The 72,089-nt window shown below is 38.4% G+C and overlaps 3 protein-coding genes across 4 annotated transcripts in view; all 3 read left to right on the top strand.

Moving 5' to 3' along the window:
* The first annotated feature begins 18,540 nt into the window (after nt 1–18,540).
* On the top strand, nt 18,541–30,924 carry tekt2.S (tektin 2 (testicular) S homeolog). Of its 2 annotated transcripts, none has more exon segments than NM_001096211.1 (10): nt 18,541–18,551; nt 22,127–22,284; nt 24,115–24,240; nt 25,259–25,464; nt 27,130–27,273; nt 27,615–27,729; nt 28,233–28,340; nt 28,726–28,869; nt 28,960–29,039; nt 30,486–30,889. In NM_001096211.1, coding segments are annotated over 9 exon segments (1,293 nt in total). In that variant the 5' UTR covers nt 18,541–18,551; nt 22,127–22,128; the 3' UTR covers nt 30,700–30,889.
* A 3,182-nt stretch (nt 30,925–34,106) lies between these two features.
* adprs.S (ADP-ribosylserine hydrolase S homeolog) lies at nt 34,107–47,118 on the top strand. The gene is made up of 6 exons (XM_018249497.2): nt 34,107–34,440; nt 36,218–36,311; nt 38,027–38,234; nt 40,056–40,240; nt 42,034–42,134; nt 43,841–47,118. The coding sequence occupies exons 1-6, from the start codon at nt 34,287–34,289 to the stop codon at nt 44,146–44,148; spliced, it is 1,050 nt and encodes a 349-aa protein (XP_018104986.1). The 5' UTR covers nt 34,107–34,286; the 3' UTR covers nt 44,149–47,118.
* A 24,180-nt stretch (nt 47,119–71,298) lies between these two features.
* Nucleotides 71,299–72,089, top strand: part of LOC121400593 (uncharacterized protein K02A2.6-like) — a 1,717-nt gene continuing 926 nt past the window's right edge. The window contains exon 1 of the mRNA XM_041583979.1: nt 71,299–72,089. This exon is cut by the window's right edge and continues 926 nt beyond it. Coding sequence (XP_041439913.1) covers nt 71,861–72,089 — 229 coding nt within the window. The 5' untranslated portion in view covers nt 71,299–71,860.

Raw genomic sequence — 72,089 nt, 5'->3', positions numbered from 1 at the left:
TTAGCCTTTCTAAAGTTTCTTTAAAAATATTTTTGTACTACTGAATCTCATTTACTGATGGCTCTAATCAGATATTAAAAAAAAAAGTCATATTTTATCACCTGGGATTTTATTTTATGCAGAAAGTATTATTAGATTTAGCAGCTGCTCCCCACATTAAACCAAAAGCCTCCCCAAAGGTCTTTCTAATAGAATTTTTTTATTTCTTTACTTAATTTTCTTGTGTATTCACATCCTCTTTTAAAAAGATTGGGGTGAGCAGGCACATGGGGGGGGATATTTTGGGCCAAAAATATGGAAGTTTGCATTTTCAGTTTCAGTTTGATAATATGCACATTCATGCTTACTGAACAGGGTACAGATCAGAGCAGTGGGAAATTGACTTGAAGTCCTATGCCCTGTTTAAGCATGTGTCCTATGGCCATGTGCATTTATATGGCCAGTGAAGTGACTGATCATATTCTTATGTCTTATGATAAAGGTTACATTATTATAAACACATTTTTTTGGTAGTTGTCTTCTAGTTAGCAGAGCATTACTAAGCATACAAGGCATCACAATTCATTAGTGGAGAAGGAAATAATGTACAAAACAAGATGAGTTCTAACATTTTGGGCAATGCATGTGGAAGAATAGAAGTGGGTAAAGGATGTTCTGCAGTTGTTGGTTTTGCTGCTTAAAAGGCGTTTTGTTGTTTGCTATAGCATGTGTTTATATATGAAAATCTAGTAGTTCCATTGGTCCTGAAGAATAAAGCTGGTGCTTTTTTGGAGTGAATGAGGCTTGTTTAGATCAATTCTGTATGATATGGCATTACAGGAAACTTCTAAGGTCATTTTGGCTGATGGTTTCCCTATAGAAATAAGACTTGGATTATGGAAACTGTTGTCAAGAATGCTCGAGGCCTGGGGTTATCCAGATAATGGATCTTTCCATTATTTGGAAAATCATGTAAACTTTCAATAAATCCAAAAGGTTGTTTTTGTTTCCATTCCAATAAGTATTAACTATATCTTAGTTTGGACCAAGTACAAGGTACTGTTTTATTATTACAGAGAAAGAGAGCTTTCTGTATAATTGGTTTCTGGATAATGGATCCCACACCTGTACCATGTGGCTCAGAATAGTCATCAGTCAGGCCCCTACACTTAGGGGCCTATTTACTAACATTCTATGTCTATTCTAATGTCTATTATTTTTCACGAATCAAATTTTACCTCTAAAAAAAATTCTTTTCTTTTAAATCTCTAAAAATTTGTGGTCTAAAAAGTATATAAACCACAAAAAAAAACACTTTAAAACAAATACAAAACTTTGGCAAGTAAAAGCAGTTGAGGTCCTATAGACGTCAACAAGAGCTGTGCTGATCCTGGTGGACCCTTTTTTTAGCCAGTTGGACTTTGAGGTTTTCATATATTTTTTCATTACTTGTTGTCTAAAAATAACTCTGATTTTTAGAAGTTTTTGAGGTTATAATTTTTTAGTGCATTGTTTTTTGTTTTTTTTTGTTTTGTTTTTTTAGCACATATTTTTTTATATTCGAATCTTATAATAAATTGCAAGGCATTCGTGATTTTAGAGAAATAGTGTTTATTCGTAGTTTAAAAAATTTGAATGTTGATAAATGGTTGGCAAATATTAGATGACCATGGCACCCCAACATTTCCCAGTTTCAGATGTTCATACAGGCAATCTCTTTCCTCTATGATATGTACCTTATTAAATGAATGATATAGTTGTCATATAAAATTGGTTTAAGGCTATTGTGGCATGTTTATCACACAAATTTATAAAAAATTACATCTTTCCAAAATGAAATCGAACATAATTACCATAAAACTGCATGGTTTAGGGAGCCTTATTTATTAGCTTATGTCTGTTTTAATAGGGTGGAAGCTGCCTTACTACTATGAACACCAAAACAACAGCCTGTATGAAATATTTGCTTAGCTGTACCATTTTTATAAAGAATGAATGCATAATGGGTAACTGTCACGCCTTGCCGAATACTACAGGAACCTAGGGTTTCAATTAAATCAGCAGAGCTTTCTGATGAGCTTTCTATCTACTGTAGAGTTTTGGAGACTTAAGGATCTTCTGAAACAAATAGATATAATTACTGCATATTTTTGTAACCCATGGGACTGGGTAGGAGTGGCATTTTCTTTGAATTCCATCAGTATATGGTGCCTTGGTTCTGTAGATGTAACTTTGGTTTTCCTAGAAAAACATCTGCGCAAAATATGTGCCCAACCCACACTGGCTTGTGGGCATCCACTAGACAATATTAATTCAATTGTGTCAATATCACTTTAAAACTGGAGCTTTGACCCATGACAGTTTACAAACCTGTATACTATGTACTTCATAAGCAGAACATTTTTTTTATGTTGCTACCTCCATTGCATAAATATTAAGTATTAACTAAAGGTACATTTGTTTCCTTCAGAGATTCATTCATTCAAGCTAAGAAGCAATTTTTATTTTTACGGTATGGCTTTTAAGGTGTATTGGCAAGTTCAAGCACTGTATTAAATATTGAGATATAATCTATTTTTAACCTTTGAGTAGAGTAAATATATATATATATATATATATATATATATATATATTTGTATTATTTAAAACCTTACTGCTCTCTGCAGCAACATAAGCAATTGGCTATTATACAAGGGCATTAGTAATTCAAGTATATTTTATACTCCCAAGACCAAGTTTGAGTTATTCTATTCCTTTGTACAGTACTGTTGACTGTGTTAAATATAAAAAAAGACAAAAAACTAGGCTGTGTAAATGTAGGCACATGTACAGTCATATGAAAAAGTTTGGGAACCACTCTTAATTCTTTGGAGATTTGTTTATCATTGGCTGATAGCAACTTCCTTTTAATATATGACGTGCCTTATGGAAACGGTAGTATTTCAGCAGTGACATAAAGTTTATTGGATTAACAGAAATTAAGCAATGTACATCATAACAAAATTAGACAGGTGCACACATTTGGGCACACCAACAGAGATATTACATAAATACTTAGTTGAACCTCCTTTTGCAAATGTAACAGCCTCCAGATGCCTCCTATAGCCTTTGATGAGTGTCTGGATTCTGGATGGCGGCATTTTTGACCATTCGTCCATACAAAATCTCTCCAGTTCAGTTAAATTTGATGGCTGCCGAGCATGGACAGCCTGCTTCAAATCATTCCATAGATTTTCAATGATATTCAAGTCGTGGGACTTTGACGGCCGTTTCAGAATATTGTACTTCTCCCTCTGCATAAATGCCTTTGTAGATTTCGAACTGTGTTTAGGGTCATTGTCTTGTTGGAATCTCCAGGCCTGGTTTTGTGGAAAGGCCACCAAGGCTCGGGCCTAAGGGTACAGGATTTTAGGGGGGCGGCATGCTGCCCAACCACACCCATATTGGTTCAGGAACACTGGGGATGCACAGGAGATATAATAATTTTTTTAATTTCTCATGTGCCAATCCCCATTGCTCAGTCCCGATGATGAAATTTTTGCACGAATAAAAGGGAGGGGACAGGGGTGATGATTGGTAGTGTCCAGCCCTGGGAATATCCAGCCCCTGTGTAACTTCAACTTTGTGACTGATGCTTGAACGTTAACCTGAAGAATTTGATTATATTGGGTTGAATTCATCCGACCCTCGACTTTAACAAGGGCCCCAGTCCCTGAACTTGCCACACAGTCCCACAGCATGATGGGACCTCCACCAAATTTGACAGTAGGTAGCAGGTGTTTTTCTTGGAATGCAGTGTTTTTATTCTGCCTTGCAGACCAAATAACTAAATTTTTGTCTCATCAGTCCAAAGCACTTTGTTCCAAAATGACTGTAGCTTGTCTAAATGAGCTTTTGATACAACAAGTGACTCTGGTTGTGGAGTGAGTGCAGAAAGGGCTTCTTTCTCATCACCCTGCCATACACATGTTCTTTGTGCAAATTGCGCTGAATTGTAGACCGATGTACAGATACACCATCTACAACGAGATCTTCTTGCAGGTCTTTGGAGGAGATCTTTGGGATGTCTGTAACCATTCCACAATCCTCTGCATATGCCGCATATGGCTGTATTTTTCTTCGCCTGCCAGACCTGGGTTTTACAGCAACTGTGCTTGTAGCCTTCTATTTCCTGATTACATTCCTTACAGTTGAAACCGACCGTTTAAACCTCTGAGATAGCTTTTTGTAGCCTTCCCCTAAACCATGGTACTGAACAATCTTTGTTTTCAGATCTTTTGAGGAGAGTCAAACAGAAGCACAACTTGCAATTGGCCCTTTCTCATGATTGGACAAACCTGCTTATGAAGTCCAAGGTTTATTTAACAAGCTAATCCAACCAATTTGGTGTTGCCAATAATCAGTATTGAGCAGTTACATGCATTCAAATGAACAAAATTACAAAGGTACCCACATTTTTGCACAGCCAGTTTTTCACATGTGATTTAATTTGAAAGAAATTGAAAGTAAAGTAAATTATTATGCAGGCGGATAGGGGTTCCCAAACTTTTTCATATGACTTTAATTGATGTGTAAATGTGCTGTATGTCTTTGGGTAAGCCGGCTGGTGTATAGACTAGGATCTGCTCTGTTAGGGGCCCAGAGGCTTACGATTATATACGTTTGAAATAAATATGAAATATAAAATGTGATTCTGTCCCTAATAGATTGTAATCTCTGTCTAGAATACAGTGGACATCACCATAATGTGCGTTGCGTGCCCTCATTGTAACCTGATGACCAAACCTGTATCTTATTATTAAAACTGTTTTTATAATTCAGTCAATAAGTACCCTTTGTTTTACACCCCCCCCCCCCGATTTTAGGTTTTTTTTTCCCATACAGTCCCTTCATGTTCTAATGCAGTGATCCCCAACCAGTGGCTTGGGAGCAACATTTTGCTCGTAGCAGGTGCTTATTCTTGAATTCCAGGCTTGGAGACAAGTTTTTGTTGCATACAACTAGATGTACTGCCAAACAGACAGAGGCTACCAGTGCACATAGGGGCTAACAAATAGCCAATCACAGCACTTCTTTTGCACCATCCAGGAACTCTCTTTACATCTAAATGTGGCTCACAGGCAAAAAAGGTTGGGGACACCCCCCCCCCCCGTTGCCCCCCCCGTTCCAATGCATTTCATTGGGAGCATTTCCCACATTTTACATCATAATTTTACCCCAATCGATAAAAAAAACCCTGTTTACCCCCCATGTTATCTGCATTTTGATGGTTTTTGTTTTGTAGTTTGCACCATTTTTACAGAAAACCCCATAATGTATGTACCCCCATTTTACAGTTTCCCAGATCTTATGTTTTATTGCGAATGTTTAACTGTATTTTAAAAAGGAGCTAATTCTTTTTATGTTTAACCATATTCATTTTTGCCGGCACTTGCTCTTTAAACGTATAATACACTTATTGGCTAATTTGCCAACATGTTGGTGCTAAATTATTATTATGAATACATTTATAAAGATGCAACATATTTTCATTAGAAAATGTGTATACATCAAATATTGATCAATTTGCAATTGATTTTGAACAGCCTATAAGAAAATGAAAGCTAATACCTGATTGGTTGCAATGACAATGTTACAAAACACCTTAATAATGGACCCAAGCACCAGGTATCAACATATTTCATAATTGCTGGAAAAATGTTACATTCTATTTTATTTGTGCACATAAGGAACAGCTCTGATTCACTTTTACTGACCTGCAGCTTGCATTGTCTTTGCAAATTTATGAAAAAAATTGTTGGACCTTAACACTAATACTACTGCTTATTTTTTGAGCGGTAACAATGGTCTTACTGCCTAAAGCTATAATCTGATTTACAAATTAGCTATCCATTATGTTCCCCATGGACTTGCTTTGCATTACATATAAAGGGGTGATTCGCATTTAAGTTTACTTTTAGTATGTAGTGGAAGGGCCAATTTAAAGCAATGTAAAGTCATTTTTTCTTTTTTATAGTTTATGAATTATTTGCCTTCATCTTTCCAGCTTTCAGTTGGGGATCACTGACCCCATCTAAAAAAAAATGCTCTGTAAGGCTACGAATGTATTGTTATTGCTATTTTTTATTACTTATATTTCTATTCAGGTCCTCTCCTATTCATATTTGTCAAAACTAATTGCCAATTCTCAGAATATCCCTCTCTTCATCATAGTAAAAGTTTATTTAAAGGGGACCAACCCCTTTAATACAATGCTTGGTTTCAGGGACTAATAATCAGAAGGGTGTTAAAATTCAGAGCTGCTGCTGAACACCCCAACATGCCCAACCTAACACTGGTGTGCCAACTACATCATTTCTGATTGGCTAAAGCGGCATCATAAAAGAGAAGTTATTTATATCAATGTGCATAAAACAGAAGTGCCTTTCCAGATATGGTGCATTTTTTCAACATTCTGTGTAAAGCAGGTAGGTTACTGTGTATGTGCGGGGGGGGGGCAGTTTTAGCACTGTTATTAATGCTGGGATAACATGCCTAGGCAAGGAGCAAACAATTTAATTCGGGAGACACTAAAAGAGAAGAATCGTCAGATATATGAGTATATTTTTGCCACAGTATGGGCACATGTATTTGACCGTAGGCCCAAATTTGGATATTTTAGCTGTAAATGTATTGCTTCATTTTATCTCAATCACTCTGAGGAAATCATTTCAACATGTTGGTGTATTGTCATAAGCTGAGTCCAATATAGCACTAAATTATAAACATTTTACATAGAAGCCGAGTTGAGTTTACAGTTGATGTCTTGTTTTATGTAGCTGAGCCAGAGGCACTCTTGTTTTAAGGGCAACAAAATAATATTAATAGGTTGTTTTAATCTTTGTGGCTCTGTGAGTAAAGAATAAACATTAGGGCAATGGCATACAGGGCAGTTTTATCTTTCTGATCCTTTTAGACCAATGAAAATATCATTAACCACTGGCTGCTGCTTACCATTTAAATAAATGTCACATCCCAGCCATTGTGTGTTCAGAATTGGAAATCAGCAGTCTCACTGCATCTCAGGGAGATTGCATCCCATTATACAAAGAAAGAGAAGCAGCTGTTAGCATTGTGATTGGCCTCCCTGCTTATTTCAGGGATACCCGTGATAAACTGACCTGTGTGCCATTGGCCTAAAGGTTTTCTCAGCTATTCCTAAGGAACTAGAAACAAGCAATGCTTTGTTTATGTTTTATTGCGATCTGTTAGCAACTCTCCATGGATAATGATCTCCATTTCTCTGTGTAAGACATTGAAATATTCTAGGAACCTGCTTGTTTGTATGTTGTTCAAAGACTGTTTAGCTGTAGTAGCAAATAAAATGAAAGACCAAACATGACCAAAAAAAAGCATCCTTTGTGCTTTAAATATGCACAATATATACTTGTTTGTACATTATACACATTGTCTACAAAAATATATCTTACTGGCAAACCATTGAAAAAAAATCATTGGGGGGAAAAAACTTGTTTACAAGCTCAAGAAAAAATGAAAAACTTGAATTGAATAAATGATTTACATTTTGCCTAGGAGCACTCCCATTGACTTCTATATGAGTTTGCAAGCTTTTAGATGCTGAAGTTTTACATTCAAGTTTTTTAGCGTAATAAGTACTTGATTTGAAGTGACTATTCAAGTTTGTGAGTTTTAGCACAAAAAACTCAAATCGTTGTAAATCTCCAAAATTGGAACATTGCTAAATTAGCCCCTTAGTGATATTGCTGCTCTCATTGTGGTGCTAACCTGTATAACATCATAAACTGATTTGTATTTGCACAAAAACCCATTCCCCTGTTTGCTTTGTAATATGTAAAGGTGAGAACTGGTGAACGTCACGGCATTGTGTTTTTTTCCAGTCTGTTATAAATGCTTCTACTTTGAGTATTGGATGTATGTGTTTCCTCGATGCTTGTTTTTTTAAAGAAAATCTGTAGTATTGTTCATTGCACTAGGGAAAACATTCTACAGAAGGGATTGTTAGCAGAGGTACAGAAAACATAGCGAGCTGCACACAAACTAACCAGCCTATTGATTCATTTGTCACCTGATTGCTGGACAATTGGTCCATTCATGTAGCTACTTTGTAGCCTGAAGAAAAGCAGCAGTTGTCCTGGGAGAAATAAACAAATACGAATGCTGAAGGCCCAGTTTCCATTCATGTTTTTCCAGTAATTCTGCATTTAGTCCTTCATCTGGCTCCAAACTGCCAAAGCAGTACTTTGAGCTTTTGTAAAAACCATGACTGCTAACCAAAAGGTCAGAAAAGGCAAGAAATCTACAACTTTTTTTTTCTTTTAAAAATGTGATTATTTGCATTTTAATTGTTACTGGGATTATTATGCCACAATTCCTGTCTATCATTTGTGAGACAATAGTGCAGTATGTCTGCTACAGTAGTAAGACTTCAGTGTTCATGTAAGTAAACGCTGAAATGTGGCAATGTAACTGCTGTCATTACACAAAGATTTGAAGCAGGATGGTTTTTTTAAAATAGAGGTTAAACCTAAACCTGACATTTGTTGCACTTTAGGGCAGGAATCATTTGACTCCCAAGAGAGTCTGACTTGGGTAGTCATACATTGATTGCCTTATTTTTTCCTTCTACCGTGTTTCTTTAAAAATAGAAAAAAGACAGTTTTTTAGGTTGTGAGCATTTTGTTTAAAGAAAAAAACTGCACTTGTACAAAAAACAATCTTGCACAAAATGAGAAAGCAATCAATGCAAGAAAACACAAGTGAGATTAGGATCTCTTTCATGTTTTTTTACAATGATGACCAGAAACCCAGTGTTCAGTAGATAAAAAATCTGCCTATACTTGTTACCGAGTTCAGAAGTTTATGATAAACAGTTGTTGAGAGGGGAGAGAATACCATTTCAGTTGTAAGAATATTGATTGCTATAGGAGACTCAATGTAGACATACTTCGGGACTCTACCATACAAATGCGAAATACTGTTATGCTCCATCTTATTCTCCATCTTCACTTGACATTCCTGAATTTAAAAATTGGAACTTATTTTCTACAACCCCATTGAGTCCCCTTACATCCAGCCCCCCCCCCATACTTCATCCAACTTCATCCAATTTATGGGCACAATACTCCCATATTTAAATTTTACAAATCAGGATCGCCTATGAAAATGGCAAAGCACTGTACACACAGTGATATCAACAGACACGGTTCTTACTTGGTTTATGATAATTTTCTGCATATGTTGATGTCCGAATCAATTAAACAAAATTGATCATTAGGATAAAGCAATGTATATTTCCTAAACTCGTTTACTGTGTTGTGGAAAAACGTTTAAATACACTAAATTGTAGGTCATATGAATGTGAAGTTACAAAGCATAATATATTCTTGTTGTTTTATAAAAAGCAATATGTACCCTTGGGCTAGAGGAAACAAGTAAAACTAGCAGCATGATTAGTTCTATATTAGTCTATTAAGGTCTTATTTTAAAACCCATTCAGATTCTATTTTTTATTTAATATGCATCTGAGCAACATATTTTCCCATAGCAACCAATGGTGCCTTATTTCCAGTGGCTAGTCCGATCACTATTTTGTCCCAGTTTTAAAACTGACCAGCTGCACAGATGGATTATGATGCTCTTATGAACATAAATGAGTTCTTGGTGCCTGCACTTAATCTGTCAGCTGCATATAGTGTAATAACCATGCCCATTCCATAAATGGCGGCCAGTGACCCCTTGGCAAGACAAGACACGTGTGATAGTATGGTTGTATATTGGGAATTCTTTTTATGTGTTGGCAGTTATATTTTGACTCAATTTACTATTTTGTGAATAATTTCATGATAATTTTTCTATACAATATTTTAGCAATTATGTGTATTGGGCATTCTGGGTTGTGCATATTTGTGTTTAGGTTTATGGCTTGGCAAGGGCTGGCAGTGGGTATGAAGACACAGACAAATAGAGAATCACGCCTTTTTATATTGTATATAGAGCTGGCCACTATTGTCTACCAACTTGGCACTTTAGATGTAATCTGCAACTTATTGGCTGATAAATGTGGTCAAACTGGGAGCCTCTCAAACCAGTATCTAGTCTGGATTTGATCTGGGGGCCCAAAATTAATTCTGTGTATGGCTAGTGTTACTGAAAACGTAACCACCGCTATCATTCTCATTCATCTTTATGTTTTTGCAAGGAAATAAATTAATTTGCATACACAATGCAAAATAGTTACATTAATACAGAGTGGCATGTCATTTGAATTTGAACTAGGAGTAGGTAGGTGTTCTGCCTAAACTATATACTATACAGCAGTGATCTACTCTAGTTTATTGGTATTGGATGAAAGGAAATTCAGGATCACTGGCTAACTTGCAGACAAGTCGTAGATGTATTACTTAATTTTAGATGAGGAATCTCCTGTTTTTGCTGCAGTCAATATTATCTGTTACATTTAGTAAGCAATTAATGTGCATTAGCCTATGGGAAGAAAACACCCTACTTTATTCATGACCGAAAACATTACTTTTTATTGTTTTGTCTGCCTAAAATGAATCATGTTGGTGCTAGATTTAAAGCCACGTTGTTAAAACTGAAAGTCCAATAATTATTTTAGGACTGTTTTTGGTATCACTGCTTTGCTCTTTTATTATCTGTCCTAATGGTGTAGGCTAGCTTATGTGAAGTGAACTCAACAGAGAAGCAAAAACAGACTTACTTTGCAGTAAGGAAGAGTACCCATGCCTTGTTCTTGTATTCATATTTTTGTCCTATGTGCTTTGAACCAAGAAAGACTGGATTTAATGCTCTTATAAGTTGACTTCTTGTAACTGTAGCATTGCTGGGGCAGATCTAGTCACAGGGCAGAAGGTTTCAGGGGCCAGTGGGGCTGACGTTAAAGTCACACTTAATCCTCTTGTTCAACGTGAGTTCAATGAATAGGACCTGGACTAAATCCGTAGATAGGCAAAAATTATTTTCGATCCATTCCCTATTCATTGCATTCATCTTGAACAAGTGAGTATCCTAAGGATAACTGATGCATTGAGGATCATAGGTAGGGGCCCAAGCTATTGTATTGCACGTGGGTACGCCAAGGTCTTTCCCCATGTTTGAAAAATGGTACTACAATTACATTTCTCTTCATGATTGATCTCATAAGGTCATAGAGAATAAAGGTGGCCATAAACTCACAGATAATATAGTACGAAATGAATTTTCATACGATATTTGGCGTGTGTATCGTGGGAAAAGAGCCGACCGTTATCGGCAAAAGATTTGGATATCGGTCGATCGGGCTGGACGGAAAATTTTGATCGGGTACCTTTGAAGGCCCTCAAACATCAGCCATTGTTAGTGCTGAATCGTCAGATACAGGTAGAATTCTATTATTTCTACCTTTATATCTGACAACTCAGCTCTACACGTGTGTATTGAAATGAACAATCTTTTCCAAGAAAGATCGTAATTGTTACGTCTATGGCCACCTTTAGAGTTGTATGTTTACAGGGGAAAATGTAAATAATGTACTTAGTCCCTGCACATATCTATTCTTTTAAAGGGATAAGAGATAATCAAAATGCTAGATATCTAGGTCAAGCAGCTGTGTGGAATAGTTTCACAATTCGTGCACCAATTGTACAGGCTCACCACAGTCGCTACCAACAGAAAGGAGACCAATCCATGTGTTTTTTTACAGTTGCTGCTAAACACTGGCATATCTTCTGGTATGACATAGTCCAAATGTTTTGAGCTTGCTTGATAGAAATGCTACTAAGCACAGTATTAAGTAGTAGTTATTCTACATATGAACATATAAGCAACCCTTGGCAATCTTACCAGTTCTCTTCTTGGGGCTGCAGTGTGCCTTATGACACGGCCTGAGGTAATGCAGCAGCCATTTACATTGCTATGGCAAAACCATGTGACTTTTATTAATGGTTTCCTGTATTTTAAGGGAGCAGAATCTGTTTTCCTTCAGATGCTGAACTTTCATCATGCTTTGTTGGAGGTGTACAGCTTTTGTGACCAGGCCTGAAATGAATACTCTTAAACCCCCCTGTTATTTATCTACAGTCCACTTTATCTGTGTATTGGCTTTTTCTCCTACATAAAAACTGCAAATCTTACCGGAAATATGTTTTACGTAGTAAAACAGAATCCTTTAATGGGAGTAAATAAATATCTACATTACATACGTAACATTTGTATGAATGTCAGCAGGATCTGGCTTTCTCTGTGTCTTATACATTTTGCTAAGTTGGCTAGAACCAGAATTAGACATGCTGCTATCTTTTCTGTGAGTTCTCTCTCTCTTACAAACTAGTTGCGCTGTAACTTATGGAGTCTGTTGTCAGTGTACTTTTCTTCAGGGTGCTTTCGAAACCATCTCATCTAGAACACATGATTTCTAAGTTATAAACATATATTTGCCAATATATATCTCACAGCCGCTTCTGATATCTGGAATAAAGAATTTACCAGCTGTAGATTTTTTTTTGGTGACTTAGTAGTAGTCACTATTATGTTGATGAAAAAGAAGTCCTAGTCAATAATACTGAGACATTTCTCAAAAAGGGGACCCTTGAGCCTGAGCACTGACATCATGCAATGTAATGGAGAACCTTAGCTTTATATGTTACGTGTTTGCGGAATAATGAGTCCTTTTGGGTTCTTTTGTGTAGCCGGTCTTTTCACAGTCTCTCCAACTGTTCTCAAATGTTCAAGTGCAAAAAAGAAGTTTTTTTCCAGACCAGCGCCTGCGGCAACAAAAGAGTTAAATACCAAAAATGGTGCAGTATCTTTGGTTCAAGTGGTGTCACCCGATGTGATTTGTAACTCTAGCGAACTCTTCACTTCTCACTTGCCCAAATACACCTTATGTGGATTCTCCGTTAGTGAATTTAAATACTTTTACTTCCCATTCACCGAATGAAAATTATCCTTAAATGGCCAGAGGGCCTACTCACAGACAACCTGGTGTAAAGCGCCTTAAAAGTGGATTTCCCACATACTACTCTCCAGCCTTGCGCGTCCCTCCAGATGCTTGATTATAAGGGTAGGAAAACGCAAAATAGTGTAATACTGTTTAAAAATGACTATTTAATAAAAAGCAATTACACTCACATTTCACATGTTAAAATCATCGCATAAGTCCGTTTGGATGGTGTGTGTTGTAGTCCGTCCACCCTTGTAGAGTACTATGACCCTTCCTTGGACCTTCGATTCGCCTAACGCGTTTCGTTGTATCAGCTTCCTCAGAGGCTACCAGAGATACTGCACCATTTTTGGTATTTAACTCTTTTGTTGCCGCAGGCGCTGGTCTGGAAAAAACCTTCTTTTTTGCACTTTAGCTTTATATGTGCCCAAATGCTTCCTGGCTTGCGATCCCTGGGAAACCGATACCTGACATTGTGTTTAACCACCCTATAAATATATGCACAAAGGTACCGAAAGGTAGACTCCTAAAAATTAACCTTCAGCTTCCTGTGACCTGATCGCTCTACATCTGATCTCATTTCTTTACTTCTGGTTATATATATATATATATATATATATATATATATATATATATATATATCAAAGTAAGAGTGCTGCATGGTTGCTCAATATATATATATATATATATATATATATATATATATATATATATATATATATATATATATATATATATATATATATATTTATACACACATACATACAGACAGATCAACATTATTTCTAACTGCCAAATATACAAGTGGCCTTTAATCTAATGATTATTTTAATTTAGCTTTAGGATCTATCACTTTGTAGTCCCCTCCACTTTTTTTTTTTAAGAATACCTCCTGCCACTCATATTTTGCCTGCTCTTTGCACGAGCACAGTGTATTAAATACAATTACAAGACAGGGAATAAGTGAGGGCGAAGCAGTGCAGCAGGTTCATGGCCTGTTTGATCGTCATTATCAGTATATTAAATATCCTCACTGCAGGCACAAGGCTCCAACCGATTTATTGTTGCATGAAGTGTGACTGCTGGAGAGCGTTTTATTTTTGTATTTGTTTTCTAGCATAATGTAAGGATGTTTTGAAAGGTGATGATAGTACTTAACACTGCTGCTTTTTTAAGGATTCACTGCCAAAGGACACATTGCTCTGACAGTGGAGAAGTGAACCATCCTTAAAATGAATATGGCTATCATGGTACATTTTTGTAACCCATCTTTGTAACTGTTCTTGTTTAATGACAACCTCCCTTCTCAGTTTTTGTTCCACATTGTTTTATAGCTGCTGTATATCAAGACTTCATTAATTACCACTCACTCATAATGAAAATAAAATATAGTATGAACTACTTCCTGAGCCAAAACTGTCAAAACATTTCCACTGACAGCCCCCCATGCTCTTATGGTGTCATTCTGCCATTCTGCCTACTGGAACCATATTTGTGTTGATTTCAAGAATTTTCTATTTTATCTGTATTTTTTTTTCTTTTGTCCTTTATTATTATCTTTGTTGTTACTTGCTTTATTAATGTTGCTTGCATCAGTTTGAAGTGTGTAATTTTCACAAATTTCTGCAATAAAAATAAAACAGACCAAAAAATCTGCATTGTATCTGCCATACTTCCAGAGTTTCCCAAAGTGCTAGAAATGCATATATATCTCTTTACATTGGTAATGCTGGATAGTGAGCAGTAAGAATTCTCAATGTCCAGAGTTACAAAACAATGTACAGGGAGTCCTCGAGTTACACTCAACTTGCATACGTACTACTCATACTTACAAACAGAGGCTATTACAGTAATGTACTGTGGTTTGCTTGACTTTTATTACCATTTAGCTTTAATAAACCGTCTGCCCCAATCCCCTCTGGCATGTTTGTACTACTGCAGAGCACAGAAAGGTAAAAATAAATACTAAATTAAGACAAACCTCTGTCTAAGTTGCATTTAATAAGTAAATGTATATGTTGTAACTTACATACAAATTCAACTCAAGAACACACCTACAGACCATATCTTGTACGTAACCCAGGGATTGCCTGTAATTTATAGTTGAAACATATAGAGATACAAATGGAAACAATTTCAGATGATTTAGCAGGCAGCCCCACAATGTTATTCAATGGCTGAAAGATACTCATTGGAGTGCATGACAAGTGCAAGTTATCTCCAGTTGATCAACAGCCAGGGATCATGCTATCTGAATCAGGCATTATTCAAATCAGTGCATGGTTACTAGGGGAATTTGGGTTCTAGCAACCAGACTGCTGTAACTGAAAACTGGAGAACTGCTTAATAAAACGGCTAAATAAGAGCAAAAGTAATAAATGAAAACCAATTGCAAATTGTCTCAGAATATAACTGACCATACAGAACATCAATTTAAAATTAAGCAACCCCTTTAACTCCCCAAACACACAGTAGGTTCAAATTATTTAAAAAGGTCCAATATCTGCCCAAGATGGCCCAAAAAGATCTTGGAACTAGAAGTGAACTGCAAGGAAGAATGGACAAAACTCCCAGTGCAGTTAGGGTTGCCAACTTTTCTGGAAAAAAATACCAGCCTTCCTATATATTTATTTTATTTCCCTATTAATAACATTGGGATCAGCCATCATTTTTACTGGCCAGGCCGGTAAAATACCGGCCAGGTGGCAACCCTAAGTGGGGAGTGTCATGCTTTGGCACAGCAATACTGAACCAGTGCCTGAAACCCAGGAGACTCTGCTGTTTTCTGAGAGACAGTCCCGACAGCTCAGCTGTCAGTCCTGGGTTTATCACTGAAATGTCCAGAGTTTCTCTTTGATCTCCTGAACTGACGCCAGAAAAAATACAAAGTCTCTGAAATTTAATCAAAATAAGAGGCTTTATGGCAGAGAGCCTAGAACACAGAGAATCCGCACTTTGATAAATTTGTAACAATTTAAGATAAGCAAAGAAACAATTGTAACTATTTAAGAAAAGCCAGTCTCTTGGGGAAACTGACTCGCAGCTTAAATGGCAATTTCAGCTTCATTAGCAAAACTGTTATAACACATAAAACATGGCCCTAAAACTCTCCTCTACGTGCAGCTTATATTTTTGTCCCTATATTTTTCACATGTTGGGAGGTACGATATGGGCATGAAATGCATGGCTGGGCCTGAACAATTGTAGAATGAAAAAGCAGGAATGGACCTTGAATGTCTGGAAACCTCTACTGTACTCCATTATTAAGATGGAGACATCACTATGCACCCTAAATCTACCACTATTAGAACAGCAATGGCTGCCTTGCTTTTGTGTCTCATCAACAAGCAGTCAGACTTTAAAGGGGAACTTTTATAAAAATTCAATTCTATTAAGAAAGTTTCTTATTTACATGATCAAACGCGTTTCCATTTAAGATGAAGAATAGCCTGAAGAAATGTACAGTAGATGGAAAATCTGCAAACCTTTAAATGGTGGCTAGACAAATTCATTAGACTGCCTCTTCGCTCATACCACAGCTGGCTTGGCTAAATAATAGGGGACGGTATGGTTGTTGATAAAACAAAACAAAAATATCATGGGATCTCAGAGTTCTTTTTTGGTTTCAAGTACCTTTTTTGTGGTTTTTGGTTCAGAATTGAGTCTAAGAAATATATATTAAACATCAAAAAATCCTCCTTTTTCAGTAATTCATCCATGGTTCCTGGAATAAACGGGACAGCTAATAAACTTTGTCAGCCTAAATGACTTTCAGGTTTGGTTTACATGTGTATTTTGAAGAGAAACCAGGAAATTACACTATTAACCCAGAATAATATGAGCATACATCACCTAGCAGATCCAAATAGTGGGGTCAGTAAAGGGAATTCTTCAGAGTGAGGTCTCATGGAACATTGATCGGCATAATAGTGCATGTTATGCAGAGCTAGTCTTAATCATGGTGGGGCCCCATGAGGACCTTTTTGGTGGGGTCCCCTAGACAAATTGTTGCTGGCTGACACAGGTTTCACAGACGGGGTGGGTAAAAGTGGCCTGCCTTTTCACTCTCTCTTGTCCCATTGGCCCGTAACTTTTCATGGCACAATGTTGCTCAAAGCACCGGTTACTGAGAAACCAAGCATATATTATTATTATAGAGAGGTAGGAAATTGGGGCACACAGGGCACAAGAGAAAGGGAGGATTAAGGGACACATAGGGAACAAGAGAGGTGGAATATGGGTACACAGACCGGGGGATAGGGGGAGGAACTAGGGGCACACCAGGACAGTACAGAGATAAAGCTAAAAGGGGCACAGGGTACAAGAGAAAGGGATGAAATAGGGACACACAGGGAACGAGAGAAAGGGGGAACAGAGATGGAGCAAAAAGGGAGAATACAGGGCACTCAGACTACGAGAGAGGGGGAGGAAGTAGGGGCACACAGGACATAGATGCAGCAAATATGAAAGGGAATACAGAGAAGGAGAGAGAATTGAAATAGGGACACACAGATACAAGACCTTTTTACAAAAACACAACCCTCCATGACATATTGTGGCCCTAAGCATTCTGTGACACACTGTGGCCCCTGCCAGTGGCATAACTAGATTTTACCGGGTCCCACAGCAAATTCATTTTAGGGCCCCCAACATAACCAGATGTTGTCCTGATTTACCAATATATGTTGAAACTGCTCTTTAGAGCCTGATTGAGCCCCTATGCCTCCTGGGCCCCCCTGCTTCCTCTGTAGTCATGCCCCTGCACTTAGCTGCATTGAGAGTCTGCAAGCATTTCATAACAAACCCAGTGTGGCACTAGCATAACACAATTTGAGTTAGCCTTGGAGTGCTCTCACAACCTTTGCTAATCTTATCAATATACACCTTATAGAAAGAGGCTGTCCAAGCTCATGTTTTACTGGGAAGATACTTAAATGTCCTACACAATAAAGCACATGTGTTCTAGGCACTGGAGTACAGCAAAGGAATTCCAACGGCACACAGGACTGTGAGAAATCTTTAAAAATGTATTTCAATGCGGAGTGCGATGCAACGTTTCAGGGAGTAAAACCCCTTTGTCAAGCATACCATATGCTTGGTATGCTTGACAAAGGGGTTTTACTCCTTGAAACGTTTCATCGCACTACGCATTGAAATAAATTTTTGAAGATTTCTCACAGTCCCTGTGTGCCGTTGGAATTCCTTTGCTGTACTCTGTTGTGGGGCTGCCGAACCTCTGCCAGTGAGCACCAGGCATATTGCTGTTATCTGTTGGGTGTGCGGGATCCTGCTTTGTTCCTTCTAGGCACTGGAGACACTGATTACTGGGGTAGCAAAACTAAACATTCTGTACTAGCAGCACTGCCATTTCCAAGCTCTCCTCATCTGAATGTAAGTTGATCCTCCAGCATTCAGTAACTCCTCATCTCTGTCCTGCACTTTCCTGTGAAGCTCCCTTGTGTCACATAAGTCCCGCCCACTGCTTAGCAACAAATGATTTGTGTAAACACCAAGGTTGGCTCACGTTTCCCTGGTAATGTCTGCGTGCTTAGAGACAAGTTGCAATTGTGGAGCACAGAAAGAGAGCACAGGGCTGAGAAGTAGCTGCAAGGTGAGATCCTTTCCACTTGTCTCTGGCGATTGGGGGTTTGGGCTTTAGGGGCTTTAGGGGTTGGGGATCACTGCCTTTAAGGCTCTTACAGACGAGCATTTGAAGCTGCGCTCCCCTGCATTCCATTTTTATGCGTTCAGCTGCAGGGGAGCGCAGGAGTAGACGCATTTAGTTTTTTTCAATGGGGCTGTACTCATGTAGGCGCCGAACGCAGGTTGAGACGCAACATGCTGCATTTTTCCTGTGTTCGACGCCTACATGCGCCTGTGCATTTGGCCAGATCTCAAAACCAGCGGACCTTTGCAAATTAGGGACAGGTAGTTATTAGTGTAATGATTAGTGGGGAATACCAGTGGGAGGATGGAATATAGGCATGGCTATAAAGTTCACTATAAGTTATCAAGGTAATCAGTCCACACTGTCTAATGTATGGCATTTAGTATACACAAAACCTTGTAATGCAGTCTAGGCGTTCATTTTGTACAAAAACCTAGAGGAAGATGCACACTTGCATTCATGCTGAAATGATGTGATAATCTTGGAACTTTCCACTGTAATAATAGCAACATTGACTTATATGCAACCTCGACAGGTCTGAGATGTCTCAGATTCAGACTTTTCCATCCTCAGGGTTTAATCAATTCTGAAAAATTCATGATTTTTTAAAAGTCTGATTTTATAAAAAAAATCACTCTGCCATAATTGATTGTAATACAAATACCACAACTATTGTATAGAATAATGACAACTTAATACGCTCTTGTGCCTTATAAATCCAAGCTAGGGATGCAGGGAATTCATAATTTTCAGATCGGCCCAAAAACAAATCCTCCTTTAAAAATGTGGCTGTATACAGAACCCAAATCTAAATATTTAGATTACAGAAAACATTCATACTAAACTCATCTTAAATCTTTGGTTAAAGGGGTGCTTCACCTTTAAGTTACCTTTTAGTATGTTCTAAAATGGCTAATTCTAAGCAAATTTTATAGTTGTTGAATTATTTGCCTTCTTCTGACTCTTTCCAACTCTCAAATGGGGGTCACTGACTTCCTTCTAAACAGCATATGTTCTGTAAGGCTATAAATGTATTGTTGTTGCTAATTTTTATTACTCGTCTTTCTATTCTGGTCTCTTATTCAAATTAATGCATGGTTGCTAGGGTAATTTGGTTTCTTAGCAACTAGATTGCTGAAATTGCAAACAGAAGAGTTGCTGAATAAAAAACTAAATAATTAAAAAAGTAATTGCAAATTGCTCAGAATACCCCTACATCATACTAAAAGGTGAGCAGACCTTTAAGAAAGCCCTATCTTGGGGAATGCATGTTGGGCAACAGCTGCCCTCATTGCCTCTGATTTTTCCCTTCATATTGAACTACAATTGGAACTGATTAGTGTTCATCTATGTGACAGAGTAAATGCATCTCCCTGTAACCTTACCTATACATTCACAGCACATTTTTGCTATGTGAGACACATTAATATTAAATACAACACCTCACCTTAGACAATGATGCACTAATATATATCATATTACAGTGTTGGGCTGGCTTACCTATAGCATATCGAGAGAACCTGACCCTAGGAATCTATTTACCAGGTTGACAGCCCTGCCTTTAAAGGAACAGTTCAGTGTGAAACTAAAAACTGTGTAAATAGATAGGCTGTGCAAAATAAAAAATGTTTCTAATATAGTTAGTTAGCTAAAAATGTAATGTATAAAGGCTGGAGTGAACAGATGTCTAATAAAACAGCCAGAATCCAACTTCATGCTTTTCAGCTCTATAACTCTGAGTTAGTCAGCGACTTGAAGGGGGGCCACATGGTACATTTCTGTTCAGTGAGTTTGTAATTGACCCTCAGCATTCAGCTCAGATTCAAAAGCAACAGATATGACCCATGTGGCCCCCCCTCAAGTCTCTGTTTGGTTACTGTCTGGTAACCAGGGTAACCAGTCAGCGTAAGCCAAGAGAGCTGAAAAGCAGGAAGTAGTTTCTGACTGACATGTTATACATCAAATCACTCCAGCCTTTATACATCACATTTTTGGCTAACTAACTATATTAGAAACATTTTTTATTTTGCACAGCCTATCTATTTACCCAGTTTTTATTTTTACACTGAACAATTCCTTTAAGCAATGGTTTCTTATGTTTTGTGGGATTGATGTACTGTGTACATCCAGATTTAACCAGACATTTGGGCAATTGCACACCATTATCAGGAAAATTCTTCAGAACAAGGTTCAGCCTTAGGCAGATTGGGCCCAATCGGACCCCACTGTCCTGCTTTGCTGCCCATAGAATAAAGTACTGGATTGGAAGCTAAAATGTCCCACTTCTAAACAGTGCCAAAGTCAAACAGTCAGGATTTGTTGTTGCTAGGCAATATGCGACACAAGCTTCACAGGAAAGTGCAGGACGGGGATGAGAAGTTACTGAATGCTGGAGGATGAAGTTATCGTCAGATTAGGAAAGCTTGGAAATGGCAGTGCTACTAAAATAGAAAGGATAATCAGTGTTATCCTTCTGTCCCGTTTCTCTCTATAAGGTACCATTTGTTTTCTTTGCCTGCGCCCCCAACACTCCTTTATCCAGACATAATGTTGTAGAACACTCTGGCTCCAGCTCACAGATAGAACCATTTTTGCCCTAACCAGCCCACCTTTAAAGCTATATAAGTAAGCCACACCCACTGTGAATTAAGTATTAGTCCCAATAAACATTTCAGAGGTGCACTATATACAGGGCAGTGATGAGAGATCACAGTACAGTACTGCGTCCCATTTAGCAGTGCACAAGCACAGTGCTGGTGCTTTGTTGTTTAGGATCAGTGGCGTAACTATAGAGGAAGTAGACCCAGCAGAGCCATGGGAACCTTGGGGTCAGTTTTCTCTATAGCAATGCTACTAACCAAGAATTTGTGTGTCGGGTTGTGCCCATTCCCTGTGTGGGCTGTGCGCATGCAAGCAGTAGAAGGTGTCCGCCAAGGAAAACGTTTAGGAGATATTTTTGCTGGGCGGCTCAGGCACCACCCAACCACTTCTGCTACTGTGCTGGTACGCCGTTGTTTAGAATAATGACTAGATTGACTTCCAAGTGTCTTCACAGTGAAAACGAGCTTGAGCAGCTTTTTTTCTATAAGGTGTATATAGATATGATTACTCCAAGGCTAACTCATGCATATGTTATGCTAGTGCCAAAGTAATCAAGTAACAATACATTTTATGGGAATACAGACAGGCCTGCAATGGGATTCAAAATAGACCCTGGCATTTCAAGTACAACGAGGCCCAAGCAGCCCCCCACCAGACATTTTATGGCATGAATACACACATAGGACTAATGAAGTTAAAATTTTGAAACCCTCATAATGGAACAAGCAACATATTACTAACACATAGCAGCACCCTGTAGGCCACTTACTGTATGGTGGATCTTTACCAAAGCTTAATAACTTTACTTAATGCTAATGCTTTTCTATACTTGGTCTGAACGGATGCTCAGAAACAAATTTGCTCTTAATGGATGTGTTGTTACTCTGTGCCTCACACATAAAGTGACTTCATTTCAGATATGGCCACTTTGAGTCTCAAGCCAGGAAGCAGATTTACTGTGACAGACTGGCACACCAACGCCGCTCTCATCTCCACCAACGCAGAGAGGCAGCGCCTTTCTTCTCATCAGATCCGTCAAGAAGCCCGGGCTCTTCGCAATGAGACAAGTAACCAGGTATGTTATATGGTCTTTTTTCGTGAATAAAACATTACTATCTGCATTAACTTACAGTAAATGTAATTCATCCTCTCTTATGGTAATGGATGTCAAAATTATTATTATGTCATATTATATAATGCTTCCTAGACAGTTACAGGTTTATTTACTTGTGCCCTGTACACAAGTGCAAGAGCACTTCGAGATGTAGGGGCAAATTTACAAAAATGCGAAGTGGCTAACGCTGGTGAAAATTTTGCCACTGCACTTCAGTGACCCTGGCAAAAATTCGCCAGCGAAGTGGATAGGGTGCGAAGTTGCGCTAGGCTAACGCTGGCGAAGTTGCACTCTGGTGAAGGGGGCGAAACGATGCAAATTTACAGAGATTTTTTTTTTTTTGTGAACGTTACCTCCTTCGCCAGAGTTTACTTCGCCAGGTCAGAGCAGGCGAAGTTCAATAGAGTAGATAGGAGTTTGTAATGAAAAAAAGTTGAAAAATTTTCTAAGTCCCAAAAAAACGCTGGTGTTTTTTGGGTGATAGGTTGAAAAAGAGCGAATTTTTTTTAGGGTGCCCACCTTCCCCCCAACATATGGCACCTTACATATACTGTGGGCACATGTGTTGGGCATTAAAATACCTATTTAAACTTCTATTAAGTTTCCCTGGGCTTGTGTAGTGTTCTGTATGCTCTGCAGCATACACGTCCATTCAAATTCAAATTTGGCGCTGTGTGCAAATTAGCCTTCTCTAGCGCAACTTCGCTTAGCCTGACAAATTAACGCTAGCACAACTTCGCTACCTTTCGCCTCCTGAGCGCAACTTCAGATTTTAGTGAATTAGCTGCGGCCTGGCGAAAATTCGACAGGTGAAGTGCGGCGAGGACTGCGCTAGCGCAACTCCGTAGGTTAGTGAATTTGCCCCGTAGAATCATACCCCTTAGTGATCGTTTTTGTTTTTACTTACTTGTGTCCTATTTTGGATTTATTTTAATGAAGCAGTAAAAAGATAAGTTTTAATAATTAAGTCATGTGTCATCTCCAATAAGACAAATGATCTCATTGGGCGTGATGGTTTCGGGAAGGTAACACCATATAAATGCTTGAATACACAGTGAATGGAAACGCCAGACTGAGTAAACTTAATAGCAGTTAGTAGGGTGGATAGTGGGTGGGGCAACCTCATATACCTTCTTTGGCATCTTCTTTATTGATATTATATTTATCGAATATTCAGCACACCCAATATCTTAACATGAGACTAATAAGCAGGAAATGCTTGGGTAGACACTGAGGAGAGTGATATTTTATTATAAGCAGTAGAGCACAGTGTGCAGCTGGTGATATTACAGTATGCAGAGATGTATTTAGATGGTGAGCCGAGTTCCTCCCTATTGATGCATGCATAGACAGTTCTGCTCTACTGCACATGTGCCAGGTACCCCCTCCTCTCCGCTTCAATTCTAGGGGAAGGATGGAGAACTGAGTTTTTGTTTTTTAGATGTGCTTTTTTAATTTAACATATAAGCACCCAGTCTCCACCCCCTGAAAGCTGCAGTCCTAGGCACGGCCCTCTGGTGTTTTTATTATAAACACAGCCCTAAAGGTATATTATATATTATGTTCTGTTATTGCTCAGTACATATTTCTTTTTGTACTATATTTGCTGCATCTTTTATTTCTGTTTATTGTCCTAACTGAAGACAATAAATACATTCTAACATGCTTAATTGATTTTTAGGGATAATCATCCCTTTCTTTTCTTACATAGGGATGAAATATAAGGTCTTGTGCATTATTCACACATCTCGTCAAGTTCCACCTTTAACATCCTTTGTGTCTTCTTATTAGACAAAGTGGGATGAGCAAGACAACAGCACCCGCTTTGCTGAACGCATAGATGAAGTGGAGAAGTGGCGGCAAGTGCTTGACAAGTGTCTGTCTGAAGTTGATGCTGAAATCAATGCCTTGACTCAGGTGTGTTTTCGCTATTTGCAAACCACAGATTGGTAGATTTAGTAAATGCAGGTAGCACGCACAGATGCTCAGATATATAAAAAGAAGTATGTTCTGCCTCCACTTTTTTTAAGTTTTTTATTTATTTTTATTTTTTCTGCCTCCACTTTTCACTTTTTCTTGGTTCACATTTTTAGAAAGACCAGTAAAAACCTCTGATTATTATGCAGGCTACTGTTGATTATACAGACATATTCAGAGAACAGCCTCTCTTTAGATAACTGCCACTCTGTTTGTTAAAAGGTTAACAGTAAAGCTGCAGCATCCCCTTAATCACTTAGAAATCCTTCTACTCCTCTAACCCACTCTGCCCCCTCCCTCAGTAATTTACTTTGGCTGTTGGCTCATGGGTATGCTCAGTTCTTCTCAGCTCAGATTACTAAACACGCTCTCCAGTCTAACAGCCAATAAAGAGATTGCGTTGCTGCTTCCCCATAGAAACTCTAGCTGTCTGCTCTTATTTTTTTCCTTTAATACTGGATATACATGCAAATGAGATTTCATCCAAGTGCCCTTACTAGACCCATATATTTCAGAAATCACTAAGATCACTTTTATGCTGACCACACAATTCCATAATTATTGATTGGCCTGCTTGTATCATGATGGGTAGAATATGTAAATATTATGGTCATGCATGTTAATGAATGTGACCTGAGTGGTCAAATTTCTGCATGTTAATGCAGGAGCTTTCCACATCCAAACACATAAACACACTGGCTCATATTTTGGCTGATTTTTGTTTTGTTATTGCACTAGCTAATTAGCCAATATAATTCCTAAGGGTGTCCACACAAATATATATACAATTGATCATAATGCTTGTTTGGAAATTGACTGAATTATGAGTCAGATCTGGTGGTATGTGGCCTTTAATACACTGCATCTGTGCGATGTTCTAAAATGAGGTAAGGTCCTACTAAAAAGAACACAGACTTTTGATGCTGCTATCATTTAATATATTTTTGGGGGTTTGCAGATCAAAGATGAAGCAGAACAAGCCCTGCAAGCTAAAAATGTCCCTTTGGATGTGGCCATTGAATGTTTAACTCATCGGGAGAGCCGCAGGGAGATTGATCTAGTGAAGGATCCTGTTGAGGATGAGCTGCACAAGGAGGTGGAGGTGATCGAAGGTGTTCGCAGGGCTCTGCAGCAGAAGATCAGTGAGGCATTTGAGCAGTTATGGTAGGGATCAAAATCATTCCTCAGGAAACACGTGTGCTCTTCTCCTGCTCCAGTTCTTCTCTCTCCTCCTATCACTTTGTTTTTCCTGTTCCTCTCTTTTCTCCTCGTATGTGCCTGTATTTTAATCTCAGTTCTCTCTTTTCCCTATTGTGTTTTTTTCCCACAATTCTTCTCTGCCTACCTACTTTGTTGTTTTGTATTTTCACCCTCTCTCATAAACCATTCTTTTACATACTGTACCCTTCTTTTTCTTTACTACCACCTCTTCTAGCAATACTATTCTCCCTCTTTCCTACAACTAATTAAACTTGAGACTGGGAGTCACCACAACTAATAGGACACTTGTTTTAGCAGTTTGGTTTTCTATAATCTCTACTTTCCACTTAAATGGTTATATACTGTGAGCTCTTGATAACATCTACTTAGAATAACAGCGAGGAAGTCATGTAAGCAGCCATACTATTAGAGGCACTAATGGTGTATTTTGTACAGTAAGTAAAGCATAAGCAAGCTAGCCCACAAAGCCAAGCAGAGTTCCTGACTTCCTTAGTAAGTAAAGGGGCAGTAAACCCCCTTGTTCAACATGATTGTAATGTATAGGACTTGTACTACTTTTTGCTTATTATCTAAACAGGGAGATGAAAGCTACTCCATGTTTGGTCCTTGTGAGGCAGATGATTAGATTACCTGTGTACTGATAATCCCCCTCCTAAGGGTAAGGTCACACTGGGCGTTTTGGGGAGATTTGGTCACCTGGCGACCAATCTCCCCAAACGCCTTCCCTCAATCTGTGCCGGCTAAAATGAAAAAATGCCGGCGCTAATCACACGCAGCGATTCGTTTTCCGAAGTCGCCCGCACCAAACACAAAGTAGCTTCAGTTTCCCTGTTTGTCCTGCTTATCTTAATATATATGTGTATATATATATATATATATATATATATATATATATATATATATATATATATATATATATATATATATATATATATATAATTTTCACATAGAGCCGCACACCATTTTCTTCTTCGTGAATCAAATAATATTTATTTGCATAGATTTGTTTTCAATGTGAAAATTGTACATAATATTTGAACCAGCACCCACATTCACAAAATCCGGATCCGAGTGCGGCTGCCTGCAGGAAATTATATATATATAATCTTAAATAAAAAAAACACAGATTTTTAAAAATTAAAATAACAGGCAAAAAGCATGTTTGGCTCAAGCCCTATTCACTAAATTCATGTTGAACAAGATGATTCATGTGCTTCCTTAATATAACATTTTGGTTTTTGTTTTACTGCAAACAACAAAGCCAATGCTGATTGTCAGTAGTGCCTTGACTTATTCTGGGACCAGTCAGTTACAGCAGATCAGATCTGTCAGTGAGCCACAGCATTAGCATGGTGATTACAGATGAGGAAAAAGGTTCGGTCGAGGAACTCACAAATTGTTAAATAGAAAATGGGAGCATAAAACAGATTTATAAAACATACAGTATAAGTTAATGCATATTTTAACCATAGCAATGATTCCCCTTTAACATGGATGTCTCTGACTGAGAGAGGCTTTGGAGCTCTTAGGGCACTTGCTATGGGACCTATATAAAGTAAGAATGTCTTTTGAGTTGATGATTATTTACATGGGGTATTTCTTCTTAAGCCTCCTACAGGAAGCACGACACCAGCTGAATTTTGACCAGAGAAGCAAGACTGAAACAGTCGAAATAGATCAGACCTGCTTATCACTAACTAGGAATTCACCAAACATCTCTCTTAAAGTGGATCCAGCTCGTGTACTAAATGGGTAAGAGCACTCATTGCCAACATAAAACATGTAAATTGTGTGTGGAATCTGTAAATAAAGGACATAAAAATAGAGATGAGCACACTCCATATATCCATTCAGTTATGAATATTTGTATAGAGCCTGGCGAAGAATTTGCAACAAAGCCAAATCATTTTATAATGATTTTACAAATGATATTTTACAATGCACTATTCTGGAAGTCCACAGGTGCCAAACATGGTTTATATAACAAATGAGAACAAAATGGCTGAATTAACTTTATTAGCAAATATTTTGGGAAAGCATATAAAGTAAAAATGAACAGGGTGATATGAAAGTGTTGCCCCTATTATCAACAGGACCACTACACCCCAGGAATGGGAGCAGTTCAGCCGTTACAGTAAGGAACGAGCAGAGGCGGAGGTCAGAACTTCAGGAAGACTAAGGGAATCTATTTCTTTGACCATTGCACAGGTAAACCTTTGACACAAGCACCAGGGAATACCAATCGTGTGGGACTGTTGGCTAGTTTGCATTAAGATATATATATATATATAGAGAGAGAGAGAGAGAGAGAGAGAGAGAGAGAGACATAAGAAGGATAATTTGGATCTTCATACCTTAAATCTACCAGAATATCCTGTAAATATTAAATAAACCCAATAGGTTGGTTTTGCTTCCAATAAGGATTATTTATATGTTAGTTTGGATCAAGTACAAGCTACTGTTTTATTATTACAGAGAAAAAGGAAATCATTTTTAAAAATGTGGATTATTTGATTATAATGGAGTCTATGGGAGACAGCCTTTCTGTAATTCGGAGCTTTCTGGTTAACGGGTTTCCTGATAACGGTTCCAATAACTGTATTAGGTATATAGGTTTTTTATATATGTGAGCTAATGTGACGTTTCACTAAAATTTACATATAATATATAGATATTTTTATCATTTGCATGCAATTTTCTCTTTCTAACAGACAAATAATGAATGCGAAGCCCAGAGAGTGGCATTGGAGTTTGCATTCAGGAAGAGGATCCATGAATTTGAGAGAGCTCTAGCTGAGCTGAACTGGCAAGAGAAAAATGTAAGGAAGGCTTGTGTGGCTTTTTTTGTATGAATTATAGGCATGCCGGCTGCCCTCATCCTATACAAGAAAGAATAATAGACAGGGAAGCATATGCATGATTCATATTTTTACTTCATTTTATGCTTCGAATACTAGTAGTACAAGACTTGTGTAGTGCAAGAGTAGTTTTCTGCATAAATATACTAATATACAGAAAATGCCCCATTATCCTAAGATGATACACTCCGATTTTTATCTGTGATCAATGCAGACTTTTTTTTTAACTGTTAACAAGCTTGTTATAGCAAGCATGGATTTTATATAAACAGTCCTATCTGAATGCAATACATTACTGTCAGGATGCTCAGCCAGCAATGAGGCCCACTTTGTCATTCTTTCTCAGACTAAGGAGGAGATTGAAGAGATGGAAGGAGATATTCGGCACCTTGATGAAGATCTAAGAGAGAAGAAGGGGTCTCTGAAACTGGCTCATACACGCCTGGAGACCCGCCTGCACAGACCCAATGTAGAGCTCTGTAGGGATCAGGTATGGTAAAGCAAGATGTAACTCTAAGCACACTTTGCTCATTGATTTGCTACATGGTGTCAATTCACTGTTTAATGTATTTCTGCCCAGGTGCAATATGGTTTGACAGATGAAGTCCATCAAATTGAAGGCACTATTGCTGCTTTGAAGGAAAAACTGGCTCAGTCACAGTAAGTTCCCTGTGACTGTACATCCCTCTTCAATCACTTCACTACAATACATTGAATACATTTTATAATATCTCTTTCTCTCTGTCTCTCTCTGTCTCTCTCTCTCTATATATATATATATATATATATATACAGTGTCCAAGAATGCCCGTACTTGCTCTCCTTGTGTAGAACTTAAATCACTCCGGGTGCTGTGCTTAATTTGGTAATAGACAAATATAGACGGTTAGCACTCACTCCTGTTCAATTGCCATTTATTAAATTGTAGGCTTCATATCAAATAATCATAATCATATGATTATGGCAATACATCTTGAAAAAAGGGTTCTAGTCCATGAACCGAAATGTTGATGTTATTTGATGAAATACAATTTAGCCTACAATTTAATAAATGGAAATTGAAAAGGAGTGCGTGCTAACCGTCTATATTTGCCTATTACAAAATTTGTGTGTACAAAATTGAACACACACACACATATATATATATATATATATATATATATATATATATATATAACACAAGGGAAAGTTGTGCTCACCACTATTTTTTAAAACCTTTAGGCGGGGGTGCAATAAGGGTGTGACCACAAAATACATATAGTCAAATACAAGAGGTCCTCTGCACTCAACCCATTATCAATATATTTAAGACAGAGACATTTTGTGCATACTGCTACTGAAAAATGCCTTACCCTTTAAACAACACAGGGATTGTTTGTCCATATATTGCAATATATTTAAGCTGGCCAACTACGTCAAAGTCATCCCATATCTGGCCAGTCCTACATTTTCATCTGATTCATTAAGAATTCAATTGCTTAATTATACATTTCACAAAGGGACTAAGTTTTACCTGCAACTTACTAGCTGCTTTCAAAGTAAAACTCCCAAACTTGGCTGCCCTTTTATTAGACACCAGTGGGATCACCTGACTATAGCTGGGAAGGGTGGGAGCTGCAACATGGAGCTGGTCACTGCTCCTGTATAACTATAACAAACAAGGGAAAGTTGTGCTTTCAGATAAGTATCCTCACTCCAAAGTCAATCTTAATAGAAGAGGGGTGCCCGGTAAATCGTGTATACACCAATAGTTTCCAGACCAGCACTCCCCTTTGTGTAAAAAACGTAATATTTTATTGTTGCATAGTAACAATATTGAGGATCTTTGAAAAAGGTCCCAATAGGAACTGAAATGTTGGGCATTGATACTATGCAAAAATAAAGATTACGTTTTTTACACAAATTGGAGTCCTTTTTTAGTAGTTTTGAGAATGGTGTTACTTGTCAATTGAGCTTTCAGGATGCAGTTAAAGGGCCTCACATATATGCTTATAATTCCACCTAAATAGTGAAAATGTACAAAGTGTGGTGTAGAAAGATCAACCTAAAGTTAAACTTGAGATGTTTATATTTTAGCAACAGGGATAATTATTTTTTTCTCTTTAGGAATGCTCTTGATGCTTTGTATAAGCATCTAGCCCGAATAGAAGTGGACACAAAGTGGAAGCAGAACTCTCTCAACCTGGACAACAGATGTTTAGACACTCGTCGCAAACTCACACTGCCTCCTGAGAAATATGTTGCAACTTCAGACATGTTCAATCGAACCGCCAACCGCAATCTTTCACCCCTAAAGAATCAGCAGTTAGAAATCGCTTAGAGCTCAGAGAATCTATAATATTTCAATAAAAGCAGGGTTAAGCACTACTGCATATATTAAACAGAAGCAGTGAGCATCTGTAGTATATTTATAAAACAGAAAGAGACAAAGGAATCTAGATGAAACTGTCTGCAAAAAAGGGAATGCATAACTAAGATCTGAATAAATGCTGTCGTGTGTGCAAAAAAAATATTTCTGCAAATATTCAATAAAAAAGAACAGGTATGTCATAGGTATGACATTGATGTCAGAGATTAAAACAAGTGGTCTTTTTAGACATGAGAAGATCAATGCTCAGCTTAACTCTCTTGACAATTAATTCATAATAAGGACAAGCAAAATAAAGGCCCTTAGTTTACAGTTTACAGTTCCAAAATAAAACATGATGGCAGGCAACCCCATAGACCTTTTGTGGCACTGTGGAACTGTGTAAGATCTGTGGTCCTGATGAAGCAAATATACCATAGTACATGTATGGGATACATTACCTTGTACTTGATCCAAACTAAGATATAATTAATCCTTATTGGAAGCAAAACCAGCCTATTGGGTTTATTTAAAGTTTACATGATTTTCTAGTAGACTTAAGGTATGAAGACCCAGATAACAGAAAGATCCGTTATCTGGAAAACCCCGGGGGCCCAAGCATTCTGGATAACAGGTCCCATACCTGTATAAACTTGCAGAAAGAAATTTTAGACATCTCACATCTGGTTTCAGGGGCACTATTTTTGTTTTGTTTGTTCTGTTTTCCTGGTAAGGCTGGCCATTCAGTACACTTACCATAAATTGAAGACCAAGTTGCAGTGATTATTATAAAAATATGTTTATTTGAGCCCTGGTTAAAATGAGCAAATCATAAAGCAAACAAATATATAATGGTCATGTTGGCTGAGGACTATCCATATCTGCTAAATGGGGTCCAAAGTGACAAGAATTGGGCAGTGATTCTCCTGTCAGTATAACTGGTTCTGTACTGATTGAAACAGAAGAGCGTTCTCATTGATTATTGGTTTAGACCACTTTGGACCACTTTGGTATAAATGAACAACATGCAATGTAAAAATGGCAATACATGGGTTGACTCTGCAGGGTATATAACTGATCAGCCTGAAATTCAACAGACAGATACTCCACGTTCTATTGTTCCATTCATTTGTTTGCTGATCAGTAACGTAACTGTCCGGCGTGAGTAGTTACCCTCCTCCAGAAGCAAACACCATGGTGGATTTGAGGGGTGGGGGCCCAGTGCAGTTGCACCCCTGCACCTCCGGTAGTTCCACCACTATTGCTGATGTCTTATAATTTACCATACATTGACAGACATGAAACATTGGCAAATTTATTTTCAACTTATTCGTACTTTGCCTTTTAGTGAATGATGTACACTATATAACATGAACACAATATATTCAGTCTTGTTACAAATGGCATAGCAACAGGCGTAACCTCATTGTATAGACCAAGCCATCAGACTGCAGGGTCCATAAGATTAAATAAGATGTGCCCAGCTAGGGTTGCCATCTTTGGGCCCGTCTAACTTCGGGCAGTGCCAGAGCCGTTAAGGGGGCGAGGCAGTGGCAGGACTATGGCACGGTGATCGGCAATTGGCCGGTCGCCGCGTCAATTATAGGAAATCCTGCCCCGTCTTCCTAATTTGGAAAACCGGGCAGGCAGTTTTGAACCAGATAGCCCTTCAAAAAACCGGTCCGTCCAGGTCAAAATCGGACAGGTGGCAACCTTATGCCCAACTTGTGGTGGGTGATATCGGGCTGATTCAATCGCAGGCCCTATGATTGGATCACAACGAGATGAATACATGCAGTTGATTGAGGACCGCATCAACGAACCGATGCAGTCTTCGATCCAACCGGATTTTAAACCTACCTGATAAACATCTGCCTGATCAACATCTGCATTATTAAAATTGCAAGGGCTTTCCCTGCTGAACTAACTCCTGTGTGCCGGTGATCTTTCCACGTACCTTGACTGGGTGGTTGCCGATTCCCCTACCACTGAGCACCAGGAAGCTCTGCTTAGGTTTGTGAGGTGTGCGGTTTCTCCAAATTGGCTTGGAACTGATCAACATCTGCCCAACTTTCAGGCAGATATCAATCGGGGAAGCCTGTCGGAGAGCCACCATACATTGCCCAATAAGATTCAGACTTAATCCGCGGCAGCTTATATCTGCTCATGTATAGGGACCTTAAGGCAGCCCCAGTGCATAACTTCACTGTCCTGTTTTTCATGGGACAGTCCCGATTTTGACAGCTCAGCCTATAGTCCTGGATTATTACTGAAATGTCCTGACTTTCTCTTTGATCTCCTGAACAGCCAGAAAAAGATACAAAATTTCTAAAACCTAATTGGCTGTTGACTGAGCCCAGAATATGTGGCAGGTGCTCTTAGATACATTTGTTACAATTTAACATAAGCAAAGACACAATTATAACAATTTAAGATAAGCAAGTCTATTGGGGCAACTGTGACTTGCAGCTTAAAGGGAAAGGAAACCTAGTCGGCGCAAACCCCCCCATCCCCCCTCCCGTTTGTTGCCCACCCTCCCTCCTCCCCCCTGGCCTACCCATCCCGCTGGGCAAATGCCCCTAACTTGTTACTTACCCTTCTGCGCAGGTCCAGTCCAGGGAGTTCATCGACGACATCTTCTTCCACGCGATCTTCTTCCTGCTGTGAACGGCGTTTTGGCGCATGCACAGTAGGATCATTTCGTCGGTACGGATCTACTGCGCATGCGCCGAAATGATCCTACTGCGCATGCGCCGTTCAAAGCAGGAAGAAGATCGCGTGGAAGAAGATGTCGGTGAACTCCCTGGACTGGACCTGCGCAGAAGGGTAAGTAACAAGTTAGGGGCATTTGCCCAGCGGGACGGGTAGGCCAGGAGGGAGGAGGGAGGGTGGGCAACAAACGGGAGGGGGGGTGGGGGGTTTGCGCCGACTAGGTTTCCTTCCCCTTTAAAGGGCACTTTCATTAGCAAAACCGTAATAACATAAAAACCACAGAAATGTGTTCAAACGTTCATAAACGGCCCCATTTTGTAAAATAAACATGGTAATTAGGGGGGTGACCACAAAAACGGGCGTTGTTAAATCGTTTTGTCCCTCTTTCTATTGCCAAAATGTTGAGAGGTGTGCTAGTAACTTTATGAAGTGAAATTGCTGTTATAAGCCATTGGTCAGTCAGCAACTGCTGAGGAACTTTTTTATTTTGTGGGATTTTATAATGAGTTTATTTGAAATGTGAGCCCAAGACTAACAGCAGCACAGGGTCAGTAACTTGTTTGTATAAACGTTATTATATCTGCTGAAGCAAATGCACAATTGTCTCCTGAGGTGAGGCGTTCAACTGACTATAAGAGGTGCAGGTGTAACAAAGAGCCAAGGGACAGACGTCTTATGTACGTTCTTTGTGACCCACGCGTCAGCTGGTACAGAGCATTCTGTTCTGTGATTGGCTAGTATCTCGTGTGTGCTCAGGCTGGGACTGTTGTCATTTCCCTGATTCCGGAGTGTTGCTATTCGCTTGCCGAGAGAGTTTTGCGTGAGGTCCTTCTGCTGGATTAAAGATCATGGCGGCCGCTGTATCTCGCTTCCGAGGGTCACTTCTCGGGGCCCTGCTCGGAGACTGCATAGGGGCTGTGTTTGAGGGGCATACTAATGTCACCAAGGAATTTTTATTCGATTATATGAAGTCGCTGGACAAGGGAGAGAGACTAAAAAGGGGTGAGATAACTGTCATGTTTAGCACTGAATTCTGCTATTTTAAAGGGGCGCTTCACCTTTAAGTTAACTTTCAATACGTTATTGAATGGCTAATTCTAAGCAACTTTTCAATTGGCCTTCATTTAAGTTTTTTTTGCAATAAGTTTATGCAATAGCCGTCTTCTGACTCTTTCCAGCTTTCAAGTGGGGGGGTCACTGAGCTCATCTAATAAACACATGCTCTGTAAGGCTACATATTTGTTCTTATTGCTACATTTTCTGCTTCCTGTTCAGGCCCTCTCCTGTTCATATTCCAGTCTACTATTCAAATCAGTACATGGTTGCAAGGTAATTAGGACCCTAGCAACCAGATTGCTCAAATTACAAACTTGAAACTTGCAAAATAAAGTACAATTAGTCAAACACCGCAAATAAGATTTGAAACCAATTGCAGATTGTCTCAAAATATTGCTATCTACATCAAACTAAAAGTTAATTTAAAGGGGACCCGTCACCCAAAAAAATTATTCAAAATCCTATTTTATCACATTAGGCAAGCAAAATTAACTTTAATTACACTATATAAATTATTTGAATCTTGTTTCCTTCAGTCTGGGAATTTATAATTATAGCAAGCAGGCAGGAGCCATTTTGTGCACACTGTTATTAAGGCAAGGCTTGTATCATCTCAGAATCTTGTTTGTGCACCAGAATGGGGGACCCGATGTCTATTTCCATGCCCTGGCTCCACAATTAACCGGTAAAGAGGACGGGGCGAATGTGTGGAGAGCTGTGACATCTAGGTGCTGAATGAAAAGTGAAAGTAATTGTCTGCCCGCCTCTATGCCATTGGCATAGAGGAGGGGCAGACAATATTTGATTGACAGCCAAGATTTTTAAATGAGCTTACAATAGCTATGAATGCTTTAATAAAAAATTGAACTTGTATTTCATGTTTAATTTGAAAAGGACAATTATTATTAAGATTTTTGTGTCTGGGTGACAGGTCCACTTTAAAGGTGAACAACCCCTTTAACTGATATACTGTAAGGTATTGGGAAAGCAACAGCAGTTTTAAAGGAACAACAGTTCAGAGTGCACAAATTGTGACTAAAGGCAAACTCCCTGTGCTTGCATAAAACATCATGTCTGGGAAGGAATTTTACTGTACCTGTAAATTGCAGATGTTTGTTTGTATGTAATACAGTAGAACCACATTTAACGTTTTTTCAGGGACCAGAAAAAAAATGGTGTAAAATCCAGGAAAATTTAAAATTATGGAAATGTATTCTGCACAATATATAGGTGGGACCACAAAACAACAATGTAAAATGAGGGAAAACTTAAAATCAGGGGATATAAAATGGGGGTTCTACTGTATGTTATTTTTATCAAGGTATATATTCTCCAAATGTCATTGCATAAATCCCCACTTAGCCGATTTTATGTTCGTTATGCATAATGACATTGTGCTGGCTGTTTATTGTGTGTGTATTTCACGTGATTTTGTGAAACTAATTAGATGAATTCAGAGTGCATATTTTTATAAGCATTTCCAGATAATGGCACAATCTGTGCATTTAATATAACAAACAAGGGAGAGTTGTGCTCACCACTCACCACCTCCAGTGCAAATTCCAAGGGGACGTATCTAAGCCGGGGAAATATTAATTTATAAATCTGGCAAAACCTGCACACTACAGATGTAAAATTGCAAAATCAGCTCATTGATTTAGATGGATACCTTTTGTAATGTTAATAACATTGCTGTCTTATGCTTTTCTGTCCTTTATGGTAGTATTAACATATACAGATGACACGGCCATGGCGAGGTCAATTGTACAGTCAATACTTGAAAACGACGAATTTGATGTTGATGATCTCGCAGACAGGTAAAAATGTGAAAGACAGACACTGGTTGTGAGAAAGTGTCTGTGTTTCACACAATTTTGTTTAAGACAGCTACTCCAATTCTATAGCCAGAAGCTTTTACTAGATGTGGTACTGCTGTAATGTTTTGTCCCCCCTCCCACTGTTAATCTCCACTAGTGCTGGGCCACATCCAGTATGTTTTCCCACCAGCTTTAATGTAAATATTACATTATTGCTGGTGGGAAGGCAACATGGGATGTTTCATCTATGCTAGACTGCAACAATACAATACCTCCTGAATGCCAGGGCCCTTCACAGGGTGTATCAAAGTAATCAAAATACAATGTACTGTTGCCCTGCACTGGTAAATGTTATATATTTGCTTCACAAATATAGTTTATATGAACAAGCTGCTGAGTAGCCATGGGGGCAACCATTCAAAGCTGGAAAAAAGGAACCCAAAAGCCTCTCATTTAAAATTCCTATTTTTTTTGAAAGCCCTCATCCCATCTGAACTGTACAAGTTTCCCCCAGATCTGCCCAGTTGTTCTTACCTTGTCAGAAGAAGCAGAGTAGCGCAATGGGGTTCACTTGCTAGAATCTTCTTTGGCAAGTGAACGGCCATGCATGGTTCAAACTTATGCAGGAAGGCAAAGAAAACAGTGTAGATTATAATAACTTTAAATCAATGTAATGCTAATCTGGGCTATCCAGACCACAGATAGTAAAAGTGTCCAGCTATTGGTATGAGCATGGATTACATTGCGACTTGCACAACAGGGTCAGGGCCTTCGCCAAGAGGAAGCTTTCCCTTGGGGCGTAGTAGAACTACAAAACACAGGCTACTGTATATAAAATATAGGAATTTGGACGCCAGGAGGTTCTTGGTGCAAACAAAAGATGGATTTATTGTACAAAGACAATGACCTCAGGTTTACTCACATGAGCGTTGAGGCAATAGCAGGTGATAATCACCCTGTCCACTGAGTCCCTAAACTAAAGGCAAACAAAGAAGCCTTTGGGAAGCTACTCCCTGCTACCAATCCTTGATGGAGCGACAACTGCTTGTGCTGCTAAATACTCTCTGTCTTACTCTTCTAGAGAGTCTATTACAAAACTGCCCTAGGATAGCTATTCCTCGTTCACGGGGTTGCCTGGTCCCTGACTTAATCACCAAAGGTACAGATCCCTTTGGGGCTGTGGCTTTACTGGGGCATTGGTGATCCCAGGCTCAATGGGAACACCTAGCTGCAAAGACACCAGGAGCCAAAGAGGAAGAGGCCACTCATTTCCAACACTATATGGAAGTGTGGCAGGAAGTGGTCATTACACCCTTGGCCAATAACTAGTGGTGTACTAAAGGAAATGTTACAGTCCAATAACAAAGGAGTACAGAAGGAAGGTAGGGATTTAACTCTATAGGGGCATAGCAATCCTATAGGTCCCTACATCAACTTTCAATTTTAAATTATTATGTGGTAACCTAGTTTAACCTAAATTGATTTTAAATCCGTTAGATATAGCTGCTGAATAAAAAGCTAAATGACTCAAAAACTACAAATAATACTAACAAATGAAACCAATTGCAAATTGTCTTAGAAAACCTCTCTAGGTCATACTAAAAGTTAACTCAAAGATGAACAACCCCTTTAAGGTGATTTTAAAAAAAAAAAAGTGATTTATTTAGAAAATAAAACTGTGAAATTATCCATTGCCCTATTTTTCTTTATTTCAGGTTTACCACAGAATATTATCGTGACCCTGACCGTGGGTATGGAATGGCTGTTGTTCATGTCTTTGAGAAGCTGGCCAGTGGAGAATATAAATATGTGTTTTCACCAGCTAAGGAACAATTTGATGGTAAAGGCTCATATGGAAATGGAGCAGCCATGCGAGTAGTAGGAATCCCATTGGCCTATCCCAGTATTCCAGATGTCATAGAGGTCAGTCCTAGAGAAGTCTACAAATATCATTGCAACTTTACTGGTGCCAAAATAAACAGACTAATATGTTAGGATGAAGATGTAAGGGGCTCTGATTTTAAAGGCATGTCTGATTTTAATGGTAGAACTCTCATGTTTAGGGGCAGGGAGGTGATACCATATCCAGACATCTGACAACACTATCTACAAGTATCTCTCTGAATTTTGCTCTGATGAGCATGATGGGAGTTTTTAGAACATAGATGTACTATTGAATAAGTGATCAAGCACACCTCATATCGCAAACTTTTATTGGTTTTTAAAGTATGCCATTATTATTTTCTCATACTTATGATAATAAGGCTCATGGCAGCTTGAACAACAACAACAATAAAAAGTTAAGTGTAAAATATTTCAACATCTATAAGTGTTACCATTTCCCCTCTCTTGCTACTTGAACACTCATATTTATAAAGCTATGAAATGATTTAGTGCTGGAGCAAAAGTGTATAATATATTTCTAAAGTTGCCTATTTCTGTTTATGTGAATACTATATTTATGCCATTATTGTATACCACCTGAAATGTGGCTTGTGTTCCAAGTTTGTTTGATATTTACATAAAAGATTTGTTCTGGTACTTTCCGTGCTAATTCTAGAGCACATTGTTGCTCATACTTTGCCCTGAACGATAGGGAATTTCTGGCACACCACCCACATGATTAGGATAATGGAACTTCCCTTTATATTTTCATGTAGGTATGTGATTGAACTGGTTTGGGCAAGTTGAATACAGTGCTGTTTATTAAAAAATATAGTCACCTATGCAAGAGGTGTTTTGACTTGGGTGACAACTCCCTTGTATGCCATAATCCTAAAAACTGGTTGAACTAAAAAATTGCTTTTGACTTATCAGCAAGATTCGAACAGTTTTAATGCTTTTTTAATTCCTGTTCTCGTATGCAAAAAGACCCCCCCCATCACTATTATTTTACTGGAATTTCTTTGCCAGGTTTGGCTGCAAAAAAGATGACCATAGACTTCAATGGGTGAAAAACATTTGTCGCCAGTCAAAAAATGTGCTTGTTTATGATAAAGTAGCAGCAAAATCACGGGTCCGCACACACCCTATGTATCTGCAGTCAGGGACGTGGCCCCTCTTTTTATTAATGTATCACTACAAGTATCAACATTTTGGGGGGTTCAACCTCCCTTTATCTGTATTCTCTTATGAAAAATGCATTTCAGTGCAGAAGTCTGCTGGAACAACAGGGGTTGTTCACCTTCCAAGCACTTTTTTTCAGTTCAGTTGTTTTCAGATGTTTCCCAGAAATAAAGACTTTTCAATTACTTTCCATTATTTATTGTTTACTGTTTTTCCAAAATCCAAGTTTAAAGTTTAATGTTCCTGTCTCTGCTGTTTCAGACACTTCAATATTTGAAAAAGGTGAGACATAAAAAATAGAACGTAATTGGAAAAAGTCGTTATTTCTGGTGATCTATCTGAAAACAACTAGTTGTTTGAAGTTGAACAACCCCTTTAACTGATGCGTTTTTTTTAAAAAAAACATGTTTTCCTGTGAGAGTATCCCTTTAAGGACTTTGGTTTTATTTTTAGGGTAAACATTTTAATATAGAAATAAGTATACTTTAGCATTATTGATATTGTAGATCACTGCCCCTCCATCAGTTGAACTGATTGAGATATGCTCAAGAGATTTTTCAACATCTTGAGCACCAAAGGTTGCCTTGTCCTAATTTATTGCTTTATTTAAGGACAACATCAGTGTGAAATGCTTTTGACTTTTGTGTATTTATTCTTTCTCTTTCCCTCTGTGAACAGTATGCCAAAACTAGTGGAATGCTAACACATGCATCATCTCTGGGCTATAATGGGGCCATTCTCCAGGCTCTAGCAGTGCACTATGCTTTGCAGGAGGAGCTCACACCTGAGACATTCTTGGATCAGCTTTTGGATCACATGAAGGAAGTTGAAACAGATAAGAAATCCCGTTCAGATGCCCTTGAGTAAGTAGTGCAAAGACAGGGAGCTGGCTTGCATTGTATTATTATTTGTCTTTTTAATGCTGATAATATTTCTCTCCCTATCAATCTTTTGCTCTTTCCTCCGCTTCTTTTATCAGTAAATATTATTATTTGTAGATATGTGTGATAACAAGGCAGAAGCTTGTAGGTTTTCAGCTATTGGGTGGAATTAAAAAAACAAAACCTATATATAATAACATACCAGGAATAACAATTGTTTTCAAATTCTAAATCATCTTAAAACCAGAAAAAATGATTTTAACTGCATCAGACTGAGGGAGAGGAGACAAATTGGAACAAAAAGGAGAGGGATGAGTTGTAGCAGAGGTAGACTAATAAAAAATGTTTTCTAGAAAGTGATTCCAGAGGAGATTAGAGAAAAGGGAAAATCTGGGAACTTGTCTGAAGAAAGTAGCAACTTTTGGCTTGGGGTCAATGATATGAGGAAGGGGTCAAAGGCTACCTGGGGGGCTTTTCATTTATAAGCTGAGTAGTGTTGGAGTCGAAGATTTTTGGCATATCAGATCAACTTAGTATTTCACATGGTTTGCATATTGTATACAGAAGTGTACTAAAGATGTTGATGTTACCCTCTAGGGGTTCAGTAAAAAACTGAACAGAGGAAAGAGGCTTTTATGCATTTAAATGGGTTTGTTTAGTCTGGGACTAGCAGCTCTTTTATAGTGAGGGAAGAAATTTAGGTACAGGGACAAATTAATAATGGTGTTGTAGTTGTAAAGAGAATTGGTGCCTCAAAGAGGAACTTAAAGGGTTGGTTCACCTTCAAGTTAACTTTTAGTATGCGATTTCTTTTGGTCTTCATTATTTATTTTCTATAGTTTTTCCATTATTTGCCTTCTTCTTCTGACTATTTCCACCTTTCAAATGGGGGTCACTGACCCCATAAAAAAATACTCTTTAAAGCTACAAATGTATTGTTACTGCTACTTTTTATGACTCATCTTTCTATCCAGACCCTCTCTTATTCATATTCCAGTCTCTTATTCAAATCAATGCATGATTGCTAGGGTAATTTGGGCAATAGAATATGGAGAAGCCGCACACCACACACTCCCAAAGGTTCTTATCCTGGTGCCCAGTGATAGAGGAATCGGCAGCCTCACAACAAGGGTAAGAAGAATTTCACCGGCACACAGGAATTGTAGTAGCAGGGCAAGCCCTTGCAATTTTATTATGCAGTAGTGCAACGTTTCGGGGTCACGCCCCTTTGTCAGAGCTTGACAAAGGGGCGTGACCCCGAAACATTGCACTACTGCATAATAAAATTGCAAGGGCTTGCCCTGCTACTACAATTCCTGTGTGCCGGTGAAATTCTTCTTACCTTAGGGTAATTTGGGCCCTAGCAACCATATTGCTGAAGCTGCAAACTGGAGAGCGGCTTCATAAAAAGCGATATAACTCAAAAACCACAAATAATAAAAAACAAATGCAAATTGTCTCAGAATATCACTCTCTACATCATACAAAAAGTTAATTTAAAGGTGAACAACCACTTTAAAGAGGATAAAGAGAGGGCTGGTGTGGGTGTTCACATCTAACTAAACTCACTGGTATCCATATAAGAGATTCATATGCTAACTGGGGTTGCATTGTCACTGATCTTCTGTGGTTTAATTGCATCAGGGTTTTGCAGTATCTGCCAAATCACTTGTTTAGGGACCCCACACTTAGCTCATAGTAATACAAATTAGATGGAATATGTTACATTATTTCATAATTTGTTGCCTTATTAATCTGGTATTTTCTCATTACAGATTAGAAATGGATGAATTCCCTTACTGTAAAAAACTAAAGAAGATTAAAGTATTTTTAACACAAGAAGATGTCACACGGAAGGATATAATTAAAGAATTAGGTATGTTTGTAAATTCCTTTGCTGTAGTTGGATATGGTCTAAAGATCAGTTTAACGCTATTAGAAAATATCAATCCTTGTAGGAATAGGACTGAATTTAAACATCAGAGGAGGTATGTATGCCTGTGAATGTTAGAATGTTAGCAAATGTGCTCATAATATCATGTGACATTAAAGCACCGGACATTGGAAGGTGGCAAAAGTTTGTTCACATTTAGTTATGCAGTTTGTTTTATTTTGTTAAAATGTGAGTATTCAAATTAGGGTCCATGTTTAATATGCGGCCACATCCTTTGTGGAAAAGTTGCTTCATGAGATACAGCAATTTTTTCGAGACTTGCCCAGGGTCATAAGGCATTAAAGCTTGTCTTTGGCCACTACTAGGAAGTCACTTCTCAATGGCTAGTCATAGCAGGGCAGACATGATTACTGTGTTGACTGCTTTTAATCATCTTGACGGTAATAGAGAGGGTTTTTAATAAATATTTAGGGGGAAATGTAATATTCTCAAAGTAAACAAATTTGCGAATAAGAATTCATGTTGCAATGTAGTATTCTTCATTTGGCTTTTATTGCATTGCAAATCTTAAAGGGGAACTCTGACTTCCAAACCAAAATTTGAGAAAGAGACCCACAGAAACCTCTAATGTACCCATAACAGTCATCTGTTTCTTCAAAAAGTATGAATACATGCCATTTTCTATGCTGAAATCCAGCTGTTTAACAGTTCTTCTCTTTCTGCATCATTTGAAATCCTGGCAGGGAAGGAGGGACGAAAGACTGACAAATTGTAGCAACTTTTCCACAGCTTACAGACAGCATGCAGGAACTGCATAACCCACAATGCATTGATGTTCCATTCCGTATTGAAATCATGTGTGCAGGGAATTGTAGGGTTTGGAGGATGCAGGCTGTGGGCGGCTGGCTGCTGTTACAAAGTAACGCTAGTCAGACAGCTCAGCAAAGTAGTCAGACAGATCAGCAGTAGAGCAGGGGTCTAGGCTTAGGGAACTGTCAGAAACCATTAAAAATCATGAAAAGTCTGCATATTTATTAATTGATGTACATTGCAAAGTTGCTTGAAATTTTGTTACTTTTTAAAAAGCTAAAGTGATGTTTATGTGGAGTTCCCCTTTAATTGCGTATTGTGAGCCTTTAACTTATGCTTGAAGATGGCGGAAACTTTTGGAGCAAATGTAACAACTTTTTCATTAAGAAGTTTTATTACATACACACTATTGCAAACTATAAAATTCACAATCACTATTCTACTGTCGTGTGATGGGGCAAAGTGTTCGCAACATTTTTTCACTTTACGAACAATTATTCATATTGCGAACTAATTGTGACTGATATTTGTGTTAGCGAACAATATTACATTCGCCCATTAAACTTTCCTCTCTGTGTTACTGGAAAAACAGCTGCCATCACCCGATCACGTTTCTGAATCTGACTGTAAACAAATACTTAACAGAGCTGTGCCTTCACATTTGTGTGGTGAAGAATGTTTTTCTTAACGTTTTATTGTTGAAATGGGTATTATACAAACCGTTCATTATAGTGGTCAGTTACCTACAGTCTTCGTCTTACAGATACAGAAACCGTTTCATTCTATGTGAGAGCTACTTCCACACTGTAACCAAAAAGATATATTTATAGGTCAATGCATATTATGTCAGTAAAAGTATAACTTCTTCTATCCAACAGGTAATGGTATTGAAGCATTAGAGTCTGTTCCAACTGCAATTTACTCATTTCTGCGATGCTTGAAGCCAGTGCCAGAGCTGCCTTCTGAACTTACCAACTTGCAGCGCACTATTGCTTTCTGCATCTTGCTTGGGGGGGACACAGACACCATTGCTACTATGGCTGCAGCCATTGCAGGCGCTTACCATGGAGAAGAGCAGATTCCACTCAACTGGAAGCTTTCGGCTGAGGATTACAAAGATGCAGAGGATTGGGGCGAGAAGTTACATCAGTTGTACTGCAAGCGGTTACAAAGTACCACTTCCTAACTTGTGATAGATGGCTTTGGTTAAATAGAATCAGTATTGTTAAAGTGAGGACACCCCTTTTTGTTTGGGTGAAGAAGAGTTACTTCAGAGGGACTCTTATTTGGGCAATGCTTAAGTCCTGCTCAGCTACTGTAGCTTAAACACTGGGGCTCATTTATAAACTTCGTTCAGGGCAGATTGGTTTGCACAGTGAATATATTTGTCCCGCGCATGGTTATAATTATAAGCCGTACTTGAGCAAAGAAAAAGGTGGCGCTCCGATAAAAAATAGCTGCTTATTGCAACAGGTCACAAACCAGCATCGCCTGACGCGTTTCGGGAACACCTCCCTTAATAATAGGCTTATTATAAAGCTGAAAAGAGTGTGCAAACAGAATTGCAAAATATATTTTGCAATGTGAATGTCTATAACATCTTTTTAAATATGCAAAAATCGCAAATTTTCATGTGCACGCTTTGGTGGCGGAGAAAATATCCGCAAAACAGTTTTGCAAATTGTGAATTTAAGTTACTGTCACACAAACACTCGTCTCACTTGTGAGCCATTTGCCAGAATTCATTCGCAATGCGAATTCGCAAAAACTGGAAAGCCGGGCACAGCAGTGCAACATTTTAGCATTCAGGAAAAAGCATTGCCAATACAACCAATCGCAAACAAATATGCGCTGGGCAAACTTTATAAATGACCCACTATGTTGTTCTGTATGGTCATGTCCCACTGAAAAGAAAGGTTGTTCTAAAAAAAACAAAAACATGACTATCATTTTTTTTATAGCTCTGATTTAGGATTTTCTTTGTGCTGATCATCTCTTTAGCTGGGTTAAAAAAAAGCAACAGTTTTCACTTAAATACTATCTTATATAGCAGTGAAATCTGCATTAAATGGACCACCCTTTTCTGTGACACAGTGTACAGTGTCATCACCTCTGCTGTTTTTATATTTTTCCTTATGATGGCCTCATTGCTTTGCAGCAGGCAAATTCTTTAGCCTAGACATCTTAGCATTGCGAAGTTTACAGCAACTGATTGCAATCCAGTCTAAATATCAATATCCTACCAACCCTTGCTTATTTTTAGTTTTTTTTGGAAATGTGCCTCCTGAAAATAAATTGCAAAAAATATAATGTCGCCTATTAAGAGGTTATTCGTTGGTCAGCAATAAACATCTTCTATCAGCATGTGAAATTTTTAGACTGGAAGAAACTGGATTGCACATGCTTGGTTCTAGCATATGGCACTTGAATGCCTTTTGCTTCATATGATTGTATAGACATCAATACAAATTACTATAGTGCTTACAGCTTCAATGTACTTCTAAGTTTTAAGTGAAGCAGATGCAGAAACCTTTTAGTGCCACTATGTGGTGCTCTTAGCATAATGTTTCTTAAAAAAAAAAACCCACTGCAAATGCTTTTGTATAAAAATACCGGTAGAATGCCATCATTTTGCTTTTATACAAAATTGGACTTAGGGAGCCAGAGTTCTAAAATAAAATACATAAAGAGTGACCTGTGAGTTTCTATCCAAGGCTTCTTTGTTTTTGTCAAACTCTTATTTCATACGTTTTTCTCTGATTATAGAGTCAACAAATGACAGAGTGGTTTCCCCCCTGAGAACCTGGGGCAATCACATTCATTGTTGTTGCTTTTGAGTGTTGTCTGTGTTCTCTTGTGAAAGTTGATCCGTTAGTCTAGCACTTAATGGGTTCTGATGTATTTCCCTCAGAGGAAACTGCAGTGGGCCCTCTTGATGGTAAACTTAATGGGAATGACAAAAATATTGAATTGTTGCAGCTTTCATTCCTTAGGCAATAAATGGTAATTGCTATTGCTGTTTTTTTTGTATTTGCCCCAAAAAAATAATTCCTGTATACTGTAGGATGCACTGATTCTAGGATTGGGATTCTGCTCAATCCTATTCAAATTCATATTCAGCCCAATCTTGAGTGTTCAGTTGAACCAAATCCAAACCCTTAATAAGACTTTAAAGATCTGGAAAACACAATGTGATTTTATTTCACAGTTGATGCTGAATTTTTTGTGGAGGATTCATCGTTGGCCGAAACCAGATATTTTGAATCACAGCATCCATAATGGAAAGATCCAGAACAACTCTTTCTTATGAAAATTAGGTTTTCCTATCAAGAAAATAATGATCTTTGATATGAAAACCTACACATTGTAATATCAGTATTATTATAATTTTATTATAATTATTACGCGAGTATCTGGCCTGCTGCAGAACTCTACCTCCAAGTAATCTCAATTAGAAGTGATCCATGATGGCTACATCCATTATTATCAGAGACAAAAGTAGCGTGCCCAGATTTGAATTGGCAATCTGTACATTCTGGCAAATTCCAGAGGAGCTGCTGTAAGATGACATTGACTGTCATTATTTATTGGACCTTTCGGTGGCAGTTTGATATGGCACCTTGCCTTTTGAACTCTCGTGTGCTTATGACAACTCTATTTATTTTATTGTGTCTCGTTTGAGAGGCTGTAGAGAATCCAGCTAAATCTAACAAAATTGTGAGTCATGTTTATTATTATATTTAACACTGGCTTTTCCAATAGAACCCATGGCTCTTAATTAGTAAACCAATATGAGCAAATTAGTGTTTTACAAGAGCTGATCACCCAGTAACAGCAGTCTAACCTAATAAAGCACATGTATTCAGAGCCTAAATCATTTAAGGTGTTTCTTTACAATACTACTAAAGAACAAATCGTTTTTAGAAAAATCTGTGCCTTTTGGAAATTGTTCAGAAATGTGGATAATAGTAACATTTCACTTTATTATACTAAACACAGACTTGAATCATTAAATGAAAAAGTTTTTTACTGAGTAATATAATGTATAAATACACCTTGATGAGGAGCATCAGTTTGTAAAATAAAATGTTGCCTTGTTACATAGAGATATGGGTAAATGCTTAGCAATCTTGTCAATAAAATTAAACTAATTGTACTGTTGCTTTTCTATGGACCACACCTAAAGTACAGAATTCTGTTTATTGCGATAAAATGATTTCACATTTTACAAAGACATTCCCCTACAGTTGTTGGGTGTGTTATGTTCATAGATGGCCAATTTTATCACAGGAGCAACTTGATCTCCAGTTTGGGGCAAAATTTGTGTCTGAATTTGTGGTTGACACAATTACTGAGGTTCAAGGAAACAAATGTTGTGGTGTGGGGGGGGGGGAACATAGCAATCTCTGAGCAGTTTTGATTACAAATGATAAACAAACCTGAAAACATTTGATCCACAACGAATGTCAACAGTAGAGGCACAGCCAATCTCTCATTATCAACCTTTCCTGTCTGATTATGGCAGCTTCTCACTACAATGATGCACTTTCAACAGCTCTAGACTCTCTTGCGCATTCTACCACCCGTCACAGTCGACCAGCTAAACCCCAATCTTGGAGCAGTAGTGTAACTTGGTACCTCAGAAGATGTAGTAGGTTGGCTGAATGACAGTGGAGAAAGTCAAAACCTGATCCTGACTTCAACCACTTCAAGTTCATGCTATCCTGCTATAATCAAGCATTATAGCTAAAGAACAGTACTTCTTTTATCTCCTCTCTAACCTCTAAACCGCAATGACCGTTCCTCCACATTCATCTCACTACTATGCCCCCTTCTGCACCCTCCACCCATTAATGTAACTGCCCAAGATCGTGCTCATTTCTTTTAAGAAAAAAAACCAATCTCATTAGACTGAGCATACCACCTGACAGCAATCAGATTAACTTGCAGTCCACTCACATCCACTTTGCACTCCATCACCCCCGCAATACTGGATGAAGTTAACAAACTTCTAGCCTGCTCAAAACCCACAACCTGCTCCCTTGACCCCATACCCTCTGGCCTCCTCTATCCAATCTCTGATACACTCTCTCCTGCACTTACCCACCTATTTAACCTTTTACGCTCAACTGCTACTCTTCCATCACTCCTATCCTCAAAAAAACCTTACCTTGTTCCCAGCTCTCCCGCTATCATCCCGTTCCTTCTTCCATTTACATGCAAATTGCTAGAGAGACTTGTTTACAAACGCTTGATCCAGCATCTTACTGACAACTCCCTTCTTGACCCCCTGCAATCTGGCTTCCTCCCATCACACTCAACTGAAACTGGACTCACCAAAGTAACCAATGATCTTCTCCTGGCAAAGTCTAAAGGTCACTATTCCATACTCATCCTTTTAGATCTCTCTGCAGCCTTTGACACAGTTGACCACCCACTCCTCCTAGATATTCTATACTCAGCTGACATTAGTGACACTTCTCTTTTATGGTTTACATCTTATCTTTTCCTTTAAAGGTGCCTTTTCTAACTCTACTTCTACCACATTCCCTCTCTCTGTTGGAGTTTCTCAAGGTTTTGTCTTAGGCCCTCTGCTGTTCTAACTCTATACTACTTAGCTAGGAAAACCTATTCAGTTATATGGACTTTAGTATTATTCAATGCACCTTAATTAATCAGTCATTGCTGTATCATTAATCACAAATTTGTTTCTGAAATCCTTGTTTCATTTGTACCCTAACCTTTAGTTTGTAAACTCTTGTGAGTAGTGGCTTCTAATCCTATTGTACTCTGTAAACCCTTGTTTATTATTCACCATTTGTTCCCTGTTTGTTCTAAATTAATGTAAAGCACAGCTTAACTTGTTGGTGTTATATAAATAAATGATGATGATAAATGAGCCATATGATTAGAGAGCAATTTCAGTTGCTTCCCTTGTTACTGCAGTTCTTGCATCCCTGAATACTGCTGTTGCAAGGTATTACATGACCACACAAAACTACACTCAGTAAGTAATATTTACTGGTTACTAGTTTGAAAGTGATCATCTTATTAGTTTCTATTGTTCACTAGATCTGCTTCAAACGGTACAAATGTTGTTAATTTATGGCAAACTGACAACGTGACCTTTTAAGTTTGAAAGAAATATTTTTGCCATTTAATATATAAAAGTAACATTGCCAACATTAACAAAGCATTTTGAACTTAAGTTTGCATTCATTTGTTTGTCTTTGCCTAATAAATGAGTCAATATTAGCATTTTGAGTGAATATATCATATACATATATAAAGGGGGTGTAAAGGTGCTTTGGCATATTTCTGGTGTACCACTACATAGTCCTCAACCCCTAAGAGCAAGGGATAGGCTGCCAATTGCACATGTACCATACAAAGTTTTCTGTTTGTGTAAAGCAGCCATTTGAAACAAGTATTACACCTGCAGGTTTGTTTCCCCTCCCTACATGCAACGCTGTCATGTAGTTTGTATTGGCCACACAAACACACCGCAAGGAATCATTGAATCCTGAAGGTTAGTGCATGAATTGAGGACATTTGTGCCACCCTTTTTCACCAAACAAGTGCAGCATTGTCACTGAGGCTCGGACCATTCCTACAGAAGAGGAAATATATGACAGAAAATTTCAGCTATAATAAAACCAAAATCAATCTTTGCTCCTCCCACTTGATTATCCATGTATTCACCCCCCTGGCCTAGGAAATAGATTCATTGGTCCCCCAATGCATATGAGCATTGTGCTATGATGTCACAACAGTTGATGTCATGCAGAAGGGTGCCTATGGCAGCAGTGCACCTGAATTCACTACTGCCTACCCGCATCAATTACAAGAATAGGACTGAAGACCACACACATGACACGGGACATCAATCAATTGGTTTTTGAAACACCTTTTTATTTTGAATTTGTATGCTGACAGCTTGCAGACTTTTTGAAAACACTAGCTGTGTTTTTGTCTGCTGACTGGATACTACATACCCTGCTTATAACTTGAATTACTAATTATAATAATTATAATTTAGCAGCCAGAGGAGAAAGGGTTACATTTGATCCAGCAACACATTGCACCCCATAACCAGTTTCACCTTCCAATCCTTTTTCAGTTGTTTTCAGATAGTTCACCAGAAATGAAGCAACTCTGGGAGGTGGTCGCAAGCTCTGTAATTGTTCTAAATTGATACTTTAAATTGATACATTTCTTGCCTTTGTCCCTGCTGAGTAGAATCCCTGAGTTTCAGTAAAGGCAGCTGTTAGAAATGATACAATAGTTGCTAATTTTCCTTCACATGCTGCTGAGAAATGTATCAAGTAATGCAGCAAATTTTAACAGTTCAGAATCTGCACCTGGATCATTGAGCTGCCAGACTCAAACATCAAATAATTTAAAATTTAATTATAACCAAATTTGGGAAAAAAATAAAAACAAACAATTGAAAAAGTCTTTATGGTGAACAATCTGAAAACAACTGAACTGAAAAACTGATTTTATTTATTTTACCAGACATGATTACATAGTATGATAAGTAAAATAAAGCAAAATCCAGTGCAACAAAAGTGATCTAGAATTATTGCACCGTTGCACTTTTTCCCCCGATAATGTTCTCGCATACAATTCAGTCTGGGATCACAAATGTATTCTGCTTATTTGCAGCAGAAAAAAAAAGCTGGAAATAAACGATTAAAACCAATTCCATGCTGAAATCCTAAAATGGACTGGACAAAATTAGTGGCACAGTTTGTTTTAACCAGATTGAATGGAGAAAGTTGTACATTGCCATCTTTTTTACTCACAATGCAGCATCTCCCCCATAATCCCAGTGTAATTACAACCATGCTCTGAATTGCACCTGATGCATCAAAGCATCAATTTTGCCATAAATTAGGTTCAAGTTGCAAAATTAGTTTCAAGTTGCATCTGGAGTGCAGGTTCAAAATGGTATTTACATTCTGGAAATAAGTCTGTTGTGCTAATTGATGCACCGTGCTGTGGGAGCTTTGGAACTAAAGTCTTATCCTGGATGGTGATAGCTCCAGCATTCCCCAGGTTCAGTAAGCACAGTTGCAAACCAGTCACCAAAAGGTAGGATGGACATGTTGGCAACTGTGAAAGGATAGGCGCATATACTCATGAAAGTACCTTAAATGGGCTGTTCATCTTTAAATCAACTTTTAGTTTGATATTCTGAGACAATTTGAAGTGAGTTAGTTTTCATTCTCTATTCTAAAAATTAAAAAAAACTATAAACTAAAGAAAAATTGAAGGCCAACTAAAAAGTTGCTTAGCAATAGCCCTATTACAAACTAAAAGTTAATTTCAATGTGAACCACCTTTTAAATGAATTGAAACAATATTCACTCTCCATTTTAGAGCACTCACATTTACAGATGTGTTTGTAAATTACGTCTCAGATTTAAAACCCATTGAACACTTGAAATCCGAAAATTGCAATTTGGGGAAGCATCCTTGAAATCTGGGAGAACTGGAGCCATTTGCAAAAGTCCAAACTGTCAGTAGGGAGGTATAGAAGGCCCATCCGTGCCTATAGCAATTGCTAGATTCCAGTTATGTTAATCCAGAATAATCCAGTGGCCAGGGTCACCATCAGGTAGGCACAGGACCGCTATCAGAAATCGCAGGGCCCCGTACGACAATTTCCTGGGCCCCCTGGACTGCGCCCACCACAAGCCCCACCCACAGGTCCGCCCTCCCCTCCACACAGTAAAAAAAAACAAATAAAATATTGGTGGCTAGGGTTCCCACATGTTAATAAAAAATAAAAAGATATCAGTGGTCAGAGCCCCCCATAAAAAAACATTTGTGGCCAGGGCCCCCCCATAAAAAAATATTGGTGGCTAGGCCCCCCCCACATTATAAGAAAATTGGTGGTCGTCCATGCCTTCCCGAAGTCAGCAGCTCTCAGAAAGATGGGGCCCGGCTAGTCAAGCAAGTGTGGCATGGCCGGGGCCCCCCTTACCCTCGGGCCCCCTACAACTCTCCCCCCTGTCCCCCCTGATGGCTGCCCTGGGTAGGCACAGGGGGTACTGTTGTACCGGGCCAGGGCACGGCAATTTCGAAAGCGAAGCTGACCCCAACCGCCTTACTGAAGTCCCAAAGAGTCGAATAGCCAAAGTTCTGAAGAGTCGAAGTCCCAAAGAGTCAAAGAGCCAAAGTCCCGAAGCCGGGAAAAAACCCGAAGCCATGAAAGGAGCCGAAGTTTAAGTCCTGAAGCCGCGAAAGGAGCCGCAGTTGTCGTGAAGCCACTAGTTCAGTTCTACTGAACACCAATGTGTGTTTTTTTTTATTTTATTAAACCACTGGCCACCAATGTATTATTTTAATACTCTATAGGCCCCTACCACCAATGTTTTTTAAAAAAAATATTCTCTGTGGCCCCAATGTCTCTCTCTTTTTTTTTTTTTTTGAATCTCTTTATTTCTGATTTTTCAATAGAAAAAGAAAAAAAGCAAAAAACAAAAACAGATCAAAAGAAAACAAAAGAAAACCAAAAAGTACAAAAATGTTACCAGTTACCTGGATAGTGGTTAGCAAATAGACCTTTTTCTCATACAAGATAATAAATCACCACAGACCTTGCAAAGTACGTCATAATATTCGACTAACTAATGCAAAATAAAGTCTCACAATAGAAATTCAGTCCATTGGGGCTTCTGTGCCAGACTTATAGGAGACCCAAGGGGCCCATATTTCTGAATGAGTATCCAGAGTATCCTCCAAAAGAGCCATAAGATGCATATTTTGTAATAAGGAGAGCTTAGTAGCAATCCAATTCAGTGCTATAACTCATCTAGCAGCCGCTAGTATTTGAGACATTAGCTTTCTATATATGATCGGTAGTGTCAATGTCTCTTTTTAACTTGTAAGGGGGGCCCTGGTGCCAGTGCCCGGGCGGGGCCCGTGGGCCCAGAAAGTTTTGTTGTATGGGGCCCCATGATTTCTAATGGCAGCCCTGCCAGTGGCACATATTTAAGTTGTAAGATGCATTGGAGATACTAACATTCAGCGTTAGACTGGTATGTCTGGGACCCACTGAGTGAGTTAAAGTTTTATCTTGGCATGTAATGAGATCCAAATCAATATAATGAGAAGAAAAGCATCAATGGCAAAAGCTCTGGCTGACATTTGGGTATAGCTTGGATAAGCTGTCTATGGACCAGAATGAGTTCAATAAAAACTATTTTTTGTATTACCATGTGAAACTTCGATTAAAGTATAGGGGGAAATCTGAAATTGGATTAGAGGAAAGGTCCATCTCCTCTGGCTATATACTGTCTAAATTCTAAATGTTTGTTACTGTTTTTCTAAACCTTCTCTAGTAAACATTACACATCTGAGCTTATTTACCAACATAGGTGCTAAATTGCACAGGTTCAGTTGCTAATAACAATAATAATAATTCGTAGGTTTTCCGTAGGGGGTTATTGATGATTGAATTGCACGAGCCTGCCTCTTAGTGCATATTTAGGTAGTACTTGGGGAAATGCCTGAGCTGTGCACCTCATGGCAGATAACAAATACCACTATGAAGAGCATAGAGCAGCATCATGGTGGCAGGCCAGCCCTGTCCTCCATACGGCAGGTGATAAGAACAATTGCCTGCATCCTTTGAAACTCCCTTACTTCTTAATGACCAATCCCCTCATACCCTCTTGAATAAAGCATTGCCAATTGCTCTATATCCCTGGAGGTGGCTGCAGGAGTTTACACTGCTAAATGTAGCACAGAGGCTTGTGGCTATTCTGTAATATTCTGTAATATTCTATATGGTGTGCTCTTTGCACTCTGTCCAGGAGGTCCTAAATAACCCCTTGTGTATTTTGGCATCTAAAGTGGCTAAAATGTGCCATGTTCTTTCTCCATGACATTTCTTCCAAAGCACAAAGTACAAACTATACAATGTCAGGAAAAGAAAGGTACAACAAAGGTTAGAATCACACTAGTTGCAGTTTATTGCTCATACCATAGTCCAACCAGTGTTGAAATGTTGTGAGCTATAAAATTGAAGCAGTTTAATTCTGCCATTTAATATGACCTTCTGTTCCTGACATTTAAAATAAACTGAATGTCGGTTTCTTAAAATATTGAATTCTTTCTTATACTGTTGCAAAGAACATGGTTGAGAAATAAACTTCAGACCGATGATTACTTGTAGTACTAAGTCAAAGGCACAGTATAGTCTCTAAGGAACAAAAATCTAATTTCCTTGACTGCCAACTCAGTGCAGCCAAATAAATATTTTTTGGTGCTCTAAAAGAACTTTAAAGATACTCAAGGACCTAGATACCTTTTGCTGTACAATATGACAAGCAAACTACATTAAAGGGGTTGTTCACAGTTAATTTAATTTTTCGTATGATGCAGACATTGATATTCAGACACAATTTGCAATTGGTCATACTTTTTGATGTTTTGTGTTTTTCAGACATTTTGGGGGTTATTTACTAAAATCAGAATGCCAAAAACCCGAAAAATTTGTGTTTTTTTGGTATAAAATCTGAATTTTTAGTGAAAATTTATTTATTAAACCCCAAGGATGTAGAAGTCCAAATCAGAAAATCTGGCATCTCAGACCTGTCGAGGTTGCACATAAGTCAATGGGAGACGTCCCAATGATTTTTTGATGTGCGCTGGGTTTTGTGCAATACCCCAAAGTTTTCTGAGTTTTCCGGCAAAAAGTATACGATAAATCCGAAAAAATCGTGAAAATTGGGTGGAAATTATGAAACATTCGTAAAATTTTCACAATTTTTTCAGATTTTTTCCCCACAAACAAAATTTTCGGGAAAGTGTATTAATAAATAAAAAAAACCTGTGCAGATTTGGTCTGAGTTTTTTTCGGAAAAAATTGAGATAAATTTGGACTTTGATACATAACCCCCATAGTCTTCCAAACTTCTCCAGTTTGGTCAGCAACAGAGTCTTATCAACCCTAAAAACCAGGCAGTGGTTTGACTGAAAGACTGGAATTTGTGAATAGGAGAAGCCAGGTCTAAACAGGAAATTAAGCAATAAAAAAATAACAATAATAAAATTGTAATAATAATAATACAATTATTATTATTATTATTAAAAAAATTGCCATCTGGGGCCAGTGACCCCCATTTGAACACTAGAAATACAGAAAACAATTTAAAAACTTTAAAATAAATAGTGAAGACCAATTGTTGCTCAGAATAGGGCATTCTATCACATACTAAAGGTGAATCAAATCTTAATATTGTTTGCCAACCATTTGGCTTTCCAGCAGCACTACAATATCCGAAGCTGTTAGAAATTTGAAGGTCGGCATACTTTGTAAAGTGACAACACCTATATAATCCAGAGTAATTGTGTGACACTCAGTTCAACAAAGTACAAATTTGTAGCACATTTGAATAGTGGCAGTAAACTGAGCAGATTTTGTTGTTTTCCACAAACAGGTCAGCAAAGTGGGTAAAATCTACAAAATTGAACTCCATGGTGTTTTCATGGAGACTGAATGTCTTGAGAAACTGGGTTTCAAAATAGTTTTTAGTCTATAAAATGAGCAATATTTTTTATTGGGATTTTCCACAAGGGTTGTAATATGAAAGGCTGTTTACACGATGAACCACTAATTTTCTCGTATCATGTTCCACCTTGTATAAAATTTTAAACAGCCCGAGTTATAGGAATTTTGGGACATGTACTGAGGCCCCCATGTTACAGTCCCAGCAATGAGCAAAATGCCAGCCCTATAAAAGTCCTACAAGGGCTCAGATCGCTCACCAAGTCCAGCCAAGTTACTCTGAGCAGATTGAAAAGTACAATGTGAAGTCCTGTGAGCTGTGTGATGCTACACAAAATCTGTGTAATGCTTAGGACACACAAGACACTTCCAAGACAATTGCTGAATAAACATTTAAGTGTTTTCTTTGGTTCTACAGACAACTTTATCGGGGGAATGTAATAAAATTCGCAAAACAATTAGCACAAATAAGAATAAAAAGTCTAATTTTGCAATGTAATCCTTAAACTGTTATTACATTGCGAATTTTAATTGCGCATTGCCCACTTATAAAAAGTGCTTGAAGGTGTCATAATCATAATCATAAACAATTTTTTCATTAAGAAGTTTTATTACATTCACTGTGCACTGGCACAAACTATAAAATTCGCAAACCATCTTCCACTGTTGGAAATGGTCGCTAAACTGCTTTCGGGTTTGCAAAAATTATATTAAATTCGCACAAAAGCAAATTTGTTCGCACAGAGGCATAACTTTTCGCATTGCCAATATTTTTTCCGTTACCAACTTTTATTACAGTCCCCCACATATGGTTTATAAGATAGCATTCAACAGGCAGCCTACAACTTGTAGCCCCTGGTGTTTACTACCTCATACTCAACTCATACTATCTATTCTAAGAGCAAAGAGATAAAATAAAGGAAGATCAGGAACAATTTTTTGTGGTTCAAATTAATCATGCTAATCCACTATTTTTAGCTCTTAGCACAAACAAGTTTGATTTGGGGAAACCAAAATAATACAAACATTAATAAATCGGTCTCACAGTTTTATTACAAGGTAGCATTGGAAATACTAACGTACAGGGGCTGATTCATTAAGGGTCGAATATCGAGGGTTAATCAACCCTCGATATTCGACTAGGAATTGAAATCCTTCGACTTCGAATATCGAAGTCGAAGGATTTAGCGCAAATTCTGCGATCGTACGATCGAAGGATTATTTCTTCGATCGAACGATTAAATCCTTCGAATCGAACGATTCGAAGGATTTTGATCCAACAATCGAAGGAATTTCCTTCGATCAAAAAAACTTAGGAAAGCCTATGGGGACCCCATAGGCTAACATTGACTTCGGTAGCTTCTAGCTGCCGAACTAGGGGGTCGAAGTTTTTTTTAAAGAGACAGTACTTCGACTATCGAATGGTTGAATAGTCGAACGATTTTTAGTTCGAATCCTTCGATTCGAAGTCGTAGTCGAAGGTTGAAGTGGCCCATTCGATGGTCGAAGTAGCCCAAAAAATACTTCGAAATTCGAAGTTTTTTTACTTTGAATCCTTCACTCGAATTTAGTGAATCGGCCCCACAGTGTCAGACTGGTGTGTCTTGGACCTACCTGGCCTGCAGCTTGAAGGGCTCCATGTCTCACCCCCTTCCAGGGTCAGACTGGAGCCTTCGGGGCCCACTGGGGCTTCACAACAAAGGGCCCACCTGGAAGTCCCCGGGGGCCCCCACTGACAGTTAAATTCCTGGCATGCGTATGCGCAAAAACCGTGCAGACGCACATGCGCAAAAAACACTCCGATACTCATGTGCAAATAGCCACATTGACGGAAGCGCAGTGCAGCAACGCGCATGCGCCTAAAATTCTTTAGTTTACTCTGATCTGATTAAATTGTTATTCTTTAATAATAAATAAGTTCAAATCATGGATTCTAGTTTGGTCTGACTTTTTTATTTTAATTTTTGATAAATAACTCCCTGTACATATGTAGTACATATTTAAATGACATGACAATTACTTATTTCATGTTGCATAGTAACACATTCTTGGTTGTCCAATGCCTCGCATGGCCTACATCAGATTGTTTACAATGCTATATCATTCAGATGGAGGCAATTGGTTCTTGACCATGTCATGACATATGTTAAGCACCTCCAGTGACCAATATAGGGTACCTTTCATATTGGCTGGCGTGCTCTTCAATAAAAAAAGAAATCGGCATGGAGTACTTTGCTGTTTTTATAGAAGATTATTTGGGATTGCCTAATAAATAGGCAGTTTGAGGATTTTTAACTCTTGTTGTCTGTTGAAGCATATTTCCTTATAAAGGAGACTATAAAATAAATATAAGCAAAAATATGTTATTTATGCTAATCAGTATAGTAATGACAGAAAAAAAATGAAAATGACAAATGTCTGCTTGCTTCACCAGGTTCAGTACAACAGCAATATATTATCCCTACAGGTTATCTCTTGCTAATGTCTAATGTGTAGTAAAATGAAGAAAGGTCAACAAATCATTTGTATGTTGAATGTTACATAGTTACATAGTTAAATTGGGTTGAAAAAAGACAAAGTCCATCAAGTTCAACCCCTCCAAATGAAAACCCAGCAAACATACACACACCCCTCCCTAAGAATATGCACAGCTGTGTGTCTATACACAGTACTCCAGATTAGAAGTGCTACTCCAACAGCACCTCAGCAACTTCTTTCTTCTTCAGGATTACTAGGGGGCACATTTACTAAGCTCGAGTGAAGGATTCGAAGTAAAAAAACTTTGAATTTCGAAGTTTTTTTTGGGTACTTCGACCATCGAATAGGCTACTTCAACCTTCGACTTCGAATCGAACGATTCTAACTAAAAATCGTTCGACTATTCGACCATTCGATAGTCGAAGTACTGTCTCTTTAAAAAAAACTTTGACTACCTACTTCACCACTTTAAACCTACCGAGCATCAATGTTAGCCTATGGGGACCTTCCCCATAAGCTTTCTATGCTTTTTTTGATCTAAGGAAAATCCTTCGATCGATGGATCAAAATCCTTCGAATCATTTGGAATCTAAGGATTTTATTTCGATCGCCGAATATCGAGGGTTAATTAACCCTCGATATTCGACCCTTAGTAAATGTGCCCCTAAGTGTTACTAATTTAATTGGCAGAATGACTTTACTAGGTCCCCCCAGGGAACTGGATATTCCCCTGGGTGGATTTATTTAAGCAGGCAGTGGTGTAACTAGATGTCTCTAGGCCCCACAGTAAATTCATTTTAGGGCCCCCAAACAGTGGCGGAACTACCGGGGGAGCAGGGGGTGCAAGCGGGCCAGGGCCCGCACCCCCTCAGGGCCCCCGGCAGTCCGGCGCATATTCCCGGCCAGTTCCGGGTGTACGGAGGGGGGCGGGGGCCCGGCTGCCAGGGCCCGCCCCCCCCTCTAGTTACGTTTCTGCCCCCAAATTATCCAGAGGTTGTCCCTTTTTTATCAATATATGTTGAATTGCTCATTATTTAGGGCCTCATGGGGCCCCTATACCTCCTGGGCCCCCTGCAGTCGCAGGGTCTGCTTCTTCTGTAGTTACACCCCTGTAAACAGGGCTACAAACACTCCATAAAATCATGAATGAATAGTGAGATCTGCCTCTCCTGTTCCAGTTGCCATTGATGTTTGTGTTTGAAAATTGCATACAAGCCAAAATATTAACTCTTACCAGTGCAAGCAGATCATATAAAGGGCATCTAGGCATTCGCTTGTATCATTTGCAGCACCGCTCCCACCATGAGGCCAGGTAAGAACCTTGCCTTAGGCAGCAGCACATGGCATGCAGATACCATGGGGTTACTTTAAGAGCTGAAATTCATTCAACTGGGAATTCTAGTGCAGAGAGCAGCTCATACCTCCCAACTGTCCCGTTTTTGGAGGGACAGTCCCTCTTTTGACAGCTGAACCCGCTGTCCCTCATTTGTACTGGAAAGTCCAGTTTTTCTCTGCACTGAACATCCAGAAAAAGAAACAAAGTTTCTAACGTAATTGGCTTTTGGCAGAGAGCCCAGAACAGCCACAGCAGCAGATAAGATACTTTTGTAACAATTTCTAGATAAGCAAATAAGTAATTTTAACAATATAAGATAACAGGTCCCTTGGGAAAAGTTAGACTCACAGCTTAAAGGGCAATTCACCTTCATTAGCAAAACTGTAATAACTGAAAAGAAAACCACAGAAATATGTTCAAACTTTCATAACCTGCCAGATTTCGTAACATGAACATGGTAATTAGGGGGTGTGGCCACTGAAATGGGTCTGCTCCAAAAAATTTTTACCCCACTTTTTATTTTCCAAAATGTTGGGAGATATGGAGAGCACAATAGCCTTCTCTGCAATAGCGATGCACCCCCAATCAGAGTGCAGAAAAGGTAAGTGCAGGAAGGAAGGGGAGTAGCATCAGAAAGCCTTTCTTAGACGCCTCTGGGTGTGGTATGTTCCCTAATGGTTTGGAAAAAAATGAATACATTCTTCATATGGAGAAATGACTCTCAGAATGACTTCACAATACAACCACTGTAACAGTAGCACAGAGAAACTGCCCTAAATACAACTCTCTGTTCATACAGCACTTTCTAAAAGTGTTCTGCAATACATCTTACAGCAATTTCCTTCTGCAGGGGCAATTATAAAATCGGTTTCTATATATTCACAAGCATTACTTCATTGCATACACGCTGTAATATGTCATTGCAATTCCATTTTAAATAAAGCAACTTCACATTTTGCCCTTTTTCATTCATTTTTGCACACATTTATGTAAAGGTTTCCATATGATCAAGTGTAATAAAGTAATAAAGTACTGAAAGTATGCATTCAGTGTGCAGAAGTAGCAATAACAACATGTTCCCATGCCACTGTAAAGGAGCTACAGCCAACTTCTTTTTAAAGGGAGGCTCACCTTTAAGTTAACTTGGAAAGCTATTTTATTAAAGGTTGGATTTTAGTGCTTTTTGAAACCACAACTCAAAAAAAACCATCTGATCAAAAAAGTATGAACGGAAAAAAGTGCTGAGCAATGCTCTAAAATAAACGTGAAAACCTAAAAAAATTTAGTTTTTTTGGACAATTTCTAGTGGAGAAAAAATCCGAAAACTTCGGAGAAAAGTCCAAATTGATTGAAAGCTTTAGATACGTGGAAAAAAAACCAATTGTTAGTAAATGACCCCTCGCAATAATGGCCAATTCTAAGCACCTTTTCGATTGTTCTTTATTTTAACTTTTTTTTTATAGCTTTTGAATTATTTGCCTCTTTTTTCTGACTCTTTATAGCTTTCAGATTGGGGCCACTGACCCAATCTAAATAACAAATGCTCTGTAAGGCTTCAAATATAATGTTATTGCTACTTTTTATTACTTATCTTTCTGTTCAGGTCCTCTCCTATTCATATTCCAGTTTTTTATTCACAGCACAATGCATTGTTCCTAAGGTCATTTGGACCCTAGCAACCAGATTGTTGACATCGCAAACTGGAGAGCTGTTAAATAAAAAGCTAAATAACTCAAAAACTTAAACCCAATTGCAAATTGTCTCAGAACATCACTTTGTACATCATAGTAAAAGTTAACTCAAAGGTGAACCACCCTTTTAAAAAGTAGTTAAAGGAACAGTAACACAAAAAAGTGTTTTAAAGAAAAGACAATATAATCTACAGGTGCCCTGCACTGGAAAACCGGTGTGTTTACTTCAGAAACACAACTTTAATTCATATAAACAGGATACATAGTAGATAACAGATATGTTCTGAATAAACCCGTTGGATGGTTCAGAACTTATCTGTTATTTGCTGTGTATCCCATGCTGTTGAGAAGCTAAGGTTAGGGGTCATTGCAAATCATTAAACAGAAAATGAGGTTTGTATGTTAGATGAGCTGATTATTAAATTATAATGCTAATTGTGCTGGTTTCTGATCTGCCATTTACCAATAATTAAAAATGTTTAATAATCAGCCTTACAGTATATTGTGACATTTCTACTATGTGTATTGTATATTGTGAGTTGGTCCCTAAGCTCAGTAAGTGACAGCAGCACAGAGCATGTGCAGTGAATCAGCAGAAAAGAAGATGGGGAGCTACTGGGGCATCTTGAGAAGCACATATCTTTACTGCTAAAGGGCTGTGGTTGCCTTGGCCTGGCACAGAAGCCCAAAACATAGGGGTAGATCTATCAACACAAATAAAACAGCTCATATGTAAAATCCTCCTTCATGTAAATAAACCATTTTCATAAAAATAGGTTTTTTTAGTAGTATGTGTCATTGGTTAATCCTAAATAGAAAATTGCCATTTTAAGAACTAAGGGCCACCCCCTGGGATACTAGGATTCACGGTGCACATAAACAAACCTAGGCCACACATACATGTTTGTTCACATGAGCCAGTTAATGAAGGAAGTTTTGTTTTTTGTTGCCACACTTCTTCCTGTAAAGTCAGGGGATCCCTAATTTACATATGCCTATTAGGGTTCAGATTCAGTTTGGTATTTGACCGAACGGTTTTTGGGTTTTGGGATCCGGCGAAATCCTAAAATAATACGTTTCACAGAGAAACCACTAATTCCTCTTATTTAAAAAGAATTCCCAAATTCTTCAAACATACAAGGATTTTTATTTATAATAATAAAAAGGAGACAGAAAAAAAACCTTGTTTGTGACTGTTTGATCTTTTTATTGTTGTTGCCAATATCCACTTAAAAATATTTCTCAAACACACTTGGATAATTAAAAAAGAATTAATCAATACCCATTATTAAATTGTCACTTATCAATTATTCAATGAATTAAATAAATAAAAACTATAAAAGTGCAAGTGCTTTCTAATAAGTTATTTCACTCCAAAATTAATTTCAATTCATTTTAGACCCCCTTAATTCAAAAAGTGACCAGTGCCCAACAATAATTTAACACACGATCAATCCTATATATAACGATTGATTTATAAATAATTAGTTATTTAAGTTAAATTTATTAATTACAAAGTGCGAGTGCTAATAAATTAGTTGTATCATTCTAAATCCATTTTTAATTTGTTACCCAAAATTCATTAATTTTGTAAAGTAATCGGTGCCAATAAATTACTATATAAGTTGTTAAAATCAATTGATTTTGTATATCAAATTAATAACCAAGAAATTGGAAATAAATAGATGGATAATGGATTCTCATTTTGGTAGTACTAGGCTAAAAGTCTCATAAAGGGGCCCATTTAATTTAGTTTTTTCCACAAATCACAAAAAAAATAGTTTTTTCTATATTTCTAAAAAGCACTAAAAATTAGAGATTTAATAAGTGTAAAAACCTTTCATGGCAAACTTTGCTAAGTAAAAGTTGTCGAGGTGCTATAGAAGTCAATGGGAGCTGCGTTGATCCTATTGGATAATTTTTAAACCAATTTTAGAGGTTTTTTTTGTATTTTTTTTCCTACGAATTGTCAGAAAAAGTAAAATTTTTGAGTTTCAAGGTATTCGTAATTTTTTTTACTGTTAATAAATTCAATGACGTTCGTGGTTTTTAAAACCTCTAAAACCACTAATATCCGACCTTTAATAAATAAGCTTCAAAAAGTCTAGTGTGATGCACTTATTTTAGGTTACTATTGAGTTACAGTTGGAAAGACTGCTGCTGGTTAGAAATGCCTGCCCTTCATTACCTCCCAAGCAGAGGAGTAGAACAAACTAACTTTTTTTGCTGGGCAATGCCTGGGCTTATTACTTTTAGATTTGGGCAGGAAATACCACCTGTTAGTTTTTTTCTCTTGTTTATTATTGAACTGTCTCCTGATCTTTTTGATCTCTAGAGTCATGCTGGAAGTTGTAGCTCAATCACAGCCAAACCTTATGAATCACATGCATAAATGTACCACTTGTAATGCTTACAGCCTCCATGCTTATACCACCATCCTGGTTTCTTCCATATATACATACAGTATATGTGTGTGTATATATATATATATATAATACACAAAAGCCATGAATATCCTGTAAATTATATCCTTATAAACGGTGAGTAGTGATGTCATCAATTATAAACGGTGAGTAGTGATGTCATTTCTGTCACATGACTCACTAAAACTTGTGTATTATAATAAATAAAGTACCCCCAGTTGTAAAATATGAGGATATTAGAAGTTACCTCGGAGTTCCATGACCTGTATAAAAACACTTGGCCTTCGGCCTCGTGTTTTTATATGGTCATGAAACTCCTCGGTAACTAATAATATCCTTATATTTTACAAGAGGGGGTACTTTATTCACTATATATATATATATATATATATATATATATATATATATATATACATATGGTAAAGCATCTTGAGAAAGGTTCAAGACCATGAACTGAAACGTCGATGCGGATGCATTAATGTGCTAATAAATAAATTATTGATTCTCAAAACGGTGTGCGTGTAACCTTGGAATGATATATATATATATATATATATATGGATTTTTTTAAATGTGCATAAAATTATATATATTTAGTTATAATTGACTAAGGGACCCTCTATAGAAGTTTGACTTGTGTTTCAAGCAGCCTGGTTAAAGAGGGAGCAGTGTATGTTGGTTTACATTAACAATTTTCAAGGCCAACTTTGTTAGATGTCAGAATGTGACAGCTTGTGTTCCATTTATTTCTTTGAGTTAATTTATGAGGATGATGTAAACCAGACTACAGAAATAAGTGAAATCTGAGCCACTGTATGAGATTTTTTTACATCTAAAGTTGCTGCTTATGTAAAATGTGTTAATTTATTTCAGTTTGTTTTATCTAAGGGCAGTGCCCAGAAGTGACTTTGTCTAGGCACCAGTAAAACCAGCCACTGACATTAAGGGGGGTATTTACTAAAACTTGACTTTTTCTCACTATAATTAAAAAAAAAATTTGAACAAACTCCCAAACCTTGATAAAAGGCCGCATATAGGCCTGAAACGTTGCTGAACGGGTCTGCCATGTGAATTTGAATAAAGGCATTTTTAACCTCAAGGTGCTGTGCTGAAACATTTTTACTGTAATTTATCCATGCAGGAAAAAACTACACAGCTCTTATTGTTCAGCCCTTCAGGCATAGAAATGAATCGTATAGGAAGGGTGGCTCCCCATCTCCTTACTTGTCATCTTGTGAACACTTACCAATCAACTTTTAACTCTGTGAGAGTGACCACATGCAACGTTTAATCAAAGCATAAGGCCCCTACATAAGAAGTAAAGGTAGCCTTGTTTATTGAGTAGCACATGAATTGGCTCAATACTTTGCAGCTTGTGTGGCCAGATTGTGGCTGGATAATAAAAGGTTACATGATCTACACATTGAAGTTCAGACTCTGGAAAATAACAAATTCTATTTTTAGCTTGCAACATGTCGTTGGATACAAATACCTCATGCAATTTAGGACTTAGGTAATATAGCATGTGCTATAGCCACCAATAATGAGCTGTAACAAACATGGAGTTTTTCTATATTAATGTAATTATTATTATTGTTGTTGCTGCATTTACAGTGTTCATCTCAGCAGCTTTTCACAAAGGCAACAGTTATTCCTGTTCTCCAATCTTGGATCAAGTAATATATCTATGGATACAGTGTGCAGCCTGTCACAACTATGAGTTAGGAACCCTGAGGCTGTTTGGGTGATTATACCCCTTAGTGGATAGGAGACCCCTGCTGGGACAGGTTTTCATCAACACCCTTTTGTTGCGGTCCATCAGGAAGGACCTGAACACTACAGAGTTGAATCACTAAGTTTGATAAAAGCAAGGGTTAACCAGATACGTAGTGAGGGACAGCTAAGGAGTCAGGGCAGGCAGTGTAAAAATCAAGAGTCAGAAACAGGCAGATGGTCAAAAACCAGGTGATCAGAACTATTACAAGGCTTGGGCAGGAACTGTAAACACAGAGCCAATCCTGGGCATAGATTACAATCAGAAAGAATTTTTAAATATCAAATTGAATTAAGAATCAAATTAAATTAATTATCAAAGTGACATCACACAGTGAATGCCATGACATCATTGTGAATGCATGAAATAAATGTGTGCAATGTGCTTGGATACTCAGAGGAACACAGGGACTGGCAAACTGAGATGTAAGAAAGTACGCCATTCTCCCAGTGTGCCTTACAAAGCCTTCTTCTGCCACACTTCTAGCTACTGCAAATATGTGCTTATATAGATGATGAAGCACCATTTATCCTAAAACTAAACTAGTTACAAACAGGACAGCCTGTGTTATCTCATGTTATCTCCCATTATCACACTGCAGTGTCAGGAGTAGAAAAGACTTCTTAGATTATAATTGCAGGAAAGTAATGTGAATGTACACAGTTAGGGGGTCAGTTATGTTTGACATTAAGTTTCTCATTAGGTCACCTAGTATGGGTGGGTGTGGGGTGTCAGATGAAAGGAAATTAGGAAGTGAAGCAGCAAAGTTGTAAAAAAATGGTGAGGTTGGTCAAGGTGGTCTGTATGTGATAGTGATACAAAGTGATACAGGAGAGAAGTGCCTAATGCAGTGAACATCAAATGAGGAAAATGATAAAGAAGGAGTAGGTAGAAGAAAAAGTAAAGCATGGGAGAGATTAGTAATCCTACCCCACCTCCTGCTCTCCAGGTTTGGGAGTATGATTAAGGTGTAGACCCACATAGGACAGAGCAGCAGGTGAAGCAGTAGTAGAAGTAGCAGAAAGCCAGGTTTTGGTAATTTTAAATAGGTTAAAGGAATTGGTGACGAAAAGGTCATAAATAGAGGTAGGTTTGTTGCAACTGAGCGGGCGTTAGAAATATGAACTCTGTTTTTGGGTACAGAGATAAGAGTTCCGTAATGCTGGAATTTACATTAAAGAGAAGGGGAGAAAGCTGTGGTATAATAGTGATGGTGTAAGGGCCAGGGTGAACGAAATGTCCCATATGAACTTATATGCAGCTGATTGGGAAAACCAGACCCTGATTGAGTTATTAATCAATTAATGCATATAAAAGTAAGCAAGCTATGTAGGCAAGGATAGTGTTTTACAAAAATCACTACAACCAAGTTTTCTGGCTGTAAAAAAATCTCTTTCTCATTGAGGAATGAGGCACAAATGTGAGTTTGATAGCTATCACAAGTACTAAAGGAAAGTGAACCTAAAAAAATAGGATTATTGGGGTGACATTTCTGGTGTCAGGTGCTCCTTTATAAAGAACCAAGTCAACTGTCAGAAAAACATCCTAAAGCCACAGAAATTGAAATCACAACTATCTTCTTATGAAGTTGCTGCTTTCACTACTATACCACTGGGGCACCTGGCCAATCGTGCCTAATTTGGGAATATTTGGTTGCAAGTGTTCCTTTATAAAGAACCAAGGCACCAGTAATCACACTCACCACTGCACCCTCAGACACATGTGTTACAGAGCAACAGAGCAATAGGGGACTGGCAGATGATATAGTGGTTTAAGCAGCCAACTGTGGTAATCAATCCAGTACCAACTGCAAAATGGATAGGGAAGAAACCAGCCTCAGGGAGCTCTAATGGGGTGGTCTCTGATGCATTGATCAGGGGATGTCCCTCTCTGTAAGTCCCCAGGGGCTGGAACTGGCCATGGGAGCACAGGGCAGGGACCAGAGACCACCCCTTTAGATTAGAGGATTAGATCCAGGAGCCTTGGGCAGGGATCCAGGAGCCATGGGGAGAGAAGCCAGCAGCCCAGTCTCTCGGTTCCCACCAAGCTACTCTGGAATTCCAAAGGGGGAGTAACCAACTACGAAAGCCCAGGGCAGGGTTCCAGTTGCCTTGGGGCAAGAAGCCTTGCCTCTCAGTTTCCGCTAGGGAATGCCCCTCTCTGGAAGTCCCCAGAGGGAGGAACTGGGAGCCCAGGGCATGGTTCCAGGAGCCTTGGGCAGAAGCCGGCAGACAGGCCTCTCTGTTCCCACCAGGGAATGCCCCCTTCCGGAAGTCTGCAGCGGGAGGAACCAGATGCGATAGCCAAGGGCAGGGATCCAGGAATCTTGGGGAGAGAATCCAACAGCCCTGCCTCTCCAGAAGTCCCAGGGAGGAAAGAACTAGCCGTGTTGGCCCAGGGCAGGGATCCAGAAGACTTGGGGAGAGATACCAGCAGACTGGCCCCTCAGTTCCCACACAGCTTATCTGGAATTCCAAAGGGGAGCAATTGGCTGTAGAAGCCCAGGGCAGGGTTTCAGGAGCCTTGGGGGAGAAGCCAGCAGCCTATACTCTCTGTTCCTGTCAGGGGATTCCCCTCTCCCCAGAGGAAGGAGCTGGATGCAGGAGCCCAGGGCAAAGATCTGATGTTTTTATACAGGTCATGGAACTCGTGACTTCTAATATTTCATATTTCACTACTTCATATTTTGCAACAGGGGGTGCTTTATTATAATACTCAAGTTTCAGTGAGTCATGTGACAGAAATGACATCACTAAACTCAGATTATAACCAATGACATCACTAAGCATACAAGGATATAATTTACAGGATATTCATTACTCTTGTGTTTTATATATAAATATATTCTTGCAACAGGTATGGAAACCCACACAGGCCATTAGGTATGTACGAGCCAAATTAAAGGCTTAACCAAATCTTATAGTCAAATACAAGAGTCCTCTGCACTCAACCCATTATCAATATATTTAAGACAGCGACATTTTGTGCATACTGCTACTAAAAAATGCCTTACCCTTTAAACAAAACAGGGATTGTTTGTCCATATATTGCAATATATTTAAGCTGGCCAACTACGTCAAAGTCATCCCATATCTGGCCAGTCCTATGCTCAATTTTCATCTGATTCATTAAGAATTCTATTGCTTCATTATACATTTTACAAAGGGACTAGGTATTACCTGCAACTTAACTTGCTGCTTTCAAAGTAAACCTCCATACTTGGCTGCCCTTTTATTAGACACCAGTGGGATCACCTGACTATAGCTGGGAAGGGTGGGAGCTACAACATGGAGCTGGTCACTGCTCCTGTATAAACTATAACAAACAAGGGAAAGTTGTGCTCACCACTATTTTTTAAAACCATTAGGCGGGGGTGCAATGAGGCTGTGACCACAAAATACATATAGTCAAATACAAGAGTCCTCTGCACTCAACCCATTATCAATATATTTAAGACAGCGACATTTTGTGCATACTGCTACTAAAAAATGCCTTACCCTTTAAACAAAACAGGGATTGTTTGTCCATATATTGCAATATATTTAAGCTGGCCAACTACGTCAAAGTCATCCCATATCTGGCCAGTCCTATGCTCAATTTTATCTGATTCATTAAGAATTCTATTGCTTCATTATACATGTATAATGCTCAATTTTATCTGATTCATTAAGAATTCTATTGCTTCATTATACATGTATAATGAAGCAATAGAATTCTTAATGAATCAGATAAAATTGAGCATAGGACTGGCCAGATATGGGATGACTTTGACGTAGTTGGCCAGCTTAAATATATTGCAATATATGGACAAACAATCCCTGTTTTGTTTAAAGGGTAAGGCATTTTTTAGTAGCAGTATGCACAAAATGTCGCTGTCTTAAATATATTGATAATGGGTTGAGTGCAGAGGACTCTTGTATTTGACTATATGTATTTTGTGGTCACAGCCTCATTGCACCCCCGCCTAATGGTTTTAAAAAATAGTGGTGAGCACAACTTTCCCTTGTTTGTTATAGTTAACCAAATCTTAAACATCTTTAAACAATATCAGAAAAAAAAAATCAATACTCCCTGCAGCTTTTCTATGTATACAAGGCATTAATTACCAGTATTCAAATGATCCACCTGGTAGCAATTTGTTTTACTGATTTAAACATCAAGCATTTCTCATATAACTAATGACTCCACCATTTCTAGCGCACAAAGTATTTTTGTTGAGATTCCTTGGCTGTTTAACATCAGCAAAACTTAATTACTTATAAACCTGTTTTTAAGAAGGGGAAGCTCTAAATGCTTTGCTGATCCTTCCCAAACACTTTTGCTAAACAAAATCACACAAAAGAATTTCAACAGAGTTCTCAAAAACATCTGTAATACATCTCTTTGGGCTTTTCTCTAGACTGGATTGTATGTTGTTAATTAACCCAAATGCATTCAACTCATGTCTGACAGGAAAGAATTCACAGGTTACATTCTAGATGGAATAATGATATAATATGATATTTTAAATACAGAATTCCTTGAATTCAACAAGACCGTTCTACTCTTTACCTTCCCATCCAAATCAGGAGCACGTTGTATTAGAACCCATAACAGTCTGGTTCTTCTACCTACATAATTGTAAAATATCAACACATCTGGGACATCCTTGCTACTAAAGATGTTAGAAAAATCCCAACTACTCTAAAATTCTATCCTGCCAAGGTATTTATGTGCAGAATATCATGTATATGAAGTGTGACCACCTACATACAGTAGAAGCAGACTTAACTTATTCTTTGGACACAAGCAGAATACCATTCAAGAAAGTTGCAACACTGTGGTCAGATACTTCAGTAAGGTCTGCTCCATATGTACATTCAGATAGGAAAACACACACTTGGAAAAATATAGATATTTTTAAGGGAAAAATGACCTTTGAATTGTGAACACTTTATATGGATATTTGCTTTAGCACCATAAATGGTTTGATGCTTTGATTGGCTAAAGGCTTATTCTTGCCCTGCCCGGGGTCAGACTGGGTGCCTTAGATAATGGACAAGGAGAAAATCAGTCCTCTACACCCCAGCAAATGCTGTAACTGCAAAAATGGTTTTACTCATTACATTCCAGAAAGCAATTTCCTTAATAGTACATAACTTTTAATTACAACACTGGGAAACAAATTTCTCAGTAGCACACACCCAATCCCAAGATTTATCAGCATTATAGTGCTTTATTGCTTTATAGTTTTTTCAACAGGATTATTTATAATGTATGTTAAAATAAGTTTTTTTTTCCAGGAAAAGGAAAAGGGAGTTTTGCAAATTTGATACATTTAGGCTGTGGAATTCACTGCCGGATGATGTTGTGATGGCACATTCTATTAATGCCTTTAAGGCTTGGTTGATATCTTGAAAAAGTATAATATCCAAGGCTATTGTAGTAACCTGCTTGTGAAGACATTCTGGTTAAGGGCATTCTGCTGTTTTGCCATTGCTTGATGATCATATTCCTGTTCCTGTTTTTGTCCTTCCTGTTAAGCTGAGAGCAAGCATGGAGCAGGCCAGATCTACCTGCCATGTTCTAATAAATATACCAAAAGTTCCAGGGTGTATCTGACTACTTACCTGAACTAACACAGTAGAATCATTAACCCACTGCTTGCCAGCAGTTTATTACAGTGGCGACGAGGATTTGTGTTACTGGACTCAGAAACAGACTCAGCTGCAGAGCAAACAGGCTGCACAGGCTGCATAATTCTTCTCTGCTCAGTGAGTAACTTCTTACAATGTCTGCCATTGGGAAAGTCCCAGAGTTTTCAGAATCTGCTGAAGAATTTGAGCCTTATTTGGAAAGATTTGAGAGATGGCTGTCTGCAAATGAGGTTAGTCAGGAAAAGAAAGCAGATATTTTACTTGCTACACTACCAGCAAAAACCTACAGTCTCCTTAAAACTCTTATAACTCCTGCAAAGGCCACTGAATTGTCGTATGAGAGAATTACAGAGACCCTCTCTCAGCATTATAAACCCCAGCGTATCATCATTGCTGAACGCTTTCGATTTTATGGGAAAAATCACAACATGGGGGAGAGCCTTGCAGACTATATTTTGGATTTAAAAAGGCTATCTGCCTCCTGTGAATTTGGTACATTCCTGGATCAGGCTTTGCGAGATAAGTTTGTGTGTGGCCTCCATGATGAGTTCTACCTGCATAAGCTGCTAAATGAAACAGATCTCACCTTCAAGTCTGCTTGTAACATTGCCTTGGCTATAGAATTAACCAGGAGTGACTCTCAGCAATTCAAAGAGCTAAATAGTTGTTCATTTACAGATCTCCCTAAAATAACTACATGGTCTAAACCCACTTCATCAAATTCACCACAGCCACCTACAGTGTCAGTTACAGGCGAGCAAGCATTTCAGACACAAAGGGTCAATTCATGCTACCGCTGTGGGGGCCCGCATCAGCAACAGAACTGCAGATATAAATCAGAAACCTGTAGAAATTGTGGGAAGTTAGGTCACATTGCTCGTGTCTGCAGGAGCAAACCAGGCAGGCGCAGGGCGCAATACGTGACTAATTGTGACAGTCAGGAAAGTGACTGCACAGACTTGAATACAGTCAATACTACGCATGGGGGAGATGATGGCATACATATTAAGCTGGAAATTGATGGGCATCCAGTAAACATGTTACTGGACACAGGTGCATCTGTATCACTAATATCAGAGTTTGTTTACAAGAATTGTTTAGGTGGAATTGCATTGCAGAACTCACCTTCACACCTCACGTCTTATACTGGAGAGAAGATTCCTGTACTTGGACAGATCCAAGCGCCAGTCACATATGAAGGTCAGTCATTTATATTGCCTTTAGTGGTTGTGAAGGGTGACAGGCCCACTCTTTTGGGCAGAAATT

This window comes from Xenopus laevis, chromosome 2S (assembly GCF_017654675.1).
Source record: "Xenopus laevis strain J_2021 chromosome 2S, Xenopus_laevis_v10.1, whole genome shotgun sequence".
Taxonomy (NCBI): Eukaryota; Metazoa; Chordata; class Amphibia; order Anura; family Pipidae; genus Xenopus; species Xenopus laevis.
The sequence above is the reverse complement of the archived record's forward strand: the minus strand, read 5'-3'. Positions and strand labels throughout refer to the sequence as shown.

Coding starts and splice junctions, on each gene's coding strand:
- adprs.S (XM_018249497.2), top strand. CDS start 34,287: ATGGCGGCCGCTGTATCTCGCTTCCGAGGGTCACTTCTCGGGGCCCTG. Junction 36,312..38,026: donor GTTGATGATCTCGCAGACAG/GTAAAAATGTGA, acceptor TCTTTATTTCAG/GTTTACCACAGAATATTATC. Junction 42,135..43,840: donor GGATATAATTAAAGAATTAG/GTATGTTTGTAA, acceptor TCTATCCAACAG/GTAATGGTATTGAAGCATTA.
- tekt2.S (XM_018248459.2), top strand. CDS start 22,129: ATGGCCACTTTGAGTCTCAAGCCAGGAAGCAGATTTACTGTGACAGAC. Junction 27,274..27,614: donor CCAGCTCGTGTACTAAATGG/GTAAGAGCACTC, acceptor TATTATCAACAG/GACCACTACACCCCAGGAAT. Junction 28,341..28,725: donor TGAACTGGCAAGAGAAAAAT/GTAAGGAAGGCT, acceptor ATTCTTTCTCAG/ACTAAGGAGGAGATTGAAGA.